The 72,089-nt window shown below is 42.4% G+C and overlaps 5 protein-coding genes across 6 annotated transcripts in view; 1 reads left to right on the top strand and 4 right to left on the bottom strand.

The window, feature by feature from the left end:
- The window catches only part of gstt2 (glutathione S-transferase theta 2), a 13,477-nt gene extending 11,374 nt beyond the window's left edge, over positions 1-2,103 (bottom strand). The window contains exons 1-2 of the mRNA XM_084054714.1: positions 1,891-2,103; positions 652-739 (exon numbers count right to left, since the gene is read on the bottom strand). Of these exons, the coding sequence (XP_083910840.1) occupies positions 652-739; positions 1,891-1,996 (194 nt within the window). The 5' untranslated portion in view covers positions 1,997-2,103. The remainder of the gene's footprint in view (positions 1-651; positions 740-1,890) is intronic.
- A 10,730-nt stretch (positions 2,104-12,833) lies between these two features.
- On the bottom strand, positions 12,834-31,928 carry LOC311044317 (WD repeat-containing protein 5-like). The gene is made up of 14 exons (XM_084055806.1): positions 31,769-31,928; positions 29,608-29,679; positions 29,322-29,430; positions 28,890-28,963; positions 27,431-27,520; positions 25,900-25,989; positions 24,060-24,143; positions 23,819-23,874; positions 21,527-21,573; positions 20,438-20,513; positions 18,464-18,497; positions 15,427-15,501; positions 14,787-14,874; positions 12,834-14,057 (listed from the first exon to the last, which is right to left on the bottom strand). The coding sequence occupies exons 2-14, from the start codon at positions 29,677-29,679 to the stop codon at positions 13,957-13,959; spliced, it is 996 nt and encodes a 331-aa protein (XP_083911932.1). The 5' UTR covers positions 31,769-31,928; the 3' UTR covers positions 12,834-13,956.
- A 6,638-nt stretch (positions 31,929-38,566) lies between these two features.
- Positions 38,567-44,068, bottom strand: plpp7a (phospholipid phosphatase 7a (inactive)). Its single transcript, XM_084054632.1, has 5 exons — positions 43,471-44,068; positions 41,823-41,999; positions 40,562-40,683; positions 40,040-40,221; positions 38,567-38,783 (listed from the first exon to the last, which is right to left on the bottom strand). The coding sequence occupies exons 1-5, from the start codon at positions 43,635-43,637 to the stop codon at positions 38,577-38,579; spliced, it is 855 nt and encodes a 284-aa protein (XP_083910758.1). The 5' UTR covers positions 43,638-44,068; the 3' UTR covers positions 38,567-38,576.
- A 2,815-nt stretch (positions 44,069-46,883) lies between these two features.
- On the top strand, positions 46,884-49,113 carry brd3os (BRD3 opposite strand; the record flags this gene model as incomplete). The annotated part of the gene is made up of 3 exons (XM_084055085.1): positions 46,884-47,045; positions 47,429-47,752; positions 48,946-49,113. The coding sequence occupies exons 2-3, from the start codon at positions 47,597-47,599 to the stop codon at positions 49,111-49,113; spliced, it is 324 nt and encodes a 107-aa protein (XP_083911211.1). The 5' UTR covers positions 46,884-47,045; positions 47,429-47,596.
- A 9,702-nt stretch (positions 49,114-58,815) lies between these two features.
- Positions 58,816-72,089, bottom strand: part of brd3b (bromodomain containing 3b) — a 32,471-nt gene continuing 19,197 nt past the window's right edge. Inside the window, exons 6-12 of one of the 2 annotated variants that reach the window (XM_084053902.1) lie at positions 71,908-72,089; positions 69,414-69,866; positions 68,797-68,925; positions 67,116-67,298; positions 65,125-65,339; positions 60,544-60,842; positions 58,816-58,969 (exon numbers count right to left, since the gene is read on the bottom strand). In XM_084053902.1, coding sequence (XP_083910028.1) covers positions 58,857-58,969; positions 60,544-60,842; positions 65,125-65,339; positions 67,116-67,298; positions 68,797-68,925; positions 69,414-69,866; positions 71,908-72,089 — 1,574 coding nt within the window. In that variant the 3' untranslated portion in view covers positions 58,816-58,856. Of the gene's footprint in view, positions 58,970-60,543; positions 60,843-65,124; positions 65,379-67,115; positions 67,299-68,796; positions 68,926-69,413; positions 69,867-71,907 lie in introns of both variants that reach the window. The other variant, XM_084053901.1, reaches the window with a different exon arrangement.

Below are 72,089 nucleotides of genomic sequence, written 5' to 3' on the forward strand. Positions count from 1 at the left end.
ATGTTTTAAAATCCCCAGAAGCAAAGATTTGAGTTAAAAACTTTCGCTTTAAAAAAGTATATATATATATATATTCAAACTAAAGATTTGCACACATTTTCACGATTAGAAAAAAAAATAGCATATTAAATCTGCTATCTATATATAGCCAAAGAAATCTTAAAATGACACAGATGCGTTCCCAGTCTTAATGGGTTAAGTACAGTACTTGAGTAAATGTACTTAGTTACCTTACACCACTGACCACAACAGACAGAGGACACACAGACACACAGACAGACACACAGACAGACAGACAGACACACAGACAGACAGACAGACAGACACACAGACAGACAGACAGACAGACAGACAGGGGCTTTCGGCCCTGCCGGCCTCGCTGAGGCTATGAATAAATATATCGTCTCTGTCGGGTGGAATTAAAATTCAAAGATATCAAAAGTAGCAGCTCAAAATGCGGCGCGAAGCGACGCGTTTTGAGCTTGTAGATCTGCTACTTTTGATGTTGTTGTGTAACGCTGTAGTATGATCATGTAGGGCGTTAAATTTTTTTTTAAACACACAAAACGTACAAATATGGAGATGAGAGGTTTCTGCCCGACAACAACAACGCTATGGCAGTACGTTTACTTTAATAGAATGACCTCTGACCTCTCGGTGAGGACAAACCCGTCGTCCTCCAGAACAGGAACCTTCTGCATGGGATTCAACCTGGAGAACTCTGGACTACTCTGCTCTCCTACACACACACACACACACACACACACACACACACACACACACACACACACACACACACACACACACACACACACACACACACACACACACTCCATTAAACAACTACAACAACAGCACACAGCTATCTTCTGTCAGAGGAGGCATGCATGATTAAAATCCAGTCCACTGTATTAAATGGCATTGTACTTTAGTTTACATTTAAGTTCATAAAGTTAATATAATGTATAATACTGATTGAGTGACTGTGGACACAGCTTTAACACAGTGTACAAATGTAACCAAATGGACTCGTTTGGGTCCATTTGGTTACATTTGTACTGTCAGAGTTACCCAGCTGGCAAAGGTCCATTTAGAACCCCCTCAAGGACCCCTGAGTGTCCCTGGACCACACTTTGAGAACCAAAGGTCTTGTGGACCCCCTAAACCCCCTCAAAGACCCCCTAACCTCCTGGTCCAGTGTACATTATGTTGTCCTTATAACTGGGCCAAAGCTCATTAGGACTAAAGTTCAAACCAGGACATCAAACAACTTCCAGCTGAGGAGCAGCGCGCCGGAACATGACATGGATTAACTTCAACCTGGTGTTTGCATTTTCTCCATTTACGGACCAATCATCTACATTAACGTTCATATTTCAAATATAAAGTGCCTACCTCATGGCCACGGATAATACAATTATGTACGGGTCTTCAGGAGTATCAGTATCTTCCGTATTGTTCAGCAAAAAGCATTTTAATCCGATCGGTGGCCATTTCGGTTGGGAGGTGTACTGCACTCTGATACATTATAACTGTAAGAGACAATTGCCACCGATCGGATTAAAATGCTTTTTATTGAACAATACGGAAGATACGGGTACTTCTGAGGACCCGTATAGAATTGTAACATCCGTGGCCATGAGTTAAGAGCTTTATATTTACGTTTATGTAGATGTACGGACCAGAAATGGAGAAAGTGCAAACACCAGGTTGAAGTTCATTCATGACGGTCATGACAGACGACCGTCATGAGAACCATGGCTAAGCTGAGGATCTATAGTTTAGTTACTTTACTTAAACTACTTCTTAAGTACTTTACGTACATGGTAACTAACTTACAACTGGTTATATATAATAGGTACTTTACGTACATTAATATAATCAACTCACCTCTCCTGAGCGCCACCGTGCGGACAGTGTGAGGTATGTTGTTGAAGTTTAACAGAATGTGCACGGCTCTGCACGGCTGAGACAATAAGTCTAAATAAACCTTCATGCTTTTGATTGATTGATTGATTTACTGCTGACAGATTGATAGGAGATCAAAGCTAAAACATTGATACATTGTAACGCTTCTTCTTCTCCGACCTTTACTCCTTCCGAGTCCGACGACGCGACATAGTGTTGCCAGATTATGTGAGAGAAATAAGCAGCCAGGTCTAGGAAAACAAGCCCAAAATAAGCAAATAGGGCACTTTGAGGCAGTGTTGTGTTCTACTTTTTTTTTGAAGGTATACTATGATTATTCCCTGCCTCCCACAAAATGTAAAAAATTTGCACGCGCCCCACAAAAATATTTAATGTGAAAATTTTCCGCGCGCTTCGCGCGCGTGTGTGGCCCACAAAAACATTGAATGTGAAAACAAGAGCAACGCTGGAATCGACAGGCTGGTTTTCCTTATTGAGTGTAGTGTCAGCAGATGAGAGCAGAGAGCGATTCTGTCCGGGACAGTGGTCGTGTCTCTGCCTCTGGTGCAGCAGACGGAGGCTGTTCTGGAGACGCATCAGATGGGGCACTCTAATCACTGCCTGATTAAAGTAGCCTACTTCATTAGTATTCGCGTCGTTGTTAATGTGTGAATTCCGTCGCAGCCATTACTTATCATCACCTCAAGAACAATAGCTTCACACTTGATAAGCCATCAACTCAGAGTTAGCCCACATTCTTGCTGCCCCCCCTGCCTTGGGCATTTAGCGTATCAGAGCGTATCACAGCGTATCAGATACGCTGTTTTGAACAGTTTTTGAAGGTATACGATGGCGACGAAAAATAATCTCAAGGTGTACGCCGTACACAGCATCTGACGGTAGAACACACCACTGCTTTGAGGCCATGACTCTTTAAACCTATATACTGTATATACATTGAAAATAGTAGATATACAAGCCCAGAGCTTGTAGATCCCAAATAAACAACTACACTTTAGAAACCAGACCCCCTAAAAACTTGCAACTTTACAGAAGAATAAGCCCAAAGTCGCTTATAATAAGTGGACATGGCAACCCTGCACAACAACAAGACAATTTCCGTCTGGCATTTCAAAATAAAAGCTTCTTTGCTTATTGAAGTGGTTCGGCACCTCCCCGTTATTATAACAATACGTTATTATAGTAACTTATAGTTATTATAAGTAATCTTTATGCAAAATGTCCCCTTTCACAAGGTATCATGTATAAAATGTATTAAAATCTTTTGAAAAGATCTGCAACCTCAGCGACACGTTGTGGCTTTTTTCAGATAGCCAAAGTTAAATTGGGCTGAATTAGATAATGTATGTTTTGTAATAATAATTAAAATCTTCAAAGTAACAAGTAACTAAAGTTTTCAAATAATTGCAGTGGAGTAAAAGTACAATATTTGCCTCTGAGATGTAGTGGAGTAGAAGTAAAAGTACTGAAAATTGGACATACTCTGGTAAAGTAAAAAATACCTCAACATTGTACCTAAGTACAGTACTTGTCTTGAGTACATGTACTTAGTTACTTACCTAAAAAAAAATGCCTGAAGTATTATTCTAGCCAACTGTGTCTAAAATGGTGGCTGAGCAGTGGTGGAAAAAGTATTCAAATGTATGCCATGTGTAGGCTACACTCTCAGAGTTAGAGACCCAAATACGACTCTCGTAGATGTATTTTATGATTCTGACATTTTAAATCTACGAGAGTCGTAGGGAACATCCCCCATGGACAACTGGCCTGTACAGGCTCCTAGCCTCCTGAACTAATTGTTCGGAGTTCTAGTGCAATGTAATAATCCATATTTTTCAATAAAGAAGTGTTTTAATGCCGTCTGTGGCCGATTCTGTCGGAAGTTCCCAATGGTGACAAAGTGCATCCGGAAATACAAAAAAATTAAACAGGAAGTAAACGAGGGGGGGGGGGGGGAGCTTTGTACATGTTTGGAGCCCGTACAGGCTAGGAGCTGAAAGTCCAGTTGTCCATGGGGGATGTTCCCTACGACTCTCGTAGATTGAAAATGTCAGAATCATAAAATACATCCACGAGAGTCGTATTCTACGGCTACCCATAAGTGCCCGCTTGGTTCCCAGCTATCAATCATTTAGCCGTGGACCCCCTGGAACGCCCTTAAGGACCCCTGTGGGTCCTCAGACCCCACCTTGAGAGCCTGTATGATTTACAGGATATTTTCTTTAACATTTTATCTCTTTATATTTTATGACTCTGTTAAAGATGGACAGAGTCCTCTTTCAACAATACTAACGTGTTTATTGACAAATAAGTTGACGATACAAAATGGCTGCTGTCTCTTTCTCTCACTGTGTGTCCATGAACTATTAGCTGTCTCTTCCACTGTGTCTGTTGTCAGATTTTGGGGTCACACACACACACACACACACACACACACACACACACACACACACACACACACACACACACACACACACACTCTTCTTGCAGCTGTCGTGCGCGCGTGCGTGCGAGAGAGAGAGAGAGAGAGAGAGAGAGAGAGAGAGCGACAGCTGCAAGAAGAGTGTGTGTGTGTGTGTGATCTGGGAGAGTTTATCCAGGAAGCGGAGCAGAGGACTGGGTCAAGTCATTACCAGTGTCCTACTGACCTCAAGACCATAACATGTCAGCAAGTAAAGTCAGATCCCAAACGGTAAAAGAGGACCTCAAATGTCCACCATCAAAGTGGACCGAAGGAGATGAACTATTTGGGGTTTTTAAAAGAGAGATGTCGTCCAACAGCTTTTCAGCTGCTGCGTCAGAGGAGGAACAGCCAGAGATCTACCAGCAAGCCATGCTGAAGCAGCCTGTGATAAAGTTACACAGAATAGGTGTGTGCATGTTTTTATGTCCCTGTACTCTTTTCTTTCATCTTCAATAGAAAGCAGACGGACAGAAATGTTGAGAGAGAGAGAGAGAGAGACATCGACAGAGAGAGACAGCAAGAGAAAGATAGAGAGAGAGAGAGACAGACAGACAGCAAGGGAACACTAATAAGTGTACTACAGTTATCAGACTAATGTCATTTTGCTTATGTTTTTCCTTGTCTTGTTTGTATTATTTGTTCTGATTCTGAATATGTATTATTATTTTGTATCATACCTTACGTAGCATAGATTTGCTCTGAAGTTATGAGATCCTACTTTCATGCATTTTAATCACAACTGGCTGCATGAAGAATCAGGCAGGCCAGGAATCAGCCTAAATGTTCCAACGGCCAATCTGTGCCTGGCAGTTACTGCTGCCGTCCTAAATTTAGATCATTATCAGTTGGTAATACAACACAGCTGCATGTTATTTCAAAACATTTTATGTTTTACTCTCTCCTCATTCTCCATCACAGATGTCTTTCCAGCCCAACTCCAACATATCTACAGCAGAAATATACATCTCAAACATCACCAGAGAACTCATACAGGAGAGAAGCCCTACCACTGTGACCAGTGTGGTAAACGTTTCAGCCAGAACGGTAATCTCAAACGTCACCAGAGAATTCATACAGGAGAGAAGCCCTACCACTGTGACCAGTGTGGGAAACGGTTCAGCCAGAACAGTCATCTCAAACGTCACCAGAGAATTCATAATGGAGAGAAGCCCTACCACTGTGACCAGTGTGGAACAAGGTTCAGCAGGAGCAGTCATCTCAAACATCACCAGCTAATTCATACAGGACAGAAGCCCTACACCTGTGACCAGTGTGGAACAAGGTTCAGCCATAGCAGTACTCTCAAACAACACCAGAGAATTCATACAGGACAGAAGCCCTACCACTGTGACCAGTGTGGGATACGGTTCAGCCAGAACAATACTCTCAAACTTCACCAGAGAATTCATACAGGAGAGAAGTCCTACCACTGTGACCAGTGTGGGAAACGGTTCAGCCGGAGCGGTCATCTCAAATGTCACCAGAGAATTCATACAGGAGAGAAGCCCTACCACTGTGACCAGTGTGGGACAAGTTTCAGCCATAGCGGTCATCTCAAATGTCACCAGATAATTCATACAGGATTGAAGCCCTACCACTGTGACCAGTGTGGTAAACGGTTCAGCCAGAACAATACTCTCAAACTTCACCAGAGAATTCATACAGGATTGAAGCCCTACCACTGTGACCAGTGTGGTAAACGGTTCAGCCAGAACAATACTCTCAAACTTCACCAGAGAATTCATACAGGATTGAAGCCCTACCACTGTGACCAGTGTGGGAAACAGTTCAGCCAGAGCAGTACTCTCAAACGTCACCAGAGAATTCATACAGGATTGAAGCCCTACCACTGTGACCAGTGTGGGAAACAGTTCAGCCAGAGCAGTCATCTCAAACGTCACCAGATAATTCATACAGGGTTGAAGCCCTACCACTGTGACCAGTGTGGGAAACGGTTCAGCCGGAGCAGTACTCTCAAACTTCACCAGAGAATGCATACAGGACAGAAGCCCTACCACTGTGACCAGTGTGGGAAACGGTTCAGCCGGAGCAGTACTCTCAAACTTCACCAGAGAATTCATACAGGACAGAAGCCCTACCACTGTGACCAGTGTGGGACAAGGTTCAGCCATAGCAGTACTCTCAAACTTCACCAGAGAATTCATACAGGATTGAAGCCCTACCACTGTGACCAGTGTGGGACAAGTTTCAGCCATAGCGGTCATCTCAAAAGTCACCAGAGAATTCATACAGGAGAGAAGTCCTACCACTGTGACCAGTGTGGGAAACGGTTCAGCCATAGCAGTACTCTCAAACTTCACCAGAGAATTCATACAGGACAGAAGCCCTACCACTGTGACCAGTGTGGAACAAGGTTCAGCCATAGCAGTACTCTCAAACTTCACCAGAGAATTCATACAGGATTGAAGCCCTACCACTGTGACCAGTGTGGGACAAGTTTCAGCCATAGCGGTCATCTCAAAAGTCACCAGAGAATTCATACAGGAGAAAAGCCCTACCACTGTGACCAGTGTGGTAAACGGTTCAGCCAGAACAATAATCTCAAACGTCACCAGAGAATTCATACAGGATTGAAGCCCTACCACTGTGACCAGTGTGGAACAAGGTTCAGCCATAGCGGTCATCTCAAATGTCACCAGAGAATTCATACAGGGGAGAAGCCCTGCGACCTGTGACCAGTGTGGGAAACGATAAGAGAAGACCTGACCTACCACTGACAGTTGGAGATTTTGAGTAAAACGCTTCTCTGTAAAGTCTCACCCCAAACAACATTATATTACATTACAGTCATTTAGCAGACGCTTTTATCCAAAGCGACTTACAATAAGTGCATTCAACATAGGTAGGGAACGAAACTACTAATCACCAGAAGTCTTAAGTGCATTTCCTGCAAAAACAAGCAACCAAGAGTATACCTAGCGCTAAGATAAAAGTGCTATATATCAGCTACCTACTTTCTTAAACAGATGAGACAAAATAGCAAAATCAAATGAGCACGAGCTAATACAAAAAGTGTATTGACTAAACAAGATCCAATAAAACAGTACAACAATAAAACAAGAGTTTGTACAACTAGTTAACAACAAGTAAGCCAGACAAAGAGGAAGGGTAGTGTTTCCTGAAGAGGTGGGCTTTCAGCCTACGGCGAAAGATGGGCAGTGACTCAGCTGTCCTGACTTCAGTGGGAAGTTCATTCCACCACTGTGGGGCCAGAACAGTAAAAAGTCGTGAACGCTGCAGACAGGTCCAGGAGTATCAGGACGGAGGAGAGAGAGTTCGCTCTAGCGGTATGGAGCGACTCCATCACTGCCAGGAGGGCAGTCTCGGTCGAGTGACCCCCTTTGAACCCAGACTGGTGGGAGTCCAGGAGGTTGTTCTGGTGGAGGTAAGAGGACAGTTGTTTAAAGACAGCACGTTCGAGGGTTTTAGATAGGAAGGATAGAAGGGAAACCGGTCTGTAGTTCTTGATCTCAGCGGGGTCAAGTGTCGGTTTCTTCAGGAGGGGGGTGACTCTGGCAGTCTTGAAAGCAGAGGGAAAGTAGCCAGATGTCAGAGAGGTGTTAATAAGGTGGGTTAAGAAGGGAAGAAGTTCAGGTGCAGAGGACTGGGATGGGACCGGGTCCAGGGAGCATGAGGTGGGGCGACTAGAGGTAACAAGGAGAAGGACCTCGTTAGGGGAGAGGGGAGAAAAGTGGGATAGAGAGGGTGAGGGGGAGGGAGGAGTAGATGAAGATAGGGAGGGAGGGGTGGAAGGCAGACAGGTGTGGGTAGTGCGCAGCATTGTCACATTGTACAACATCACATTGTAAGATACTTTGGGCAATGTAGTGGTGCACACACACACACACACACACACACACACACACACACACACACACACACACACACACACACACACACACACACACACACACACACACACACACACACACACACACACACACACACACACACACACACACACACACACACACACACACACACACACACACACACACACACACACACACCCCTCAATATATCTCCCCCCTGAAGATCCAAGATCTCTTGTAATTCTTTGAATATTCTAGGCCACCCAAATCTTCATTATATCATAACTTTCAGCAACAGCAGTGGATTAAAGTTACCATGGAAATGTCATGATCATATAATGATGATGAAACTTCGGTCGTTAAGGTCAGGTGTAGTTGTGGAAAAGCAGTGGTATAAAGTAACTAAGTAGGCCTACATGTACTCAAGTACTGTACTTAAGGACATTTTTTAGGTTTTTTTTTTCATGGAGTATTTTTTATTTTTTCAGAGGCAATTATTGTACTTTTACCCCACTGCAATTATTTGAAAACTGTAGATAATAGTTGCTTTAGAGATTTTAATTCTTATTAGGCTACAAAACATGCATTAACCACTTCAGCCCTATATGTACTTAGGCTATTTGAAAACAGCCGATCTACAAGTATTACAGTTTATGTAATTGGCTTCCAATGTTAGTGGGAGGGAGGGGCCCAATGTGAATCACATGTTGAGGGTCCGCTTCTCAGTGCAGAGCCAAAAGCAATTTAATTATTGATGTAGTTATCAATAGTTTTCTACCCAATGGATGACAGGTAATGTCTCATGTGCAGGTGAGACAGGTGATGTCTCACCTAACTGTTTATATGCACACAGACAGGTCTATGTTCTAATCTAGATTTGACCCTGAGGGCTTTCTGACAGAAAGGGTGTGGCCCCCTTCCTACAGATTTTCCCCAAGTTCACAGGTTTAAAACCTACCGTGGGTTTACTTTTTAGTTTGTTTGTTTTTTCCAATACATGTTACGTTAGTGTGAGGTTAAGGTTAGCCATAGTTTTCATGTGTGGGGTTAAGGTTAGGTTTAGGCATAGTTTTGTGAGGTTAAGCCTAGGGTTAAAGTTAGGGTTCAGCATAGTTGCAAAAGCACAAGGAAGAACAAGGATGTTTTTTGGGGGCCTTTTTTCCCAGTCAGACAGTGCTGACGGCAAACCTCTCCCTTGTGCCTGCGTTCTACCATTTCATTTTATCCATCCATCCATCTTCAACCGCTTATCCGGAGCCGGGTCACGGGGGGAACAGTTTCAGCAGAGAGCTCCAGACTTCCCTTTCCTGAGCAACATTAAAGGACAACTTTGTTTTTTTACAACCAAGGTTTATATTTTAGCTTGTAATTAAAGTAAATTAAAGATGAGTGTTATTATTTTTTTTCATTTACTGCTTTCTATAGTTTTAGCAATTTTCGCTATATTTTTTACAGTGGGCGGGGGCATTCTGTCCGGTGGCTAAATATGTCTTTTTTTACACAATAAAAAAGGTCCTGTGGTCTTTGATGGCCAGATGTGAGTTATTGGGGGCTAGAAGAGCTACTGTAAATAATAATAAAGAAATCGCCGGGTTATTGTGTAAAAAAAAGACCAAAAGACCATTTAGCCACCAGACAGAATGCCCCCGCCCACTGTAAAAAAATATAGCGAAAATTGCTAAAACTATAGAAAGCAGTAAATTAAAACAATTTAACACTCATCTTTTATTTACTTTAATTACAATCTAAAACATAAACCTTGGTTGTAAAAAAACAAAGTCGTCCTTTAACCACTTCTGATCCTGAGGCGTTCCAAGGCCAGTGTGGAGATGTAATCCCCCCATCTGGTCCTTGGTCTGCCACAGGGTCTCCCAGTAGGACGTGCATTTCATTTTATTAGGGCCCGAGCACTGCACCAGTGCGAAGCCTTATTGAAATTGCAAAGATTATTATTATCATTATTATTATTATTACTATTATTTTATCCATAATGAATCGCGTTTTGTTTACTCAAAAAGTTGCGCAACTTAGCACACACATCACAACTGGCGTTTTTTTAAAATAATGTATGCGTCTCAAAAAGGGGCCCCTTACAAAATGTCATGCTTGAAGCCCCACAATACGGTTTCACCTACATGTATGAAAATTGGTACACACCTGTATCATGTCTCGACTAACAAAAAAGTCTCTTGGAGCCATTACCTAAACCCAACAGGAAGTCGACCATTTTGAATTTATTGTGGTGTATTAGCACATTTCGTGCCATTTTCACGGGTTGTACTTTAACGAACTCCGCCTAGGAGGATGCAGATCCACCTCAAAATCGCTCAGCGTACACAAAAGACCTTAACGATTAAAAGTTATCAAAAGCGTGAATGTTAATACAATGGCGTGCCGCGTGACCGTGGCAAAGCATCAAACTTCAACGCCAAACAGGAAATGAAAATAGTCGATTTACAAGGTCAAGTTGTTTTGTCTTTTTTTTCCTATGTAACTTTTCAGCTGATTGCCATACAGACTTGTGGGTGATCCGAGTATTTCTACATTGCAGTATTGATACTTTTACTTAAGTAAAGAATGTGAGTACTTTTACCACCACTGCAAGGACCCCACTTGATACTTTATATTTTTTCTTTCTTTGGGAATTTAACTTTGTCAAAAGGAACCAACCAAATGGACCCGTACAGGTACATTTGTTTCCATTTGTACGCTCTCAAGAGTTACAGACCCATAAGGGACCATTTTGTTTCCCAACATTTAGTCGTGGACACCCTGGAACGCCCTTATGGACCCCTGGGGGTCCTCGGACCACACCTTGAGAGCCTGTGACTTACAGGATATTTTCTTTATCATTTTATCTCTTTATATTGTATGGCTCTTGTAGTAACTTCGATGGACAATTAAGCCTAAACTTTTGAAACAAACCCCAGAAAAATGAACATGCAATACCGTATATGACAATCTCTATTTACTTTGTTTTATTTTTATTTTAAGTATTGTTATTGATCCAGAAAAGACTGTTTAGTCATGACATTATGACACAGTTGTTAACCCTTAGTACTATTTTATTGATTGATTGATTGATTGAATACTTTATAAGCAGTTTGCAAAAAGAAGCACTGGAAAGTAGAGTTCAATACAAGGTCTGCTAAGAGGATTTTAAACCCAAGAAAGCCTATGGCTTGTTTCCATTGGGGTCCTTTGTACTAAATTCATACTTATGTAATTTTCTTTATGCATTTCCCTCAATTATTCTATTCTATTATTTAACTCACAAGGCTGTAAACAATCAAATAACATGACTAGTAGCTACCATTCAGTTTATAATGTAAGAGCATGTGTTGTATAGTTCAGCTTGTGGGTATTTAACATGTTTGGGTGAGTAGGCTATACGACATTATATCTCCCCCAAACCAAATAATGTGGGTTATTTTTTATCTCCATTCTCTATTCTAATTTCAATCACTTATTATTTTTATTCTTTGCTACTCAATTTATGACTGACTGACCTGTAATCTATTTTGGATGAATACTCATTTGAGATTTCAATATTGTTTTTACCGATTGCAAATATTAAACGGTTCTCATACCAAATGTTATTCAGTTGATTTTATATTGTTTAAATAAGACTATGTGTTATTCAATTTATGTTTGATGAGTGACTACATTATTTCTTAAAGTTTAAACTTGACAAATTCAAATATCATGTGGGTAAACCTACCCTTCAACTTCAAACAACTTATTTCTTTTAAGTTGTTATTTTGAACTGGGGACCCCCCCACCTTGTCAAGCACTTGGAGTTGTAGGCATTGCATTTAGTTTGACTCGGTTCCACAGATAAATATTGTGAAAATAGACGATCTACGAGTTTGTAGATCGGATATTTTCACAATGTTTGCCTCTTTCTTATGTAATGTTTGACAATTTGGTATTGAAAAGGTCATTAAATTGCAACTTTAGAAATGTGCAGATACCCTGTATAGTATACACTTATACTGTATGTTGGTTTGTTCACTGTTGAGTGAGAAGACAATGTTGCACATTAAGCTAATCATCAGGGGACCCCACAAAATAATCAGGGGACCCCCGACCCCCAGTTCGGGGGACCACTGTTGTCATAGATGCTTGCTGATGATTTCAACTGATAAAAGACATCCTGAAATAAGGGCAGATGTTTAGATTTAGAGCCGTTTTGTCTTTTGCTTCAAGGACAACTTAGCCCACTCCATGTAGACACTTTTGTCTACAATTACTGATCAATGTCAGCTGGTGATTTTAGATATAGATTTAGATAAAGAGATATAGCTATAATGCTCAAAGGCCAGTATACATCAGTTTTTCAGTCACTAGAATGTAGTTGATGGTCACTTACACCATGATGTAACTGCACTCCCTCCCCCGAATGTTAAAATAAAATATGAGACAGGCCTGTCTGTACACATACACATAACATACAGGGTTTTAAAAAATATATAACTTAAACCCATGTAGCGAGACCTTCCCCAGTTCCCCGAGACTAGGGTGTTCTTGGTTCCAAACCGAGTTGGAGGCGGGGAACCGGTTTGATCTGGTTTGCAGCGGTTCCCATTAAACACAAACACTTACTCCACAGTTCAAAGTCAAAAAACAGGAACCTTTATTTACAAACATTTAAAAAGGAAAAAAAAATACGTTGTCAATAGTTCAGTTTTTGTTTCAAATCAGATTCAGTCAGTTGATAGTGATGATGTCTGTATCTACAGGGTTTCCCAAGGCCTTTTTTTTTTCCCAGGGTCTGGAATTCCTCTTCCTTTACATGTAATTAATTACTTTGTAATATGTAATTATAATTTCGTTGCTGTCTGGCAGAAACCTCATATGTCCAAATAACATTTAGTTTTTTCGTAAATGATTTGATCTTACTACAGCGTCACACAAGATCATCAAGAGTAGCAGATCCACCCTTACGGGTCCATTTGGTTCCATGTGTACACTCTCAGAGTTATATGGGGGATCCTTGAAACCAAAAAAGTGTAACCACTGTGCTGCGCTAAATGGAATTCCCAAACAGTGGGTTTGGGTTTGTGGTTCGTGGACACATCTTTATGGTCGTGAATAAATATCCCTTTTTGTTCTATTTCCTTCAAATTCTTTTCAATTATTTCAAAAGATAAAAAATATATATTTACTGTATATATTCTTTTCCCCAAACATTTTTTTCAAAATAACTTCATACCTCAAAGAAATTCCATAAATAAATAAATGTATAAGAAGTAGTGAAAATAGCAGATCTACAAGATCAGCTATTTTCACTAGTTTGGGTCCCGGGGTGGGGATATCAAATGAATATTTTGGGTCTGGGCGTTACACACAGAGAGGCGTTAGGTGTAGGTTTTGAGATCCTGGCTACTGAGATGCAATACTTCAATGAATGAACTAATGATGACATCATTAGTGGGTGTGGCTGTGAAAAAGAAAAGAGTGGTCTGAGTGGTTACCTCATTCTTCTGATCTGTGACCTCATCCTCTGACCTGTGACATCATCAGAGACAGACGCACACACGTCGATACAAAAACAACAGACCGACCTGACCGGTGACTTCCTGTCCCAAAGCAAAGACTTTAACAAAAGGAACAAATGCATTTAAACGCATTTAACAATGTTGACAAAATGTCACGACTGATTGGATGACGACATGAGCTCTGTCAGTCAATCAGACAGACAGTCAGTCAGTCAGACAGACAGACTGTCTAACAGTCACTCCTCCACAGTTTGATGGTCTTGTCGTTTTCCAGTGCAGCCGAGGCGATAATGTTCTCTGTGGGATGACAGGCTGTGCAAATGACAACATCTACACACACACACACACACACACACACACACACACACACACACACACACACACACACACACACACACACACACACACACACACACACACACACACACACAGTCAGTCAGGAGTTTAGACATTTCTCTCTCTCTTCTCCAGGTCAACTTCTAACATGTACATCAGTGGTCTTCAACAGGGGGTCCTCAGAGTTACTACAGGTGTGGGGGAGGGGGGGGGGCAACATCTCTGTGTGATAGGCTACTAGAATCTTTGCCAAAGATAGCAGATCTGCAAGCTCACCTGTAGATCGGCTATTTTCAGCAAAGAGGTTTTGTGTAGAGGGATAAAAGATCAGACCGACGGTCAAGTTTACTAAGTATTGAGAGTTTAAGTGGTTAAATGTATGAAAATACACATTAAAGGGATAGTTCACCCCCAAAATGACTTTTTTTCTTAGCTTAGGAATGTGACAAAAACAAAAAAATATCCATGAATTCAAGTCTCCATGGGGTGACTAATCCATAGAAGAAAAGTACTTTTTTTGGGTGAACTATCCCTTTAACATGAATCCAAAACTGATGACAGTGCTGTCAAACAAGTCTATGAAGTTATCTATGAACAGTGGGGGGTCCCTGCTTCATCTCGCTCTCAGCTAAGGGGTCCTCGGGCTGAAAAACGTTGAAGACCCCTGGTCTAGATTCTAGATGAAGACCATAGATCACAGTGTTATTTTTATTATTATCTTACCTGTGTGTCCTTGTAGTTTCTGGACAATCTCTTTGGTCTGAAGGTTCCAGATGTAAACCATGCTGTCCTCTGACCCCGACACGATCCACTGCAACACACGGGGCCAAAGGTCAACCACACCATGCACAGGTCAATAGGTCAACCAACTCACACACTAGAACATTGGTTCTCAAAGTGGGGTCCGGCGACCCCCAGGGGTACTTGAAGGGGTTCCAGGGGGTACCCAGCTAAATGATGGATAGGAACCAAATGGACCCTTATGGGTCTGTAACTCTGAGAGTGTACAAATGGAACCAAATGGACCCTAACGGGTCCATTTGGTTCCATTTGTACACTCTCAGAGTTAAATTAACATTGATTTTACAACATCAATTGGAGTCCCAGAGATAGAAATGCCATTAAATGGGGTCCGTAGCCTAATGCATGTCAAACTGGGGGTCCTTGAAATTAAAATGGTTGAGAATCACTGCTAGAGAGCCGTAAAAATCTTCTCTTATGTGGGTCCTGGCATTTCTTTTGAAATGGGGGTCCGCGGGCCAATAAGTGTCAATTTGGGGGTCCTTGATATGAAAAAGTTTGAGAACCACTGCACTAGAAGGAGAGGGGGGGGGGGGGGGGGGGTTGGGGGTCAGTGACTCACCTTCCCTCCAGTGACAGAGAAGTTTGCAAACACACAGTACTTCTCATTCTTGTGTCCCGAATATGTCTTCAAGCACTGGAAAACAAACCAGACAGACAAGTAAGACATACAGCTGGTTGGGCAGACAGGCGGACGGGCAGGCAGGCAGACAGGCGGACGGGCAGGCAGACAGACAGGCGGACGGGCAGGCAGACAGGCAGACGGGCAGGCAGACAGAAAGGCGGACGGGCAGGCAGACAGGCTGATAAAACATGCACATCAGCCAACGGACGTCACACGGCAATGTTTAACCTCCAAAAAACAAAACCAAACGGGTCAAAGAGGAGGCGGGGCAGAGGAGGACAACACATGGAACGAAGCAAATTGTACAATTGGTTGAAATAGGTGCTCTAAAGCATTGGTTCTCAAAGTGGGGTCCGGGGACTCCCAGGGGTACTTGAGGGGGTTCCAGGGGGTCCCCAGCTAAATGATGGACAGGAACCAAATGGACCCTTATGGGTCTGTAACTCTGAGAGTGTACAAATGGAACCAAATGGACCCTTATGGGTCTGTAACTCTGAGAGTGTACAAATGGAACCAAATGGACCCGTTAGGGTCCATTTGGTTCCCAGAGTTAAATTAACATTGGTTTTACAATGTGAATTGGGGTCCCAGAGGTATAAATGCCATTAAATGGGGGTCCGTAGCCCTAATGCATGTCAAACTGGGCGTCCTTGAAATTAAAATGGTTGAGAATCACTGCTAGAGAGCCGTAAAAACCTTCTCTTATTGGGGTCCCTGGCTTATCTTTTCAAATGGGGGTCCACAGGGTAATAAGTGTCAATTAGGGGGTCCTTGACATGAAAAAGTTTGAGAACCACTGGTCTACAGAGCATGACAGAACACCTGGCCGTTCTCAAATGAAACTAATCAAAATATAAAGACAGAGGCCCTCATTTATCAACGCAGCGTATAAACCGCCGTATATTTTTCCATATATTCGGCGTACACCAACGTCGAAGTCACATTTATCAACGCATCCTACACAGCTGATCCGAGCTTACACTTGGTCCCAGCGTTGATAAATGTCACGGCTGAAACGAGCGTCATTTAAATAACACGCCCCATAAATATTCTCAAAACGCCCCGATTTTACGACATGAAGACGAACCAGAATACGATCAAAGACATGAAAAGCCAATAAGAAACAGCCCCCCCCCCCCCCCCCCCCCCCCCGCTGGCCTCGCCGCACACGCACACGCACACGCCTCTCTCGCTCGCTCTCTCTCTCTCTCTCTCTCTCACACACACACACACACACACACACACACACGCACACGCCCGTAGCGTATTGTCACGTAGGCTTGTAGCCTACATGAATGACATATTATGATACCAATCACATCGGCATGAATGGAATACTTTTGTAGATTAATGTATTTAACCCATACCGAGCAGTGCGCGTTCGAGTTACACTAAAATAAAGCCCTCATGTAGGCTATTCCCATTTCCCAGTGAGACTCGGACCGTCGGACGGGCGAGTCCCGTCCCGCTCCGCATTAATGAGAGATAGCCTGGAGAGAACATTAATGAATGAAGGCTGGTGTGTATTGGACCATGGGTTAAATGTCTGATCTCCCGGTGGCCATGAAAATATAACAGCAGCGCCGCCTGTTAGACCGGTGCTCGCGCAGAAGAGTGCTCTCGCAGAAAGCGCCCGTATATTTTGAAAATAGCAGATCTACAAGCTCACAACGCGTTGCTGGCTTGTGAGCTTGTAGATCTGCTATTTTCAATACAGACAGATCTACAATCTTATCTGAATGACTGTTAAAGCAGTTTGTTTAAATTACTTTATAAAATGTTATATTTTCACAGGGATTATTTATTAGTGTAGATATACAGATTTATGAGTGGATTAGGTGTCCAATGCCTCTCAGACAGTCAAACAATGCTGCTCCGCAGGTCTAGGATGGAATAAACGGGTGCAGCCAACGTCAACAACTGGTCCCGACCAGACGTGAGATCTCAGCGTACCGTAGGATAAAGCCCACGTCAGGATATATTGATAAATGCCGAAAATTGCGGTGATCTCGCCGTACGCCCATTATTTGGTCTACACCGCGTTGATAAATGAGGGCCAGAGTCTCTGCAGAGCAGGGCCGGCTAAGTGGCTAGGCTAGCAGTTTGCATGAGAAGTTCACAGACAGTTCACAGTTCTCTATGTGTTCAGTTTGGGAAAAGTTGTCTAGAGCATCTCAATGTTGGGTCTGGACTGGCTGAGTAAACAGGGACTGTCTCTGTCAGCCGATCTACAAGCTCACAACACGTTGCGCTTGTATAACCAGGGGTGCACATAACTGGTGCGGAGGTGCGCATGCGCACCCAAAATAAATAATGCGCACCACATCAGACGACGCGAGGCGCTTTTGCGTACCAACAGCTGGGACAGGAATTTCCAAGCTTTTATTTTTTAGCAAAACTACAGCCATTAGGCGCAGGGGAAGGGGACGCATGCTGCACGTGCTCGTGTGATTGTTGCCTCCGTCGCCTCGCATCGCCTCGCTGCGTGCACGCAGCCAGCAGCGGCTGTTAGAGGCACTCGTCACTGATGATGAACGCACCGTAACGGTGCAAAATATGCCGTGAACGTCCAAATCTGGCGGATAAAAGCAGTGCAGCACAGGGCACCAACCTTGTGGGCTTCTCCTAACGGCGTATGAGAAAAAAAATGGCAAAATTTGGAAGCAGAGCGTCCTTTTTTCTCGCGCAGTAGACCCCCCCGTGTTGCACCCCCCCCCCCCCCCCCCCCCGTTGACAAAACGGGACGGGACCATTCATTTGGTGCGCACCAAGTCACATCTCCAGGTGCTCTTCTGAGTACTAGACCTAAAAAGTTATGTGCAACCCTATGTATAACGTAACAGCGTGTAGATTTGTCCTGCACGGCACATTCCATGCACGTCCACACAAGCGCACACACGACTGTAAACATTGGACAGACATGCATGCAGACCAGACAGACAGACAGACATGCATGTAGGCAGGAAGACAGTACCTTTCCTTTGCTGTAATCCCATAACTTCAGTGTGCTGAAGACAGAAGACAGAGCAGACAGACAGACAGAGACATCAACAACAGTTTAACACCACCGTTTCTCAACCTGCGGCCCGGGGACCAGCTGTGGTCACACTGGTGATATTCATAATGATCAGTGTGACAACCCAACAGACAGTACACAGGGGTAGAGCGGCCGGATGGAAGCCATGAGGTTTCCAGTTCGATCCCGGGCTCCCCCAGAGTTAGTGTTGAAGTGTCCTTGAGCAAGACACTGAACCCCTAATTGCTCCTGATGAGCAGGTTGGTGCCTTGCATGGTTTCCTCCTCCATCAGTGTATGAATGTGTGTGTGAATGTAATGCACAATCTATGTATGGGTACCAGGTACCCATATAAATAATAGAATTTCGGATCTGCTGTTCAGTTCCTAGACACGCTAGAAACTGCAAAGTGGGGTGCAGGTACCCTCATACTCTGAGAGTGTATTTTGAACCAAATGGACCCGCAACAGGTGTCACGATACGCCTAATCCACAATTCGATTATTTAATTTTAATTATTAGGCCATTTATTGACTCTTGATTTGTAAAGAAAAAAAACTTGTTTTTCAATAAATAACTTTTATTTGAATAAAAAATGATAAATAAATGAGAATCTAGAATAATAGAACGTTTAACATATTAATAATATAAACTTTGGGTTTTATTAACCGTCATTGACCTTAAGAAGATTAGTTAACATTCTTTGAAAAGTTATGATTTTTCCCCATTCCAAGTGGCTATGACTGCCTTTCAAAGTTTGCGGGCGGAGATCTGCGCACTAGGAGTCGCACACCGTCTAGTTAAGGCAGGCAATCAATTGTACATGGCTCAGCCCTTCAGTAACTCTTGCCTTCATTTCTCATACATCGCAGGCAACACACTTGCTCAAACACGATCTGATTGGCACTTTGTAGCGTGGTTCTAGAACGCGATTAAATGTTTAAATCCAGCGTTCTCCAACCACTGAAAAGGCTTGCATGTCACCGTGACTGAGCTCGTTATTTCTTGAGCACAGCCCGCGGGTCGAATTATGTGAGTTTGGAATAGTTGGCTGTCATCTTTTTACGGGACAGATGGGTAAATGAAAGGTAATGCAGACTGGACGCTACAATGCAACGCTGGAGAGGAAACATGAGGTTTCTCTCCCGGTCAACTCGGCTCAGGCTTCCCTGTTCCCTGTTGGAAGCAGGAATGCTTCCCCTGGACGCGCACATGTGCAGGACTAACATAATGCAACATGACTAACATAATGAAACAGGACTAACATAATGAAACAGGACTAACATAATGAAACAGGACTAACATAATGAAACAGGACTAACATAATGAAACAGGACTAACATAATGAAACATGTGCAGGACTAACATAATGAAACAGGACTAACATAATGAAACAGGACTAACATAATGAAACAGGACTAACATAATGAAACAGGACTAACATAATGAAACAGGACTAACATAATGAAACAGGACTAACATAATGAAACAGGACTAACATAATGAAACAGGACTAACATAATGAAACATGTGCAGGACTAACATAATGAAACAGGACTAACATAATGAAACAGGACTAACATAATGAAACAGGACTAACATAATGAAACATGTGCAGGACTAACATAATGAAACAGGACTAACATAATGAAACAGGACTAACATAATGAAACATGACTAACATAATGAAACAGGACTAACATAATGAAACAGGACTAACATAATGAAACAGGACTAACATAATGAAACATGACTAACATAATGAAACAGGACTAACATAATGAAACAGGACTAACATAATGAAACAGGACTAACATAATGAAACAGCGTGAGAATCGCGATACAGCTTGTCATTTCGGTACACTGTATCGAACGTCAATTCCGATACATTTTGGTTACACATGGAGTATGGTGACTTAGTAACGGTACATACTTGTCTAGAGTAGCAGCCAGGATGTATTTTCCGTTGGGGGAGAACTTGACAAACGACACAGGAGGATTATCATCATCTGGAGACACACAAACACAACATCTATCAATCCTTTGTTATATATTTAAACATGATTGATTGATTGAATATGTATTAGTCAAAGATGTGAAACAGCACGGTGGTACAGTAACACATTAAGGCTGAAAGGATAACAAACAAATAAAGTCTTGGGGACTTGTTTCCATTCCGGTCCTGTGTATTCAATTTATCAACAGAGCATATAATATTAACCCATTCAATCCGGGAACGAATCTGTGTCATTTTAAGATTTCTTAGGCTATTCAAAAATGGCAGATCTACAAGTCTACAAATCGTGAACATTTTTGCAAATCTTTGAATATATATATTTTTTCAAAGCTAACATTTTTAACTCAAATCTTTGCTACTGGGGGGGTCCCTGGCACATCATATTTTGAGATGGGGGTCGGTGGCCAAATACAAATAATTCTGGTGGTCCTTGACATGAAAAAGTTTGAGAACCACTGATATAGAAACATAAGTGTTTTCAAAAGACTGTTAGGATTTAGAAGACATTTGTAGAATCCCCCAGAAGCAAAGACTTTAGTGAAAAAAAAATTGCTTAAAAAAAAGAAGAATATTCAAAGATTTGCAAATAGTTTTTACGATTTTTCAACAACAATAAAAATAGCAGATCTACAAGCTCTCAGCACGGCACTCGGTGCCACAGATCTACAAGCTCAATCTGCTACTTTTGATGCTTGTGTGTGACGCTGTAGTATGATCAGGAAGGTGATTTAATTTACGAAGAAACACGAAAAAGTTTAAATACAGAGATAAGAGGTTTCTGCCCGACAACAACGGTAGAATGTATTTGTTTATTCTGACAGGACAGCACATATTAATGAACACATACACATGTAGATGTAAATACACAGGATTTAGCAAGAACGATAGTTTTTATCCGTCGTCTCACCGCATATTCATTCACTGTATGAATCACATATTGTAAACATGAATCTATGACTATATGATATACTGTATGTTTTTATGAATCAGCAGGTTTCTACTCACCTATCAGCGTCTTCAGACACTGGCCTGACGCGGTGTCCCATATACGACTACACACACACACACACACACCCACACACACACACACACACACACACACACACACACGTTAATTTTGACAGCAAATGTGTATGTAGTTTCAGTCAGTCTGTTAAAAATCAATTCCATTTTAGTTTCAGTCACATTGTAGTCCTCTGAAATGTTTTGGTTTAAGTTTAGACTACCCACAAGCCAAAACTCTTCATGCATTACTATGATTTTCTCACACATCACATACTGCTTCACAACCAACTCTCAAACCCATAGAATCACTCTACAAACCGACATTAAAAGCACTTGATCAAAAACCAAACCGTTACCACCATTGCCGTATAGTTCAAAAGTATAATCCTACTATAATTCTAGTAACCTCTGTGCGTGCGTTTGTAGTGGTGGTGGTGGTGAAGCTACCCGGTTCTCCTCACTCGCTGGACCAATTGCTCTGATTTTGCACACAGCCATTGACCATTACCATCTGAACACAACTGTGAAGCCCGTTTTTCAATTTAATCAAATCCCAGCTTCTTATTAGCGTTTTTGTGTCAAAGAATGTCGTCCCATAGCTGCGGCTGCCCAGCTATGGGACAAACTGCCTCCCGGGTTGCCAGATCATGTGCGCATATCCCCCCACGGATGCGCTGCGCCGACCGGGTATGGTCTAGTTTATTTAATTTTGATAGCTTTAAACATTTTGCAGATGCTTGTCTCATTTTTAAGGTTTTAAATGGGCTTGCACCTCCACCACTAAAACAGTTCATAGAGCGAAGAGAAAGTGGTGACAGAACAACAAGGGCAACTACCAGAGGAGACTGTGAGGTACCATGCAAGGGATAATGCTTCAGGGCGATTAACCACCGAGGCGAAATCGCCCTGTCGGGCTTTAAATTTCAATAATGACTACCTCCCCATGCATTATCCCGCTTATTACACGGCTACTTAATAAATACATAAATAAATTTACCCAAAAGTAACAACAAAACGAAGTATTTCCTTGCTTACGGCAATGAAAGTATTCCATAAGTATTGGGCTGGGCGGACAAGTTCGCCTCGCAGAAACAAATGACGAAATGGAAAAAAACTCGCCCCAAAACACACTCGCCCCCCATTCTATTTACTGCCGATTTGCCTGTAATACCGCCGGATTTGCCCCGGGGCGACTATGTTTTGGGGCGAGCGTTTTGGTATTCCCCCGTTGTTGCGCCACGATAAACAAGGAAGTGTAGTGGATCAAATAGAATGACTTTTCGGTTATTGCATCGTCTATTTCTCACTTCAAATGTTTTCAAAAACATTCTTGAGAGCAACGTTTAGTTGTAAATGACATTGGTTGTTTGTTTACATGGCTGTCATGTTGGATAAAGCATATAACCAAGCAGCACAGGTTGATATGAGCAGGTGTTCTGAGTCTCTGATTAGACAGCGGTCCGTTATTGAGCTCATCGGTCATTATCCAGAAATAATGACCGATGACTGACCAATCAGAATCGAGCATTCAACCAAGCCGTGTAATAATCAGACATAACAACTACCAGAGGAGACTGTGAGGTACCATTCAGACATAACAACTACCAGAGGAGACTGTGAGGTACCATTCAGACATAACAACTACCAGAGGAGACTGTGAGGTACCATTCAGACATAACAACTACCAGAGGAGACTGTGAGGTACCATTCAGACGGAGTGTGTTTGGTAAAACAGTCTTCTCTGTTAGAGCCTCCCATCACTGGAACAGTCTTCCTACCGAAGTAAGAGAGACCAACAACTATCTAACCTTCAAATTCAACCTTAAAAGATGGCTTAAAGCTAACCAAATTTGTAATCATGAGTACATTTCGGCTCCATTATCACTGTCTTCTCATATTTTACTGTATTTGTTTTGTCTTCTGTACTATGTCTACTTTTTTTTGTATAGTTGACGATGTCTCTTTTTGTATGGATAACTATACCACTTTTTTAACAGCCTGCTCAGGGACTACAGATGAAAATTAGCCAACTCTGGCTAACTCTGGCTCATTTACATGGACGTGAATAACTGACATGTTGATCAATGTGCATTGTCCCTGTTAAATAAATAAATAAATAAATTAAATAAAGCCCAGCCATAAAACATGTATGGAGGATTATAATAAAGTGTTTTGTCATCGCAAGGCAGGCAAACTTCATTAGGAAAAGATTGAGGTTGTGGTTAGGATTTAGACATTTAGTCTGTCTGTCTGTGTGTGTGTGTGTGTGTGTGTGTGTGTGTGTGCTCATACCAGAGACCGTCATAGCTGCTGGAGACGATCAGAGAACCATCTCTGTTGAAGTGAACCTACACACACACACACACACACACACACACACACACACACACACACACACACACACACACACACACAGTCAATCAGAGTGGAATGGGGAGATCTTTGCCAATACGAAGATAATAAGATGACAGCTGCTGAGCTAGGTTAACTAGATGGTTAATTAGCTCGTTAAAGTGTTGTTTAATGAACTTACAGCGGAGACTGGGTCGGAGTGGGCGGGTAAAGTCTTCAGACACTTTCCTGTTTTCACATCCCAAATACGCACACTCTCGTCAAACTACACACACACACACACACACACACACACACACACACACACACACACACACACACACACACACACACACACACAGGGGATAAGAAGTTATACAGTAAATTAATTCATACTTTTTAGAGACAAACACAAGATATTAATTTACATTCATAGTATAAGACAATACTACTAGTTAATAAAAACATAGAACTGTTATGATATGACAGATACAATACAAACCACACAGACACACACACACACACACACACACACACACACACACACACACACACACACACACACACGTTTATATGTTGGATTCATGCTTAACCCATTAAGACCTGGAACGCATCTGTGTCACTTTTTGATTTGAGCTAAAAAGCATTATTTTACACTTTGGCTATTCAAAAATAGCAGATCTACAAGCTCATAGCGCAGCACCGAGTGCCGCGCTATGAGCTTGTAGATCTGCTATTTATGAAAAATAGTGAACATGTGTGCAAATCTTTGAATATATATTATTTTAAATCGAACATTTTTAACTCAAAATCTTTGCTTCTGGGGGGTCCCAGGAACTAAATGTTTGGAGATAGGGGTCCGTGGCCAAATACATATCATTTTGGGGGTCCTTGACATGAAAACGTTTGAGCACCACTGATATAGAAACATAGGTTTTTCAGAATACTGTTGGGATTTAGAAGACATTTGTAGAATCGGCCTCAGGTCTTAAAGGGTTAATATGCGTATATTCAGACCTTGAATAGAAAAGATCATGAGTAAAATAAACTATAACATTAACTGACACAACACTGATGACAGAACTATCAAACTAGTCTATGAATCTGATCTATGAAAAGGTTTAATATGCCACAAAACTTTATACAATATGTTGGGGGGGAGGTCAGGGGGGGGTCATTATTGGCGAGGAGTCACGACCAATGTCAAGTTATATATTATAGTTTCAAATGGAGGCACTGCATTCAACTGTACTCTTTGTTACACCATTTTCATTTTAAAAAAGAGGGAAAAGCTCTAAGAAGATAATAAGAGCTAAGCTAAAATCCTGGATGTATTTTAATGAATAAAATCATTATTATTACAAACAACTACTCTGTCCTGGCGAGGCTTCCACCTGGGTGTGTTGAGGAGGACATCTAGTGGTCGACAACGGCAATGCATTTAGCAGACAGCATGCAGATTGGGTGATACCGGTGTTGACCAGCATTTATTCATTACTAACACAGTGTCAACACACACACACACACACACACATTTATTCATTACTAGTCTTGCGTGGCCAGACTGTTGCCCCACACAATTTTCAAATGTTTCCGGTCATACAGTCTGGGACTCTGAAGCTCTGATCATGATTAGAATACAAACCGGATGTGAAGCCTCCTCTCCACTTCCGTTTGGTCTTTACAGTCGCGCAAATGTATCCTAATATAAATACAAATCATCTAAGTATATTTAGCTTGCTGCTTAGCAGAAATGGAAATTAAAAAGTAAAATGTAAAGATATTTTAAAATATATGTTCGTGAATGGAAGTGCCAGTTTCCTCTCTCAGATTTGGGGAGTTGTAGTTCCAGACTCTATATAGCATTCAGAGATTGTGGAATAGTTGTCTGGCTACGCGAGACTAATTCATTACTAACACAGTGTCAACACATACACACCACACACACATTTATTCATTACCAACACATCGACAACCCTAACACACACACCCCACACACACACACACACACACACACACACACACACACACACAGTTCTTACCGATCCAGACACGACCAGGTTGGACTGAGGGTTGAAGTTGCAGCAGAAGACGTAGTTACTGTGTCCTTTTAATGTCTTCAAACACTTCCCCTGAAGACAGACAGACAGACAGACAGACAGACAGACAGACAGACATGTGATGAGTGGTTTATGAACACATCACCTCAGTGTATTCGACGTCACGAGGAGAGAGAGAGTCAGTCAGGTAGGAAAGAATAATTAAAGCTGGCCTTACACTACAGGATCTTTAAAATCTTAAACGATTTTGAAATCTGGTAGCATCACACACTACAGGATAATCGTATTAACACGCACGTGACGCTGTGACGTGTATTACATTATGGACGATACATTTAACACCTGACCAGAATAATAACATCTTGTATAGATGAGGGGGTCCCTGGAACAAAACGTTTTTTCAGATGGAGCTCCACTGCCAAATACATATTAATGTGTCCTTGAGGTAGGGTAAGTGGTTTTCTTTGGTTAAAATAAGAAGGAGGATGTTGTCTTATAAATGAATAGCAGACATAAGTGAAGGAATGACGGGTGGAAATATATGATGTATTTCTTTTACCCATATCCATGGACTGGGCTGGAAGGAAGGAAGCAATCAATCAATCAATAATCATCATCTACCTACATTTGAATCGATTTATTGTGTTATTAGCTTATTACCTATTCATCTATTTCTCTGTCAATGAATACAGAGAGAGAGAGATAAACAGACAGACATTTTAATCTATTTATGGTGCTATACCTATTCATCTATTTCTCTGTCAGTACAGAGAGAGAGAGAGCGAGAGCGAGAGAGATAGAGGGGGGTGGAGGGACGGACAGACAGACAGACAGACAGACAGACAGACAGACAGACAGCAGAGATATAGTCCTACAGGAAGATGGACGTGATAAATGGAGTCAGTCAATTTGATCCACCACAGCTGCACCTGATTGTCCATCCTATATAAACGACCTAGCGGTATTTAAAGTGTGTGTGAGAGTGCACACTGCACACGCATGATGGCGTGTGTGCGTTTACCGACAGCCAGCGGACTCTATCCCTTGCGTCGGAACAGCGGCCATCTTTCTCTCGCCCCCCTCGCTGTGCCGCTCCATACAGTAGCGATCCAGATAAATACCTAACATGTTTGAAAACGGTCGGGGCGATCCCGACCATCCTGTGAGCACCTCGGGAGGGTTAAGGTTGGATCGTTAAACCCTCACACTGACTAGACCATATTTGTGATGGATGTGGGTCCAAAAATACATGATATATTTTCACCGGTCATTCCTTCATTTAATGTAGGCATTTTATCTTATGTTTACCAAACCACAAATCTAGTTGTTTTTCGGCATTATTTCTCCATTTATCACGTCTATCGATATTTATGCCCGAGATTCGCCCCCATGTAGGCTGGGGTACTCCCCCGTTACTCGGGAGAGTTGTTTCAGACCCCGATTTGTAGTGTAAGGCCAGCTTAAACATACGTGTGTGTGTGTGTGTGTGTGTGTGTGCGCGCGTGTGTCTTACAGAACTGCTGTCCCAGATCTTCAGTGTCTTGTCGTCGGAGGCGGAGACCAGCAGGTTGGAGTCAGACGACCACGACACGTCAGAGATGCCCTGGAGGACACACCCACCCATCACCACAACACATATGACATCACCACAACACATATGACATCACCATAGATCACTGTGACATATAGGGCTAAGTTTGACCACTTCAAATGCTCTAATCTTACAAAAAAAATAATAACCAAACATTATTTTGGCTATTTTCGCCGCGCAACATGCTTCCATAGAAGCATGGATTAAAGCAGTGGTTTTCAACCAGTGGTCCTTGGGGGGCTACCAGGGGGTCCCCAGCTAAATTATTTAACATAGCCTCAGAATCATTTTAACCGCTTAGCTTTGGCTATTCAAAAATAGCAGATCTACAAGCTCATAGCGTGGCTATGAGCTTGTAGATCTGCTATTTTTGAAAAATCTTGAAAATGTGTGCAAATATTTGAATATACACATTTTCCAAAGAGAACATTTTTAACTCAAATCTTTGCTTCTGGGGGTCCCCTGGCACAAAACATTTTCAGATGGTGGTCCGCGGCCAAATGTATATCAATTTAGGGGTCCCTGGCATGAAAAAGGTTGAAAACCAATGGATAAAAGCAAAATTAAATCTCACGACTGAATTAACACAATATGTAAAATGAATGTGGATGATGTTTTAGTAACATTGTTCCTGCTGTTCTACAGACTGCCAACCAGGTGAAGAAATCACAGATTGATGCTTTAACCTTTGCTTTTATGACATGTCCGAGACCACTAGGGTTTTAAGGAAAATGCTTCTAAACATTTTGCTAGTTTGACCACTTCAAATGCTCCAATCTTTGAAAATATTAACCGAAAATAGCCAATCTACAAGCTCTCAATGCGTCGCAGAGCTTGTAGATCGGCTATTTTCGTAGCGCAACATGCTTCCATAGAAGACATGCTGGCTGCTATGGAATCCAAAAGACTGAAATCAGTCGTGGTGACTGAGAACTTTAAGCCATTAAGACCTGGAACGCATCTGTGTCACTTTTTGATTTGAGCTAAAAAGCATTATTTTACACTTTGGCTATTCAAAAATAGCCAAAGTCGGTGCCGCGCTATGAGCTTGTAGATCTGCTATTTTTGAAAAATCGTGAAAATGTGTGCAAATGAATATATTTATATTCTTTTTAAGCAAACATTCAACTCAAATCTTTACTTCTGGTGGTCCCTGGAAAAAAAGATTTTGAGACGGGGGTCCGCGGCCAAATACATCATTTTGGGGGTCCTTGACATGAAAAAAGTTGGAGCACCACTGATATGGAAACATACGTTTTTCAGAAAACTGTTGGGATTTGGAAGACATTAGCTAAGAATTGCCCTCAGGTCTTAATGGGTTAATTCATGCATAGAAAACAGAACTTTAATCCATAGAGGTACGTTGGGTGCAGGAACTCACCAGCTTGTGGCCGGCGATGGACTTCTCAAACTTCCCGTCGAACGCTCCCCAGATCTTTATCAGCTTGTCCGCAGCTGCACACAGAAACACGCGTCGCCATGGAGACGGCATTATTATTATTATGGGTTATGATGAAAGAAGCCTGGTTTGTAAAGGTTCTGTGTGAAAGCTACAAATGCAGCTATAACCCTAACCCCCCAATGCACAGTAGTTTTTATTCTACATGGCTCAAATTTAACCTTCTCAAAATGGCTAATGACTAATCTGCATAGGGGTGTCACATTTACATAATCGCAATTATTTGGGCCGAATTATTGAGGCTCCAGAGCCGCGGGTTGTTGACCCCCGCTCTAACCGCTACACTAGCGCAGCCCCCTAGCCCTACTAATGCATATACAAAGTGAAATGTAAAAAAAGGTATTGTATTCTTACAGGAGCTGGCCAGCCACTCTCCATTGGGGCTGAACTTGACAGAAGACACCGCCTTGGTGTGTCCGGCCAGCGTGAACTTCACTGTGTAGTTGGGCTTGGCTGGGTTGGACTGGAACACACACACACACACACACACACACACACACACACACACACACACACATCAAATCAACATTTTAGGACAGCATTGACAATAGCTTACACTAGCCGAAAAGAAAAGCTGAAAAATAGCAGATCTACAAGCTCTCACCGCGTCGTGCTGTGAGCATTAAGTCTAGTAACGTACCTTACTGCTGGATCCAGATGAAGACTTTACGTTGTCTTCATGTCGCTCATGTTTCTTGTCTTCTGATGACATCTAATAATAACAATAATACATTATGATACATTTTAATTATATTGCACTTTACACTTGAAACAAATCGGTCGACACGTGCCGACATTTTGCACCTTAATCCCATGTACAACGCACTGACTTTTGTCCATAAGTATATCATACACAGTATACATCTGCTGCAGTGTTGATATCATCGACTAAAACTATAACAAAACATTTTGGTCGACTACCTTTTTTCACTGACACTAAATAAAACTAAGCTATGATGACTAAAACTAAGACTAAATATAACAACAATTTCGTCAACTAACAAAAAGTAGACTACAATGTCAGTGAGGGACTAGTGGAGAAGAGATGCAGTAAAACTAAAAGACAAACAATGTTATGTTTGGTTGTGCTCGGGTATTGCGCTCTGAAAATAGCCGATCTACAAGCTCACAATGCGTCACAGCGACGCGTTGTGAGCTTGTAGATCGGCTATTTTCAGCATGCAACCAAGTGTAAAATCATCCATTACGACGCCATCAAGGCACCACCACAATACATTTTAGTCGACTAAATCAACTGTAGATTTAGTCGACTATAATCTTATGATATTTAGTCGACTAAAACTAGACAAAAGCTAAAACCAAACGTGTTTTTGGGGGCGAGTGTGTTTAGAAACTACTTTTAGTTGACTAAATATCATAAGATTTTAGTGGACTAAATGTACAGTTGAATTAGTCGACTAACATCTATGTTGGCAGGTCTTGATGGTGAAACCTGTGTGCCCAAAATAGCACATCTGCAAGTTTTGCAACACGCGGTCAGTGAAAAAAGGTGGCTGGCGAAACATTTTTCGTCATAGTTTTAGTTGACGAGATTAACACTGGTGAGACTACGTGCTCACTGCTATTAGAGCTGCATTCCATATAGTCATATATCTGTCCTGTGTAACTGTTGTTTACCAAGCCTGGTACAGTACTATCATACTACAGAAATGACATGTTTATTATGTTGTAATGGTCAGTGTAGGGACACACTTTGTTCCTTATTTTTGGGTATCAATCAATGACGCATCTTGCAAGTTCAAACAGCTCATATATATATATATATATACTTTAATACAGGTTGTTAACCCATTAAGACCGGGAACACATCTGTGTAATTTTAACATTTCTTTGGCTATTCAAAAATCATGAACAAATTTTTTTGGTCCAATCTTTAGTTCCAGGGACCCCCAGGAGCAAAGATTTGAGTTACAAATGTTCGCTTTATAAAGTATATATTCAAAGATTTGCACAAATGTTCAAGATTTTTCAAAAAAATAGCAGATCTACAAGCTCATAGTGAGGCACTCTGTGCTATTTTTTAGGATCATGTTCCCCACCAAGAATATGGATCAAGTGACGTTTGGCAACCCTATATGTCACTGCAACACACAGTACTGTACTCAAGTACAATTGAGGAATTTTTAATCATTTTCAATACTTTAACATTACATCTCAAAGGCAAATATTGTACTTTTACTCCACAACAATTATTTGAAAACTTTAGTTACTGGTTACTTTGTTTTTGATTATTACAAAAAACACACACTCACTTCAGGCCTATATACATTTAGGCCTTTTGAAAATAGCAGATCTACAAGCTCGCGATACGACACATTGTGAGCTTGTAGATCTGCTACATTCAAAACATTTGTATACATTTCACAACTTGTGAAATGGGGATATTTTGCATGATGAGTACTTTCTACTTTAGGTACTTTGAGTACATTTTGATACCAAATACTTTGGTACTATTACTCAATTCAATTTTGAATCCCAGACTTTTACATGTAAAATATTCTACATTGCAGTATTGATACTTTTACTTGAGTAAAAACATGCGAGTACTTTTTCCACCACTGCACAGTGCACGCACACACACACACACACACACACACACACACACACACACACACACACACACACACACACACAGTAAGAATGAAACACACATAATAACTACACACTGCTGTTAGCATTAGCTCACTGTGCTGCTTGTGTGGACGGAGGAAGCTAATGCTAACCATGCTAGGCTAGGCTAGCATCGTGTATCTTATAGGGGAAACAAACTATAAACGTACCGTGTTGTTCAGCAGCTGTAGCGCCACCACCAGGAGGCTGAACACAACTATTAGTTAATAAGCGTGTTAATTACCATGAAGTTACAGTAATAAATGACTTATTAGAGTTATAAACACACAATTCAGTTCAGATCAGAACTGATACACACAACACAGCCTAGTGTTGCCAGGTTTTGCGAGACATAAGCAACCAGGGTCTATGAAAACAACAAGCCCAGAAGAAGCAACCTTACAGGCCATTAAGCACTGTACAACCTGTATACAATACGGTGGCTCTGTTTGGTGAGCTTGTAGATCTGCTATTTAAAAAAAAACAATCGTGAAGAAAATGTGGAATATTTGTTTGTTTTTACACAAATCTTGCATTAAATGGATATTTATGAATATTAAAAGAATATTCATAACATAACAAAAATGTTTGGACATGAAAATGAGAACCACTGGTTTAAACAACATTAGGAAACAAGCCCAAATAAACAACTACACTTTAGAAACAAGCCCAAATAAACCTCAACCAATATTTACAAGCAACTTTACAGAAAAACAAGCCCAAAGTCGCTTATAATAATCAGACATGGCAACGCTGAACACAATGTGGCGGTCGTCGTGACGTCATGGACACTCTACTCTACTGCGCAGCCGCGGTGAGCGTAACGTGAGGCGTGTGCTGTGTGCGTGCGACGTGCGTCGAACACAGCCGATCTACAAGCTCACACCGCAGATAGAGCACGTTGGCGTTGTGGGGTCTGTGAGCTTTTAGATCGGCTTTTGTCGAGCACCGGGCAGCGTCGTGCGACACGTTTCCGGTGCCGAGGTTCAAAACACCACGTGACCCACTACATTGTCCAATAATAGTAGTAATAATAATAATAATAATTGTTCAACTCCACATTAATATCCACGGTGGTGTAACATTTAAATAACCAAGTAATTTACTCAAGTACTGTATTTAGCTGTCAATTTGTGTCATTATTTGAGACACATCCGGGTTTTTGACCAATAAGCGCCTTTGTTTGGCCCGATTTCGGGACCGCTGACGTTTTTTTTGGGGCTAAACAAAGGCATCACGTGACGTTAATCCCCTTCCCCTATTCGCTCATACTAAGACATGACGTATTTGTAGGCACATGGATACCTCATTGGATACCAATCCTCGATAGTATAGTGGTCAGTATCCCCGCCTGTCACGCGGGAGACCGGGGTTCAATTCCCCGTCGGGGAGGATAATCTTTATTTCTATTTCTATTAATTGAGTACGAAGGACCCCAATGGAAACAAGCCATAGGCTTTCTTGGGTTTAAAATCCTCAGCAGAACTTTTTTTGAACTGTACTTTCCTGTGCTTTCTTTTGCAAAACTGATAATAAAGTATTCAATCTATCAATCAATCAGTACAATGTTGAGGTATGTTTTACTTATTGAATCTTTACAATTTCCAGTACTTTGTGTTTCTACTCCACTACATATCAGAGGAAAATATTGTACTTTTTACTCCACTACACTTATTTGAAAACCTTAGTTACTACTAGTTACTTATATAGATACTTAGTAGATTTTGCTTATACAAAACATACACTAACCACTTCAGCCCTATATAGGCCTACTTATAAGCCATTTGAAAATAGCCGATCTACAAGCTCCTACAAGCCGATCAGAAGCTTACTTTGTGCTCTTTAGATACTACAATAAAATAATACAGTGCACACAGCAAGCAATCTGGGAACCCATCGTCAAATAAAAAGGAAAAACAGCGCCCCCAGCGTTTGTTTTGAAAGATTACACATTAAGAAACAACAGCAGAAAAAAACAATGTGTGATTATGTCTTCTTTTATTTTCCTGGGGCGAGTATTTCACAAGGTCATAATCGTTCAGAAACAGTGTTTGTTCATAAGGTGGTCACCTGGCCCTCATTGACTCCAATGCATTCTACGGCTGCAGTTTGTCTGCCAGGGCGGAGTGAACGCAACCCGTCCAATTTGATCCGGAGAATCGATTCGGTTGTTAAGACGCGACGTTGCGCCCCGCTACAATAACTTCCGGGTCCAAGTGTGTATTTTCCCAATATGCGCAGTGCAGTGTCCCTCGCTGTTTTCACAGATCTGAGACTAAAACAATGACTAAAGTGTAATTCTATGGTACCGCTTTCCTGGCAACGACAAAAAGAAGAGGAAATCGTTTTTTTTATATACATCTATATATACATATATATATATAAATAAATATAAAAAATATATATTATAATGTTAATAATAATAATAATAAATAAATACAAATATAAATATATATATTAGCCTACTTTTTACTGTCTATGATATTAGCATTAGCCTAAGACCCTTATTAACCCTCAATGGTTCATTTCTGAAAAATACGATACGATACGATACGATAATACTTTATTGTCAGTTTGCACTGAAATTTGTCTTGCGACCCAGAAACAGCCATGTATGCAACATATAACAGTACACACATTTGACATGACACAAGAAAAACAACAAAATACAAATACATACATAAAGACATGCAAAGACAAGAGCAATGTCCACCACTCAGCCTACCCCTGGCTTATAACTCCTGATTAAGCCTCAATGTCGTCTGATGGACAAAGGACCTCTTCAGTTTGACCTTATTGTATGTAGGAACACTGTATCTCCTTCCTGAAGGCAGCAACCTATATTCTCCATACAAAGCATGGCTAGTGTTTGAAGTGATATTCCTTGCCAACCTTATCATACTGTTATCATACGTAGATGTATAGAGCCTCTGAAGTGGTTGTCCAACAATCTTTGAACAAATGTTCACTTGTTGCAGCAGTTGTGACTTTAAAGCTACAGACAGACATCCATACCAGGTGGTACTACAGTACTGCAGGACACTCATAATAACAGAAGTGAAAAACAAAAGAAGAATCTGTCTACTAGCACCAAAAGATCTCAGACGGCGAAGGAAATAGACTCTTTGTTTTGTCTTCTTACCCACTGATTCAATCTGGTCTTTCCATGACAAAAGGTGGTCTATTACTACTCCTAGGTATGTATACGAACATACCTGGTTGATCTGTTCACTATGAATAGTAATAGGGGATCTGTGTATCTCTAGTGGGGCACCAAAAACAATCTCTTCTGTCTTTTTTGTGTTAATGATAAGAGCGTTGTTATCACTCCATTCCACCACCTTATTTACTCTGTGTTGGTGCAGTCCAGGATCACTGGAACTATCCAAAAGAGAAATCAAAACTGTATCATCAGAGTACTTTAGAATGTATTGGTCTGGCTTGTCAGTGCGACATTCAGACAGACATTTCTCAGTACTACAGCTGTCAGTATAAAGGGTGAACAATACAGCTGAGCTTACACAACCCTGGGGAGCACCAACATTAGTGGTTAATGCTGAGGAGAGGGTTTTGTTCACTTTCACCCTCTGTACTCTGTTAGTAAGGAAGGAAGCATACCAGTGAATTAAGTATGGATTCAGTTCCAACTGTACCATCTTTGACACCAGAATATCAGACTGTATTGTATTGAAGGCTGAAGAGAAGTCTAAGAACAGCACCCTTGCATGATTCTTATTAGACTTATCTAGGTGTTTTGTAATGAAGTGGACCAGTGTGACAACCGCATCCTCTGTACCGCAACCTTTCTTATAAGCAAACTGACAGGGGTCAAATTTGTCTTTAGTTATACTCACAAGATGTTGCAACAGTATTCTTTCCAGTGATTTCATGGTCACTGAAGTAAGAGCTATGGGTCTATAATCCTTATGTTCTTTTGGACATTGGATTTTGGGTAATGGTTTTATGTGTGAGGTTTTCCAACACAGAGGAATTATATGTGTGTCTACAGAGGTTTGAAATATTGGTTGCCACACAGGAGCCAACTCGGATGCAAAGTTTTTGAGGAGAAAAGCACTGCAAAAGGAGGTTATTGTAAAAAGATTTATGGGTCCCAACATGTTTGTTTACAATGAAGAGTGGACGGCGCCGGTGCCTTTTGGACCCGGACGTGACGTCGGACTACAAAATGACGTCAGACTTAAGAACCAAATACAGGCAATGAGAGCGACCTTAGAAGAGGCGTGGTCACGCCTCCTGGATTGAGCACAGTTAATAACTGTGACATTTGAGATAACTATGAAACAATGATTCTAGTCTCACCCAGAGACTCCCAGTTTCAGTGGTTCTCAAAAAGAAGAGTTAACGGGTCCATTTGGTTCCATTTGTACACTCTGGCTCGGGTGGCGCAATGGGTAAAGTGCCTGCCCACCGCCGCGGAGGCTGGGGGTTCGAATCCGCAGCTGTACATCCGGCTTTGTATAGTGTCTATAGGAACACAATTTGCTGTGTTTGGGGGGAGGGAAGCCGGGCGGGAAGGGTGACGTTTGTCACCATAGACATATAAAGGTAGACGCCTCCTCTGGCTCCGAAGCGTGTGCATCTCGGACGCACTTCCGCTTCTGGGGGGCAAGCTGGAAACTTCTGTGTGCGTCACAGAAGGGGGCGTTCAGTAGGCCAATCAGAGGCAGGTGGGGGCGGGACATCTAGATTCTGACAAGTCCTGGAAAAGACGCGCTGTGGTTGGCCAGTAGTCAACACGCTGTGATTGGCCAGTGCCCGTTCCCCCCGGAAATATGGTGGCCACCATACCAAGCACGTTGCTCCAACGAACTGCAGAGGCCAATGAGGTATCTAGGTTTCTATATCTGTGTTTGTCACTGCATGTACTCCTACGGGCTGGGGGCGGAGCCTGTCAGCAGGGAGTGTTGGGGTCTTCAGTGTTTAGGGGTGAGGGAGGTTGTGGGAGGTTGTTTGGGGGCGACCACCCACCCTGACGCGTGATTATGAATCCCACCAACGAACTGCGGTGGGATCCATAATAACGCCACCCTGACCACTACGGGGTCTGACAGTTAAACTAGCAGACTGTTCTCCAACTGCCTGCTTCATGTAGGTCTGTTTAGTGTGTCATTATTTTCCTGTAATCATTCAAATTAAGATAACTATCAAAGAACTGCCGAAGGAAATGGCATTACAGAATATAACACATTCTACCTCTTGTAGCAAAAGGGTTGTTATGAAAATAATATTTTCCTGATAAGACTACTTTATGGAAAAAACTTGAACTTGGTCTGGCCGCCTGTTATGTTTAATTCAGACATCACAAGGGCAACAGGAAGTGAAACACACACAGGGTTGAGGTGGAACCAGATGTTTATTGGTTAGTTAGACCCTGGACACAACCAGATCTGATTGGTTGATTGATTGATTGATTGATTGATGTACTTTATTTAGTAAGACATGAGAACAGTACATGGCAGTACATAACAGTACATGGAAGTACAAATTCGCAATACAAGGTCTACTAAACTGGATAGCTCAGTTAAGCACGTAGCTTGTTTAAGATGAGATCCCCATGCACACAAATCATGTTGACATATAAGAGACAGACAGATATACACACTACTATACAGAATGTCATACAATCAGTGGTCAGTCCCTGGACACAACACATCTACCTCACATGCATGGGACTCCCTCTGTCTTTGGTGTTTCACCCAGGTGGGCGTATGCCTAAACCCTGACCTTTAACCTCAGAGAAACTATGACTAAACATAACCTGAAAACCACGCCCACCTGGGCGAAACACTGGGAAAAGAGAGTTTGTCACATGACACTGCATGTACAAAAAAAGAGCATAATAATATTCTCTCTCTCTCTCTCTCTCTCTCTCTCTCTCTCTCTCTCTCTCTCTCTGTGTGGTGTTTGTTGCCTTTGACATTAAAGTCTGGGATATGAAATATTAATAGAACATTGGAACATATACAGTAGATTATAAATGCATATACTATACATACTAAAGCCTATACAACTTGTGCTATAACCACGCTTCCCTTCTGTGGCCAACGCGGAACAACTGCGGGCAGTTTTTTGAGCCCGTATAGTCTTTGACCGAGACAGAGACGCGCCGTCTCAAGCGAACTTGAGCCACGTGAGGTACCACTGACCCGGTCCCGGTCCATCACTCAGTCCTCGCATCAAATCCTCTCCTCCTGGCCGGGGGAAGGGTTGCCAGATCTGCTCATTATAATTTCATCGCAAGATTTTATTTGAAAATAGCCGATCTACAAGCTCACAACGTTGTGAGCTTGTAGATCTGCTATTTTCAAATAGCTGATGTATATGTTAAAGTGCTCATGTGGCCCATACTCGCTTCTTTTGGGCTGGTTTTCCTAGTCCTGGTTGCTTGTTTCTCACACAGAATCTGGCAACACTGGCCGGGGGCGGGGCTAAGGCGCGAGTGGAGGACGTGAGGAGAGTGAGCGAGTGTGAATGTCGGGATTCAGCTCTAGAATCAACCCTACTTTATCATCAATTAAAAAACATTCATGGGACCATAATTTACAAAAACACAATTGGAAGAAGACTTCCTTATGGCATTGGTTCTCAAATGTGGGGTCCGGGGGTCCCCCAGGGGTCCTTGGGAGGATTCCGAAGGGGTCCCCAGCAAAAGTAGTTGACATAGCATCACAATCATCTTAACCACTTTATACATTTTTACGTTGGCCATTCAAAAATAGCAGATCTACAAGCTCGCAAGTTGTACATCTGCTATTTTTGAAAATATTTGAAAAATATCGGAAAATGTTTGGAACATTTTGAATGATTTGTTAAATGTTAACAAACCTTCCCCTCTGGGGGTCCCTGGCACAAAAAAAACATTTTCAGATGGGGGTCCGCGGCCAAATATATATCAATGTGGGGGTCCTTGGCACACGTTTGAGAAGCACTCCCTTATGGGCTTCATATCCAGCGGGTCTAGCTGAGAGGGCTCCAGCTGAAGGTGCCGATAGCCAGCAGGGTCTGACAGGTGGGGCTGCTGAGCCAGACGGTCTCCACTAGACTGTAGTGCAGGAAGCCCAGAGCGAAGCCACAGCCCACGTCTGAGAGGTGGTGCTTCCCCAGCATCACCCTGGAAATACCCACCAGGAACGCCCACACTAACAGCAAGATACGCAGGGGGACCTGCAACATAAAACACATTATTATTATTATTACTAGTATTACTATTATTACTACTACTACTATTATTATTGTTAATATTATAATTATAATTATTACATAAATGACTACTATTATTATTATTATTAGGCATATGTGCAATCACAGCGACGGACGGACGGACGGACATTTCACCCAAAAAGTTTATAACAACATATAACTATTGACATACAAATAATCCTGTCTGTCAGTTATGTAACATAAGACAAGGCTGAATATAATGGTCACCCTACCCTAACCCAAACTTTTAAGTAAACCTAACCTTAAACCCAACTTTAAACTAAACCTAACCTTAACCCCAACTTTAAACTAAACCTAACCTTAACCCCAACTTTAAACTCACAAAACTACGCTTAAACCTAACCTGTATATCTGTCTGTCATTTATTGTCTTGAATTGAGTATGTGAGGACCCGTATTGAATCATCTTTGGGTTTTTCATCCTTTTTAGATGACCTTGTATTTTGAACTGTACTTCCCATGTGCTTTTTTTTCTCTGCAAACTTCTAAATAAAGTATTTAATCAATCAATCAAACCCTAACCCCAACTAAACTAAACCTAACCTTAATCCCAACTTTAAACTAAACCTAACCTCACAACATCTATGCCTGACCCTCACCTGACCAAGATGGTGTTTCAGAGGATTGTGAGCTGAGCTGAGCGTACTCATACAAGTAAGACGCGCGAACGCTGGAAGCGAACGCAGCTCGAAAATATTGTGTATTTACGGACTGTGTGTGTGTGTGTGTGTGTGTGTGTGTGTGTGTGTGTGTGTGTGTGTGTGTGTGTGTGTGTGTGTGTGTGTGTGTGTGTGTGTGTGTGTGTGTGTGTGTGTGTGTGTGTGTGTGTGTGTGTGTGTGTGTGTGTGTGTGTGTGTGTGTGTGTGTTTTGACTGTAGCTGCACTCTGGCGCACTCTGTCGGTTGCACACAGGCAGTGCAGGCAGTGCACACATACTGCACACACACAGACAGACAGACAGACAGAGCCACAAGCCGAGCAGAGTTTCATAGTAGGCTCCACTTGGGCGGAGGTTCGCCGCGCCTCCTTCCGCGTTCGCAACAAGGAGCTTACAGTAAGGTTGCTGGCTGAACATGGTTTGGGAAGTTATTTGAACCTCTCTATCCAATGAAAATGGCCTCCCATTGCCTGGGGGGATGTCGGGGGGGTGCGGGTTCAGGATGATGTGGTTTAGTTCAGGATTCCGATTAGCATACTTACCGCCAACACTAGGTGGTTCAACAGGAACTTGGTTACCATGACAGCCCGGCTAGCGTGGGCTGCTGGGAAGGAGTAGATATCCATGGCAACGTAATCTAGAAACCCTGGCTGGAGGTCCCAGGGTCCTCTGCGTTTCATCAACTTCTGCATCCCTGCTACCGTCATTACATCTAACAACAGAGCTGGAGAGGAGAGGAGAGGAGAGGGGAGGAGTTTTCTTTTACTGATTTTTTAAATTATATTCATGTCCATATTGTGTTTATTTTGCTTGTATTAATGCTTAATGTTTTATGTAAAGTACTTAAATGATAACATTTACGGCCCACACACTGCCATGCAACTGCACGGTGCAGGAGAACATTTATTGAAGGAGAGGCAATGTTTCAGTCACTGATGACCTTCTTCAGGGATCAAAGTACTTTTAAATGCCTTGCATGTGCTGTGTGTGTGTGTGTGTGTGTGTGTGTGTGTGTGTGTGTGTGTGTGTGTGTGTGTGTGTGCGTGTGCGTGTGTGTGTGTCACCCATCAGGAGGTTTATCAGGACCTCCTCTCCAGCCATAGTGTTGCTATAGGTCAGGCAGATGAGGGTCCCGACCACCCAGGTGACCCCGTGACCCGACAGAGCCAGCAGGCTCACCAGGTACCTGAGGGGTGGAAAAATGGATTATGTTTTAGTAAATGGTAAATAAATGGTAAATGGTGCATTTAGATAGCAAGGCGCCTTACAATGATTGTGCATTGCATTCACACACACATTCACACACACATTCACACACACATTCATACATCGATGAGCGTCTTGCTCAAGTACCCCAGAGGACATTATCTCTGGGGTGCCCGGGATTGAACTGGCCGCTTATGTAATCCTTTTTGTGCAGGCGTCATCCTTGAATGTTTCACTTAGAGGATATTTAGTTCATCAAAAGGTTTCAAAAGAACGTTTTATCTGGAGACAGAGAGTCAGACTCCTTTTGAAACAAGAGCCTCTTTCATGGTTCAAGGTCTCTCAGAACGGACAGAAACAAAGAAACATTATTTAAGACATGTGAAACACAGCTTTGGTTTGTTTTTTTAAACGTGAGAGAAGTTTTTCATCCAAAAGTCTCATTCAAAGAATGGAAATAGAACTATTTGTTCATTATACCTGATTTCATCAATTCAAAGCTATTGCTGTCCATATCCTACCTGGACTGTCAGTCAGTTATTGTAAATTATTTACAAAATAATTTCTCGGGACAGATATTATTGCTGGCGGGCCAGTTCTGTGTCCACGGGCCACCTGTTGCCTATACCATTGGTTCTCAAAGTGGGGTCTGGGGACCCCCAGGGGTCCTTAAGGGGGTTCCAGGGGGTCCCCAGCTAAATGATAGATAGTTAGGAACCAAATGGACCCTTATGGGTCTGTAACTCTTTAAGTTGAATTAACACTGACTTTACAATATAAATTGGGGTCCTAGAGATAGAAAGGCCATTAAATGGGGGTCCGTAGCCTAAATGCATGTCAAACTGGAGGTCCTTCAAATTTAAATGGTTGAGAATCACTGCTAGAGCCTTAAAAATCTTCTCTTATGGGGGTCCCTGGCATATCTTTTCAAATGAGGTCCGCAGGCTATGAAGTGTCAATTTGGGGGTCCTTGACATGAAAACGTTTGAGAAAACTGGCATATACCACTGCTGTATACACTGACACTGTATGTTGGTTTGTTTACTGTTGAGCAAGAAAACAATGTTGCACATGGAGACACTCATATGGGGGACCCTATGATTGCCCTATACTGGGTACCTGACGGCCCCCCAGGACGCGTGCTGGGTCACACACACACCCATCCGTTTGGACAGGCTGATGTCGATGGCCAGCAGAGAGTTGTAGGCGATGCCCCGAAACGACGGGTTGAGCTGCATGCAGTCCTGCTCCGGGATCCTAGGAGGCTCCTCCCCCTCCGGGACCTCCCTCGCTCCCCTGGGAACCCCCCACACACACACACACACACACACACACACACACACACACACACACACACACACACACACACACACACACACACACACACACGGTTAGAACCAGTGGTGTAAAGCATCAAAGTACATTTACTACTATTTTGAGGTATTTTTACTTTACTGGAGTATTTCCACTTTTACTTCTACTCCACTACATCTCAGAGGAAAATATTGTACTTTTACTCCACTACAATTATTTGGAAACTGTACTATAGTTAATTTGCTGATATAAATTATTATATTATAACACATACATTAACCACTTCAGCCCTATTTAATACTCGCTCTACAAGCTCACAACGCCTCGCATCACAACGTGTTGTGAGCTTGTAGATCTGCTATTTTCAAACATTTGAGTACTTCCACTACCGATTCCGATACCCATGACTTGCGTATCGGTCGATACCGAGTGCCGATCCGATAACAGTGTGTAATAAAAAAAGAAAGAATCTGGGACAGTGGTTCTTACAGTGTGGTTCCAAATGGACCCTTACAGGGTCTGTAACTCTCAGAGTTATGGGGGTCCTTCAAATTAAAAGGTTTTAGAACCACTGATCTAGAAATAAATAAATTCCATTAATAATTGTTAAAGTGCAGCTACAAGTTAGTAAAAATAAACATGTAAATAGTGCAGAAAGAGATAAAACAGCAGTGCATCAACTGAGGCATTCAGAATATGACTGTAAATGAAATATCATCATGTGTGAATGGCATAGACTGACATACTCAGAGATACTGATACCAGCCACTTAGATACTGATACCAGCATTTAGATACTGATACTGATGTGTTCTACCGTGTTACGATATATACGTAGTGTGAGCTGCAGAAACGTCTCCTAGCCAAGCGTAGCCGTCCAGAAACGCCCGAGAAAGAGTATCTGATACGCAGGAGGAGGAGCTGGGGGCGGGGGGACTTCAGTTCAAACAGCCTTTTTCATGTGATCATGTGGCGTCTGAGGTGAAGGCTTATGTGTGACTATTGTCTTCCTAAAAGTTGCTATCAAAACAAAGATTTGCCGGCCCCCCTGTAGTAACTCTGTGGACCCCCTAGGGGTCCCCGGACCCCCTGTTGAAGACCCCTGGACTAAAGGCTTTGGGATCATACATTATTTTCTCCATCACTACGTTAGGAATCAGCGTGTACACAGATGACTGGACCTCTAGACCTATGGGAAGGCAGATCATTCATGTAAACACTAAACAAATGGACCAATGGGAAGGCAGATCATTCATGTAAACACCAGACCCATAGAGAGAGAGAGAGTTATGTCACTAGCATAGACTCTCCTCTTTCAATGTTCATCTCAATGAGGAAGTTCCAATGTTTGGAACTACAGGAGGCAACATCCCGCTTTGCGGCAAAAGGGAGGGTGTAGGGAGAGAGGAGGACTACAGAGGAGGTGCAGAAACAGAGGAGGAGTAAAGCTGTACCTGTCATCCAGAGTGGACCCTTGGGGGGGTCCCCGAGGTCCGGCGTGTCCCAATGAGGCCCTGCGTGGCCCCGGGGGTCTCAACGGTTGGTTCAGGGACATGAACTCTGGACGGTTCAGCGGGCTGGCCGAGGCCCGCGGCCGACAGCGTGTCTGGCTGGCGGGCATGTCTGTCTGTCTGTCTGTCTGTCTGTCTGTCTGTCTGTCTGTCTGTCTGTCTGTCGCTCCTCTGACGCTGGTTCAATTCCCCGCTGCTTGCTCTGTGCGACGGCACACACCGTCCGTCTGTCCGTTTGCTGACTGTCTGTCTGTCTGTCTGTCTGTCTGCCTGTCTGTCTGCCTGTCTGCCTGTCTGCCTGTCTGCCTGACTAACTGACAGTCTGTCTGTCTGTCTGTCTGTCTGTCTGTCTGTCTGTCTGTCTGTCTGTCTGTCTGTCTGTCTGTCTGTCTGTCTGTCTGACTGTCTGTCTGTCTGACTGACTGACTGACTGACTGCTTCTAGGATTCAATTCTCTTTACTATGCGTAAAGAGAAGTGTGTTCTAAGCTCTTCTAAGTGTGCGTTCATGTCTAAATGTGTGTTCACTTCCATAAGTGTGTGTGTGGTTCTAAGTGTGGTAGCGATGTGAGCAGAGCAGATCAGGTCTCGTTCTGGAGACGCTATAAATACACCCTTCATGGCCTTCTTTCTGCTCTGGCTCTGTGTCAGCTGTTACACTGTGGGACTGAGCTGGTCCACAGAAACACAGCAGAAAACACAACACAACGGCAGGGTTTCTCTGACTTTTTGGTGTCAAAGTCAGGAACCCTAAACTGACCCCCATCTAGAAAATGAGGACATTTCTAAGTATTCAAAATGTTCAAGATTATTAAAAAATAGCAGATCTACAGTATAAGCTCACAGTCACTTTGTGACGCGCTCATAGATCTGCTATTTTTGAATAGCCAACGCAACCTTTTTAGGCCGTGACCCCCCAAAATAATCATATTTGAACTGGGGACCCCCCACCACCCTGATAAGCACTAGGAATTGTAGGAGTTGAGGCATTACATTTAGTTAGACTCGGTTCCACAGATAGATACTGGTCTGGTATTGTGAAAATAGCAGATCTGCAAGCTCACAACGGGGGTCAGATTAAATACATAGATATCTGGGGTCAGTCCCTATGAAAACATTTGAGAACCACTGCAGTAAGTGAGCCTGGGGTCAAAACCATTTTCGGGTTTCTGATCAGGTCGGAACGGAAATTACTTTACGTCATCAGGTGGCCGGAACCAATGACTGGAACCACCGGCGCCAGCACCTCCGAAATGATTCCCCTAGTTTGAAATGTGTTTAATTTGGTAAATAATCGTTTTGTTTCTTTTGCTATAATAATGGTTTGGTATGTCAATCTTTTATTCTTTTAAACTCTTTTAAACTTGTGGAGCGACTAGCGAGATTAAAGTTATTGATTCACATTATGTGGGGAACAAAGACAATGTGACGCCAACCGGAACCAACCACCGGAACACGATCGTTTTTTCCCTATTGTTTTCTAAACCGGATCACACAGGCCAGCTCAGAACGCGCTCCCGCTTTTGCCACCGGGGGACACGAGCCTCCTCGTACGGTTTAACAGCTTTTTCTTTTATTATATCAAAACAACAAAAATCTGTATGCAGATTCAAACTGCCTTTAGGCTACTACAGCAAACAACCTTTATAATCGTTTTAGTTTAGGTTCAAGGGCAGCATTCTAGGGCCGTTACTGTTCCTTCTATACATTAACGACATGAGTGCTGCCTGGAACTGCAAATTGTTCCTATTTGCTGATGACTCAGCACTCCTGATCTCGGGTGAGGACAAGTTGCAAGTTGAGGAAGCTCTCAGCTCCGAACTCTCCAAAATCCGTACCTGGCTTACCGATAAAAAACTGTCACTACACCTTGGAAAAACTGAATCCATTCTCTTTGGGACCAAACATTCCCTCAGAGAAATGAATGTAAATGATTTCAAAGTCAATGACACAATCATCTCTAGCAAAGAAGAGATTACCTATCTGGGATGTATTCTTGACAAATACCTGACAGGTGAAAGCATGGCAACAAAGGTGGTCAAAAGAGTAAACTAGAGAACCAGATTTATGGGCAGAGTTTCCTCTTTTGTCAACCTCCCTCTCAGGGGCCCTGATTCAGCCCCTTTTTGACTATGCTTGCACCTCTTGGTACTCCAACACCTCAGTGTCACTGAAGACTAAGCTTCAAACCTCCCAAAACAAACTGATTCGACTACTTCTCGGACTGGGGCCCATGACCCACCTCTCTCCCACTCATTTTGCCAGCCTAGGCTGACTCAGGGTAGAAGGCAGGGTTAAACAACCCAAAATGGGACTGGTCTTCAAAATTGTAAATGCAAATTTGCCCAAAATGCCCCCTATACCCGCATATCTGTCTAAATACCTCCAAAAGGTTAGTGACACCCACAGTCACAATACTAGAGGGAGCACTAACAACGATCTGGTACCACACACCCATAAAACAAACATGGGCAAATTCTCATTCTACAGCACTGCCACCAAGGTTTGGAATAGTCTAACCCCATTCCTCCAAAAATGCAGTTCGCTGGGCTCATTTAAAACAGCCTTAAAAACTCACCTTTCAGGAGGCCAAAGGAGGAGGTAGTACCATTTTCCCCTTAGACAGATGACCCCCCCCCCCCCCCATTTTTTTGTACATAGGATTTTTGTACAAAGAAATGCAAATTTTACATTTTTTTATTATTTGTTTCTGCATTTTTTGTTCTCATTGTACATATAGTGTTATTTGTTTCTGTATATTTGTGTTGATATTTGAACTGTTTGGTTGCTGTATGTCTATGAATTGAATACCAAGGACCCCAATGGAAACAAGACCGCAAGGACTTTTTTGGACGGACCCTTTTAGACAAAGTAAGTATTATAAATGTAATTGTGCCGTTTACATGTTTTACCTAATAAAATATTCAATCAATCAATCAATCAATAAATCAATAAATCAAGGTACATAACTTTTAATATGCTATTGGCTGTTTGTGTTCTTTTTGGAAATAATTCAAAACCGCTTATATAGGAAAATAACAAAATGTCCCAAAAATATATAAAAAGCTACTTCTATGCAAAGGCTATCATCTCTTAATGTACTTATAATGACCCTACAGAGTTCATGTTGTTTATAAACCATTTAGTATGGGTAGCAGGGTATTGCGTCTAGAAATAGAACGAATACCAGGCTTTCCTCCACAGTTAGACAACCCGGAACGCTTATTGCCTTTTTTCACGTTCCTACCCGGACAGTATTAGTCGATGCACCGTTGCCATTGGACGCATAAACAACCTCCTCATGATGACATCATGGTGACAGAGGAGAATAATAACAACAACAATAACATCTGTAAAGCAAAACATGGAGCGGAGCCTCAGTGGATCAGAAGCAGACACACACTGTGTGTCTGAGTCATTAAATGCGCTTCATTTGGACAGTTAGCAACACTGAAGCTAACAGGCTATTAACAGATTATCTCCGCCAGGACCAACAGCTTCTCACACGTTTTGCTGCAGGTGAAAATAACACTAACTACAACGTTTTATATAAATGACTTTTCATCTTTTATAGGCTACCAGTGGTTCTTGTTGTCAAGGTGGATACAGACCCCTGATTTGTTTTGAGCTAGGGACCCCTAAAATGACATGTGTTTTGTGCCAGGGATGCAAAGATTTGACTTAAACATGTTCGCTTTTAAACAACGAACCACGCTCCGTTTGTTTAGAGCTTGTAGATCTGCTACTTTTGAATTTGAATCCTGAAAAGTAACAGTTTTGGACATAATGTTTCTACCCGACAGAGACGATATTATGTATACATTAATTTGACCAAAAAAACTATTGTTATTAATTGTGCTTCTTCTGGTTCATTTTCACATGATGGCATTTCTTTATTCCAGCGGTTCTGAATCCATCCTGTCCTCTGTCAGTGTGTCAGGGGTGTGTGGTCCATCCAACATGCCTGACCCAGTGCCAGTAGACCAGCTCGCCCAGCTCTAGACTAATGGACCACCCAGTACCAGTAGGCCAACTCTGATGGACCACCCAGTGCCAGTAGGCCAACTCTGATGGACCAGCCTGTTCCAGTCAAGCCCCCACCAACGGACCAGCCTGTCCCAGTCAAGCCCCCCCTGGCAGACAAGGCTCTGTCTGAGGCGTTCGCCAGGCTGCGCTACAGAGACACATCTCTGCTGATCTGGCAGCAGCAGCAGGCCACCATGCAGGTTCATTATAGATTCATTCAGTTTTTATTTCTATTTTAACTGTAGGGGGTAAAGTGATACTTTTTTGGTTAAAACAAAAAGTATTTTGTTAAAACAATTTAGGCATTAGCAGACGCTCTTAATCTCTCTCTTTATGAGAGAGAACTCAGACAGGATACAGATTAATTTAAACAAGTACAATTGGAACACTATAAAAAATAAGCTGATAAATAGAGCACCGAAGTCTGACGTAATTTACACATCCTTTGTTTGTCTACCTGGTTCGCGGTTTTCCACCCCCATTCTGAATCCCATACACGTATTTAAGAACTGTGTTCCAAAAATAAACAAATTATCCCGGTGGTTTGACTCTTATGGATATGAAGCATCAACTGACGGTGAGAAAACGATAATGTTACTTCCGCCAAATTAGTTACATTTTCGCCAGAAACAGACTGTTTCAAATATAAGTGACTGACTATCATAAACGATACAGAACCTCCTCCCTGACAATATCGCCAGGACAGTTTGTTTAGTTTTGGACCCCAATTCTTATATGAGACGATTCTAAGCTGACCCAATGTTATTCTCCATAGAGAAATGACTTTACGAACCTGGGGATGAACGAGTGACGTCAGGACTTCGGTGGTCTATGGGTAGCCTCTCCTACGCAATTGGCTGAAAGTGGCGACCCACCTGAACATGTATTTTCTGTTTATTAAAGATCTGCAGAGACATGGAGACTCCTGTTACTGAACAAAAACTCTATAGTAATGATTACTATCACAATATAGAGCTATTTAACACTGTTACTGAACAAACACTCTATAGTAACAAATCGATAACTATCACAATATAGATCTATTTAACCTTTTTAACAAAAAAAACATATTGTTTTAACACAAAAACATCACTTTACGCTACCTTTGATGTTTATCAATTTCAGTTTTAATTCGTTTTTTGTGTGTGTGAGCAAGAAAACACTTAGTTTTTATTGTGTTAGCTTTTCATTTATGGATTAGTCAGGGGAGAGTCAACAAGGTCAGAAAACATACCAGCTCTACAAGCTCACAGCACGTCGCATCGCAACGTGCTGTGAGCTTGTAGATCTGCTATTTTTGACGAAGACTAAAACGAAGGACATATTATTTTCTCCATGATTTCAGTCAGTTTTGTGAACACACAACAACACAGTTACGTTTATCCGCCTGCAGGAGGCACCACCGCTCTCCTACCTGAGCCGCAGCCAGTCTGCCTTGTACAGTAACTATGGCAACCAGCCTGTGGTGGTCCGGGACAGGAGGGTCCTGGAGGCCGGAGCGGATCAGCCCGGACCCGGACCCGCATCCGGATCTGGATCCAGCATCTGTTCTGTCATGTAGAACAGTGGTTCTCAACCAATGGTCCGGGGACCACCAGTGGTCCTTGAAGGGATTCCAGGGGGTCCCCAGCTAAATGATAGATAGTTAGGAACCAAATGGACCCTTATGGGTCTGTAACTCTGAGAGTGTACAAATGGAACGGGTCCATTTGGTTCCATTTGTACACTCTCAGAGTAAAATTAACATTGATTTTACAATGTACTAATTGGGGTCCCAGAGATAGAAATGTTAATTAAATGGGGGTCCGTAGCCCTAATGCGTGTCAAACTGGAGGGGTCCTTGAAATTAAAATGGTTGAAAATCACTGCTAGAGCCGGAAGAATCTTCTTATGAGGCATATCTTTTCAAATCCCCCATTTGAAAAGATATGCTTGCTAAGGAGATTTAGAAGATTCATAAGAAGATTTTCAAGAGTTCGTGGGCTAATAAGTGTCAATTTGGGGGTCCTTGACATGAAAAGGGTTGAACACCACAAGACCACTGCTGGTGCTGGAAGCCGGAGCGGATCAGCCTGGACCCGGATGTGGATCCAGCATCTACACGACAAACATTTTTTGCTCAAGGCCCAAAAGACAAAATTCACAAACTATTGAAAAATAGCAAGATCTACAAGCTCACAATGTGTCGTAGATCTACTATTTTCACTACTTCTTAAAAGTTTACTTCTCAATGTATTTGATGTTTTTTTAAATGTATTCATTACGTTTTTTTTTCATTGTTTTTTTAATCTTTTGAAATAATGTTAAACAAATGTACTGTAGCAAACGGGAAAAAAGGGGATATTTACTTTATTGCTACTACAGTATATTACTACTTTACCGAGTCCCAACCCATTGTTTGGGAAACACTGATGTAGACATGGGCGCCGATACTGTGGGTGCCTCGGGGCTAAAGCACCCAGGGGAAATGACCAGCACCTATCACAAACTCATCACAAAACAATAAAAAACAATTTTTTGTACCAAATTAACCGCTTTTAAAGTAACAAAAAACGCACCCAATAGCGCGGACATAAATCGGCGCCCCTGGATGCAGACCAGTGTTGCCACATTTTGCGAGAGAAACAAGCAACCAAGTCTTTGAAAACAAGAAGAAGCCCAAAAAGAAGCGACCAAGTTTTACATCGGCTATTTGGAAAAAATGCTGATTGCTGACAAGCAAATTATTGGCTGAGGGAAGCATCAAAAACTAAAAAATCTCCATGAATTCAAGGCTTCATGGGGTGTGTAATAGATAAAAAACAAGTGATTTTTGGAACTACTCCTTTAATACACCGCACTTTGAATTTGAACTTGTTTATCCTGTAACCTGTTGTGAGTTCTCTCTCCTGATTGGATGAAAATGGTATCCCGACACCGGAAATGCATTTTCTGTTTACTACTGGAGAGATCTGGAGAGACGAGGAGGCACCCTGCTGCTACTGTGCAAAAGCTAGTCTATGGCAATAGTTACTATATCACAATATAGTCTATGGCAATGGTTACTCTATCAGAACATAGAGCTTTAGCAAATATCCCCTACAATAACAGCAGTAAAGTATTCAGTTTATAAAGGGACGTTAAAAGGACCCCTGGCTAATAAGCCAAATATACATTAATACATTATAATTGTCCTCTATAACCTTTTTTTTGGTACACCTTAAATATTGTATTTATTTTAGAAACATAACATCTTTTACTCAAGAGGGTCAATGCCTGTCACAAGTTGATGATATCATGTGTGGTCTAGCCAGTCAACTACCTTTCTTTCACTGACGAAAACAAATTAAAAACCAAGCTATGATGACTAAAACTGAGACTAAATATATTGACAATTTCGTCAACAAAAAAAATCTAGACACAAATGTCAGTGAGGGTCTAGTGGAGAAGAGATCCAGTAGAACTAAAAGACAAGTCATTTTATGTTTGGTTGTGGGCTGAAAATAGCCGATCTACAAGCTCACAACGTGAGCTTGTAGATCGGCTATTTTCAGAGCGCAACCGAGTGTAAAATCAGCCATTAAAACACCATCAAGGCACAGCCAAAACACATTTTAGTCGACTAAATCAACTGTAGATTTAGTTGACTATAATCTTATATTTAGTAAAAAACTAGACTAAAACTAGACAAAAACTAAAACATTTGAGATGACTAAAATATGACTAAAACTAAATGGAATTTTATTCAAAAGAATATGACTAAAACTAAATCAAAATTTGCTGTCAAAATCAACACTAGGTCTAGCCTTATGGAATGCATGTGCAAAAAATACATTTTTAAATATTGATTTGTTGCTCATATTAACCGTAGGAAGTATTACGTTTTTTTTATTAGCACATGCATTCAATACATACATAGGGCTGAACCACACATGGACACATGACAACTTGGGACAGACATTACCTCTATTGAGTGAAAGATGACATATTTCTATAATAAATAAAATATTGAAGGTTTAATTTGACATTGTAGTGATAGAGGACAAGTATAATGTATTAAGGCATATTTGTCTCATCAGCCAGGGATCCTTTTACTATTCAGATGTTTACTTATTAAATAAAATAAGGACATGTTAATGCCTTATTCAGATGTTTACCTACAGGTATTAAACCAGTGTTTCTCAAATGGGAGGTATGTGTACCCCTAGGGGTAGTGGGAGGTACTGCAGGGGGGAGTTTATGTGAGAGGAGGTGAAAAATGTCATATTTATGTAACTATAACTTTTGTAATGAATAAAAGGTACGTCCTGTCTGTATGGTAGACCGTATTTAGATCGAGGCCTGACATGAATTTTAACCTAATTGGTCAAGGTTCTATTTATCCCCTGAGCAAGCAGGCATTAGCTCAATGGTAAAACAAAGAAAAGAAAATCAGCACTTAAGCAGGAAGCCACAGGTTCAAATCCGGGGTAGAAGAGGAACGTTACATAGCGCTGCTTGAATTATGAAACATTAAAGGACCACTTCACCCTGTTATGTGTGTTTACCTTGCTGTAGTTTTTTATCCTGAATCAGAAAACAAAACTACAAAATCAGCCAAGCGTTTCATTCCCATTTAACCCATTAAAACCGGGAACACATCTATATAACCACTTTGGCTATTTTTGAAAACTCTTGAAAATTTGTGCAAATCTTTGAATATATATACATTTTAAAGCGAACATTTGTAACTCAAATCTTTGTTTCTAGGGGGTCCCTGGAACAACATATTTTGAGATGGGGGTCCACGGCCAAATACATATAATTTTGGGGGGTCCTTAACATGAAAAAGTTTGAGAACCACTGAAATTATAGAAACATGCGTTTCAGAAAAAAACAACTGTTACAATTTAGAAGACATTTGTAGAATCCCCCAGAGGCAAATATTTGAGTTACAAATGTTCGCTTAAAAATATATATATTCAAAGATTTGCACACATTTTCATGGTTTTTCAAAAAACAGCAGATCTACAAGCTCATGGCGTGGCACTCTGTGCCACGCTATGAGCTTGTATATCTGCTATTTTTGAATATAGATAATGGTAATAATGGTTAAAATCTAATTGCAGCTAATTTCACCATGTCAGAAATGGACCTTGGTAGACTTAGTGTTTACAGGCAGAGTGACGTATGTTAGTGCGCCTGTGTCAGGGACCACCACATGAAGTGTCAGGGACCCCCATACGATATGTATATGTGTCATACATATTTCAAATTAGTCCACAATTCTTTTTTTAAACTATATTATGCTATATTAGCATAAATATTCTGATAGTAATCATTGCTACAGAGTGTTTGTTGGGTCACATGTGTCTCTCCAGCTCTTTAGTAAACACAATATAGTACATTTTCAGGTAGGTGACACATTTTAAGCCAATCAGGAGGAGAGAGCATTGAAAATGCATTTTCTGTTTAATAAAGAGCTGGAGAGACATGGGAGACTCCTTTTACTGAACAAACACTTAGTCTATAGTAACGAGCACTATCATAGACCTATTTTGAAGTTATTTGAATAATTGCAAATCACTTACCCTACCTTTAACTCATTTTGCTGGGGACCCTTCAAGGGCTTGTAGTGCCAAGGGCCTAAGTGACATTTTCACCATTTTACAGGACAGCTTCTGATCGATTGTAATTATTTAATAAAAAAACATAAAATCATTAAAAAAAAAAGAAAAACATGAATTGAAGCCTAATCTGTACAATCAGGTATAGATTGCTTAAATATGTTTGAAAATAAATAATTACAATCAATGGAAAAGCTGTACTGTAAAATTCTGGAAATTTCACTTACGCCCTTTGCGCTCCAAGCCCTCGCCCAGTGTTGCCAGATTCTGTGAGAGAAACAAGCAACCAGGTCTAGGAAAACCAGGCCAAAAGAAGCGACTATGGGACACATGTGCACTTTAACATATACATCAGCTATTTGAAAATAGCCGATCTACAAGCTCACAACGCGTCGCATCGCTCGTACATCAGCTATTATCAAATACAATCTTGTGGGGAAATTATAATAAGCAGATCTGGCAACCGTGCCTGGGGGTCCCCGGACCCCCCTTTGAAAAGCACTGACATACATACGGTAGGTACACCGACGTGTCGCTGTGTGTCTGTGTGTCTGTGTGCGCGTGAGTGACTCACATCAGTGTCTGTGCGTGTGTCTGTGTGCGTGTGACTCACATCAGTGTCTGTGTGCGTGTGACTCACATCAGTGTCTGTGCGTGTGTCTGTGTGCGTGTGACTCACATCAGTGTCTGTGTGCGTGTGACTCACATCAGTGTCTGTGCGTGTGTCTGTGTGCGTGTGACTCACATCAGTGTCTGTGCGTGTGTCTGTGTGCGTGTGACTCACATCAGTGTCTGTGCGTGTGTCTGTGTGCGTGTGACTCACATCAGTGTCTGTGCGTGTGTCTGTGTGCATGTGACTCACATCAGTGTCTGTGCGTGTGTCTGTGTGCGTGTGACTCACATCAGTGTCTGTGTGCGTGTGACTCACATCAGTGTCTGTGCGTGTGTCTGTGTGCGTGTGACTCACATCAGTGTCTGTGTGCGTGTGACTCACATCAGTGTCTGTGCGTGTGTCTGTGTGCGTGTGACTCACATCAGTGTCTGTGTGCGTGTGACTCACATCAGTGTCTGTGCGTGTGCCTCACATCAGTGTCTGTGCGTGTGTCTGTGTGCGTGTGACTCACATCAGTGTCTGTGCGTGTGTCTGTGTGCGTGTGACTCACATCAGTGTCTGTGCGTGTGTCTGTGTGCGTGTGACTCACATCAGTGTCTGTGCGTGTGTCTGTGTGCGTGTGACTCACATCAGTGTCTGTGTGCGTGTGACTCACATCAGTGTCTGTGCGTGTGTCTGTGTGCGTGTGACTCACATCAGTGTCTGTGTGCGTGTGACTCACATCAGTGTCTGTGTGCGTGTGACTCACATCAGTGTCTGTGCGTGTGTCTGTGTGCGTGTGACTCACATCAGTGTCTGTGTGCGTGTGACTCACATCAGTGTCTGTGCGTGTCTCACATCAGTGTCTGTGCGTGTGTCTGCAGTGCGTGTGACTCACATCAGTGTCTGTGTGCGTGTGACTCACATCAGTGTCTGCAGTGCGTGTGACTCACATCAGTGTCTGTGCGTGTGTCTGCAGTGCGTGTGACTCACATCAGTGTCTGTGCGTGTGTCTGTGTGCGTGTGACTCACATCAGTGTCTGTGCGTGTGTCTGCAGTGCGTGTGACTCACATCAGTGTCTGTGCGTGTGTCTGCAGTGCGTGTGACTCACATCAGTGTCTGTGTGCGTGTGACTCACATCAGTGTCTGTGTGCGTGTGACTCACATCAGTGTCTGTGCGTGTGTCTGCAGTGCGTGTGACTCACATCAGTGTCTGTGCGTGTGTCTGTGTGCGTGTGACTCACATCAGTGTCTGTGCGTGTGTCTGTGTGCGTGACTCACATCAGTGTCTGTGCGTGTGACTCACATCAGTGTCTGTGCGTGTGTCTGTGTGCGTGTGACTCACATCAGTGTCTGTGCGTGTGACTCACATCAGTGTCTGTGTGCGTGTGACTCACATCAGTGTCTGTGGGTATGTCACAGACGCTCCATTTATTTTTTATGTATTTACGTTTTTATTTATGAAAACAAAGGAACTCAGAAAATACAGAATCCCAGAAGTAAAATTACATCAAATAATTCACTTGTTTTTTTTTTTCTTTCATTTGTTTTTTTTTAATTGTCTGTCTGTCTGTCCTGCGTTTTTGTCCCCCATACATACATACATCCGTCTGTCTGTCTCTCTGTCTGTCTAACTCTATCCATACAGCTACTATACAGCTACTATACAGTGCTCAAACATAAAAACATACGCAAGAGAAAGAACAACGGTCGGAGTGCATGCAGATACATAAAATATTTTTTTTCCTTTCTTATTAAAATACAAAAATTAACTATTATTATTATTATCAGCATTGATTGAACCATCAACTAAAACAGTTTTTTTGAACGTGGTGAATAGCTCGTCTCACACAGGAAGATCTGTCTGTCTGTCTGTCTGTCTACTAGCCCATCAGTGAGATAAAAAGTGTCCAGTTCTTCAAACTAAACACCTCGTTTCCTTTGCTCTGTCCTACAGAGTAGAGGGCCGGGCAAATTGACCTAAAAATATATATATATATCCATTCCGAACCGGAATTTACAACCTTCTGACCTACTTCATCTCCGCTGTCGCCGTCGTGTAGAAACCTCTTTATCTCCACATTAGAACCGTTTGTGTTTTTTTCCCCGTAAATTAGCGGCCCTACTTTGATCATACTGCAGTGTCACACAAAGGCATCAAAAGTGGCAGATCTACAAGCTCGAAACGCGGCACGAAGTGACGCGTTTCGAGCTTGTAGATCTGCTACTTTTGCGGGTTTTTAATTTGAATCCTGAAAAGTGAACAGTTTGGGACATATGAGGTTCCCCCCCGACAGAGACGGCTTGTTCATGTAAGTTAATCGAATAATCGAGAAGGTTGTTTGTGATATATTTACATATATATATATATATATATGTAAATATCTTTTACATTTCTTACATCAACAAATTGACTCTGAATGATTAGTCTGATGAACCACTTAATAGTTCCTTGTACAATGGTGGAGTAAAAAGAAAAAAAAAGTGGAAATAGCCAATTTTAAAAGCTCACAATGCATTGCCATGCGTTGTGAGCTTGTAGATCTGCTATTTTCACTCACAAGAAATGACAACAAATGAAATAATAGTCAAGTTGATTTGAAGTCGTATCGCCCCGGCCCTACTACAATGGTTACAGATAGTTTATCATTTGGGGAGTATTTATAGATATGTATTTGATGTATTTGTAGGACAGAGCGTACAGTTACAGTATATGAGTGAGTGTTGTTTTCTTTTTTTTTTCTTTTCTTTTTTTTTATGGGGGCGGGGCAAGGCTGTGGAACAAAGATTTATTTCATATCAGACAAAACGAGTATCAACACACAACCTGGAAATAAAAATAAAAATAATAATAAACTAAATGAGAAAAAAAAAAGGAAAAACCGTAGTGTTGGGGAGGAAAAGAAAGAAAGAAAAAAAAAATTCCATCTCCTTCCAGGAAGCTGTTGGTTCGGCCTACAGCAGAGTGAGTTTGTTTACTAAAATCTGGCCTACAGCAGGGTGCGTTTGTTTACTAAACTCAGGCCTAAACCAAGGTGAGTTTGTTTACTAAACTCAGGTGAGTTTGTTTACTAAACTCAAGTGAGTTTGTTTACTAAACTCAGGCCTACCGCAGGGTGAGTTTGTTTACTAAACTCAGGCCTACCGCAGGGTGAGTTTGTTTACTAAACTCAGGCCTACCGCAGGGTGAGTTTGTTTACTAAACGCTGGCCTAGAGCAGGATGAGTTTGTTTACCAAACCCTGGCCTACAGCAGGATGAGTTTGTTTACTACTATACTCAGGCCTACCGCAGGGTGTGTGTTCAGAGATGCTTTTGGCGGGGAGGGGGGGGGGGGGGGGGTGCTAGCCTCGGATCAAGACTGTCCCGATTAATTCCATCCATTATTCTGACATTTGTGCATCAATGACGATCCTTGGTGACTTTCCCCCCTGAAATAGTGTTTTGGAGTTAAAAGGCCAGTGCCTCTCCATAATTGTACACAATTCTAAATATAAAGCGCTTTAGCTACACGTATCCAACCATACGGGCCCTTTGGGTTCTGTTAACATTCTGTGTTTAATAATGAAGCGTTTCACAACGGTTCTGTGCCTGGAGGTTCACTGTATTCCTCAAAGTGGCGCTGTTTGCAGCAGGTGAAAGCCGGTATTACAGTCCATGGAAAACCAGGAAATACAACGGCATTTAGAGCACAGACGGTTGCAAAACACTTTTTTATTTATTAAACAACACGAAGTATTAACGGAACATTAAAGGGCCCATATGGTGGGGTTAACATCCGTGGCTTTGAGGTGAAGCGCTTTATGTTTTGAATTTGGTACATTTATTATGGAGATGTACGCGCTTGGAACTCCAAAAACACTTATTTGGGCAAAAAGTCACCAAGGAACCGTCACTACTAGGGGTGGGATCCTGTAGGATTTAACGGTTCCTTAACGATTCCATCTCAACGGTTCCTATTCCTTAACGGTTCCCTTTCATGATTCCTACAAGGGGTTCCAAATGGACCCTTATAAGTATGTAACTCTGAGAGTGTACAAATGGACCCTTACAGGTCTGTAACTCTGAGAGTGTACAAATGGACCCTTACAGGTCTGTAACTCTGAGAGTGTACAAATGGAACCAAATGGACCCTTACGGGTCCATTTGGTTCCATTTGTACACTCTCAGAGTTATGGTGGTCCTTGAAATTTAAAAAGTTTGAGAACCACCATCAGATGTGAAGTCCACATAACCAGCTCTGGCAGCGTGATCTAAACCGGTTGGAACATGTGATAGAACCCTATCCCGGGTTCCTCAACGTTGGATCCGGTTCCGTGCGGTTCACAAAAACAAACAAACGTCAGAATGGATGAAACACATAAATCTGTGACGGCGTTGATCCAAGGCGGGGCTGCGTCTTCTCCCATGATGCATTGCAGACGTTTTGTGGAATGTTGACAGAGGTCAAAAGGTCAAGCTGTGGCCAGCCCAGAAGAACATGGAAAAGCCTTCGTTTCTACGGCAACAGAGCTCAGTGTTCAGAAGGTTTCCTAAAATGACACAAACAGACAGACGGACAGACAGCTGCCTGTCTGTCTGTCTGCATGTCTGTCTGTCTGTCTAACGGTTGTCATCAACATCCTCATATGTTTTTTTTAATACGTCGGGATCCAGTCTTCTTCTGTGGTTGTATTGTCGTTGCTTTCCTGTCTGTCTGTAGTCCTCCACAACCACCAACTAGTAGCTAAAATAAACAGCTCCCAATATTTACATAGTCTGTGTGTGTGTGTGTGTGTGTGTGTGTGTGTGTGTGTGTCTGTGTCAAAGAAACATTCAGTGTTTGTCTGTCATACATGTGTGTTCACACGCAAATATAATGTGTATATATATATACATACACAAATATATATATATATATATATACACACATATGTATATTTTATATCAGATCTATGATTATTCATTGGATGTAAATGAGTGTGTGTGTGAGACAGGATATAATTTATATGAAGAGTGTGTGTTCCCGGGTTGACGTTTATGTGTGTGTGTGTGTGTGTGTGTGTGTGTGTGTGTGTGTGTGTGTGTGTGTGTGTGTGTGTGTGTAAGTGTGTTTGTGTTTGTGTGTGTGTGTGTATGTGTGTGTGTTCAGTCTGAGTCGGAGGAGGAGGAGCTTCCAGTAGAGGAGGAGTCAGAGGAGGAAGATGAGCTGCCACTCAAACGACTAGCTCCACCCCCGGACCCGCCTCCTGCTGCCTTCTCTGTTACACAGAGAGAGAGAGAGAGAGAGACAGAGAGAGAGAGAGAGAGAGAGAGAGAGAGAGAAACAGATGGTGCATGAGACACATGAAGTCGAATTTATAATAATAGTAATTATCTCCGCCAGGCCGGGTTGCCTGCCCAGGGCCCACACACTTTGGAAGGCAGTCTTAGCCAACTGGAACGGGGATCTGAAAGATGGGACTCATGCGTCTTGATCACATGACCCCAGAGATAATGTGTATTTCTTTGAGTTTTGGACAGCATTTGTGTAGTAGTGGCAAAAAGTGTGTTTTGAACGAAACAAACTGTGGCAGAACATGTAATCTGGCCTATAAATTGCGTCACATATGTTGATTGTATGACCCACGGTTCAAGAGTTAAGGCTGATCTACAGCAGAGAATTCTCGCACACACGTGCATATACGCACACGCGCACTTTTAGATCCAGTCCTATTCTAAAGCCTGCGTATTGCGGGACTCGCGTATCCGCGCGCCTGGTGTAGCCGCTATCATCGATACAAACGCGCTGTACACGCCACGCGTGCTTTGAGAAGTCTGGTGTAGATCGGCCGTTATAGGGATGAATGAACGTTTGGGATGAAGGATGTTCTTCCTTGGCCTGGTGGGAATATGGGGGCACATTTTCCCAGCAATCGGACCGGCTGCATTCATGATTTGAGGCATTTTGTTCAAAACGGGCCAAAAGTGTAAATCAGTGTCATTATACGACGCCATCACGGCCAAAATACATCTAGGTCCACTAACTCAACCACCAGTGGTCCTTGAGGAGGTTCCAGGTGGTTCCCAGCTAAATGATGGAGAGTTGGTAACCAAATGGACCCTTATTAGGTAGATCATTAACTCTTGAGAGCGTAAAATGAAACCAAATGGTTTCATTTTACACTCTCAAGTGTTAAATGATTGTTAAACATCTGCATTACTTAATTAAAGAATTGTTATTTTGATCAACGTTTGCCTGTTATCTCTCCTATTGGTACCAACGTCAATACAGCATACAACTGTGGACAAAATCTTATCCAACGATAACAAAATATTGCAAGTTTTGAGAGTTCTGAGGGTCTAAATCTCATCAAACGCTGGTTCCGTGGCTCAAATGCTGAATAAATAATGGACCTTGATATGAAAATGGTTGAAAAACCACTGATGTAGGACAGGGGTCTTCAACGTTTTCAGGCCAAGGACCCCCTAGCTGAGAGAGAGATGAAGCAGGGACCCCCTACTCTATATTGTATAAAATTGTGTTTCAGATTAAAGTTTTTTTTTTACTTAGTCTGCTCTTTTTTCCCTCTACACCTATAGCCTCTTTGCCGAAAATAGCCGATCTACAAGCTCTCAACGCCTCGCAGCGCGAGGCGTTGAGAGCTTGTAGATCTGCTATTTTTGGCTAATGTTCCCCTCAGAAAAGGAATTCTAGGGTTCAAGTGGTTAATGTAAAAAAAACTAAATCCTATCACACAAAGAGTTGGCGGACCCCCTATAGTAGCTCTGAGGACCCCCTAGGGGTCCCGGACCCCCTGTTGAAGACCCCCCCTGATGTAGGAGGTGGACTTACGCAGTAGTTTCCTCTGTTTCTTCTGCAGACAGGACTTGACGTAGCGCTCCAGTTCCCGGAGCGTGGAGGGCTTGAGCGTCTCGAAGTCGATCTCGATCTCGTCGGGGTTGGAGTCCCTCAGGGAGGGCTCTCGGGACTGTATGATGTGCACCACGCGGCCCAGCTTCTCGCCCGGCAGGCGGTTGATGTCCAGACTCAGCTGCCGCTTCTCGTCGTACGACATCGGCAGCGAAGGCTCCTCCCCCTCCTCGCCGTTGGCCGGACCGCCCCCTGCCTTGGAACCGCCCTTTTTGGGTTGTCTGGGGGAGGGGGGGGGAGGGGACAGCAGAAGACACACCGCTCTGTGACTGTCTCAACACCTGTCTGACTGTCTCAACACCTGTCTGTCTGTCTGAATGAATGGCTGCCTGCCTGCCTGCCTGCCTGCCTGCCTGTCTGTCTGTCTGTCTGTCTCAAAGACTTGTGTTTAATGAATGAATGACCGAATCTCCTAATTGTTCGTGATTCTTTGAGATAACCAGATTATGTTTTTGCATAATCGACATTATCGGCTTTCCATGTTCTAAAATGTTCGTACATTTTCAAACATTTCCCCAACAACAGCAGATCTACAAGCTCACAACGTGTCGCCATGCCAACAAGGCACTGTGAGTTTATAGATCTGGTATTTCCGCCATTACAGTTGCCCTGTGCAGTTTTTGTTTTCAAAAGCCTGAAAGCCGAGTCTTGTAAAATGTAAACCGTTTTTGTTGACTGAAACGAAACTAAATAGTAAATACTTAATGCTTTGTTGGACTAAGATAAAGACTAAAATGCTCGACTTTTAGTCCACTAAAACTTGACTAAATAAAGACAGGATGAGTTTGACTAAATATGATGAAAACCAACAAGGGCGATTGAAACTGGACTAACATTTAAAAATAAAATCTAACACTGTAGTCCATGAGCCAGAGCCCCAAAATTGAGCAATGATTATCGAAAGAGTCGGCAAAACCAAACCTATATTAAATTGTTCATAGGGTCAATACGAGTAAATAAATATATGATAACCTTTCCACAGGAGTAGCTTTTTCATGGTTATCACACATTTTGTTATTTTCTCCATACGTACATGACAGGTGAAAAAAATGACAAAATGTTAAAAAGAGTTATCATAATGAAACTTCCTGAGTTGATTACTTACATGAAGACAATGATTTATCGTATACAAGTTTTCTGAAATTGTATATTTAAATATGCAAATTAGGCATTAGTAAAATATGCCCAAATTTGCGTAACTTTCCAGAATCAACATTGGAACATTGGACAAAGCCAGAGTCAACATAATTATTTCATTTTGTTAAGATGTTGGAGTCAAAGGTTTTTAACGAGGGAATATTCAATATCTGGCTCAATTTTGGGGCTCTGGCTCATGGACTAAATGCCTAATTTGCATATTTAAATATACAATTTCAGAAAACTTGTAATACGATAAATCATTGTCTTCATGTAAGTAATCAACTCAGGAAGTTTCATTATGATAACTCTTTTTAACATTTTGTCATTTTTTCACCTGACATATGGGGAAAATAACAAAATGTGTGATAACCATGAAAAAGCTACTCCTGTGGAGAGGTTATCATATATTTATTTACTCGTATTGACCCTATGGACAATTTAATATAGGTTTGTTTTTGCCCACTCTTTCGATAATGAAATCTTGTCTGGCTCATGGACTACTGGTACAGTGGTACAAAGCTTAACACAATGTTGAATAAATGGGACTAACAATAGCTTAATGCAGTTGTGTTTTCCATCATCACACCAACTCCTTAATATTTTGAGGGAAAAAATAAGAATGAATTAATTCTATTAATAAAGAATGTTATTCAGCGCGGGCGAACATGAGTCTCCCCAGCCATAGCTCAACAGAACCCTGTGTCCTTGACGACCTGTTCTCTTGAAGGAGCACAAACCAACCAGTCAGTCGTCCAGGTAGTTCAGAACCTGAAGCCCCTGGGAAGACAGAGACACCAGAAGAACTGCACAACGTTTTGGAGGAGGGGCAGCGAGAGCGGCCTGGGGGGGGGGGGGGGGGGGGACCTCGCCGTCGATACCGATGGCCCACCGTACTCGAAGCGGTCATCCCGAGGCCTCTGCGCGGCCAAGGCCGTCATTCTTTCGAATCGAGCCGTACAGATTCGTTCCCCAAGCATGTCACACAGATATGCCCTATGACGCCACGCGTGCATGGTCCAGTCCAAGACATTGCATACAGGCGTCATGCGCGTCCACTGCGGGACAACCTGACAACATTGCAAACCACACAGTAAAAAGACATATTGCTATAATACACACCAAGAGCCAGTTGCACCACCTCACACTAAGTTCAAACTTAGCCTAGTTATAGCTTAAATGGCTTCTAAAAAAAAGCCATTTAGACCAGGAAAGTATCTGTGTTATTTTTAGATGTATTTGGCAATACAAAAATAGCAGATCTACAAGCTCATAGCTATGAGCTTGTAGATCAGCTATTTAAAAAAAAAAAACCTGAACATTTGCGCAAATCTTTAAATATATATTTATAAAAAAATGTTTAACATTTGTAACATTTTTGTTCCAGGGGCCCCCAGAAGCAAAGATTTGAATTATATACATATATATATATTCAAAGATTTGCACAAATGTTCACGATTTTTCATAGTGCGGCACTCGGAGCTTGTATATCTGCTATTTTTGAACAGCCAAATAAATCTAAAATGACAGATGCGTCCCCGGATTGAATGGGTTAAGCTATAACTAGGCTGAGTTTGAACTTAGTATGAGGTGGTGCAACTGGCCCTCAAGTGATTTGCAATGTCAGGGCTTGCAATAATCGTGGGAAAAACTGTGTATACATTTTATACTTACCAGGCCCTCCCAATATAGCTCCGCTACATGGGGGCAAAAAACACTGTGATCCAACACTCACACTCGTTTGTTAGCTCCCAGCCCTATACCAGGTGAAGACAGAACCAACCCAGGCAGGTAAAAGCCCTTATGATACAATGCACGCCGAGCCATGTATCCACATGAAAAAGGCTGGCAAAGCGTGGAAAAAAGCAACAGTGTAAAACCCCTGTGTATATTTCCCACACTTCTCTGTATGTATTTTGTCTCTGACCCGCACGTCTGACCCGTGGCCGTAGACAGGGACGACATAGTGTGCTTTACAATCGAATGAATGCTGTCGCTAGGTCGAGAGAGCTCAGACCCGTTTCGCGTGAACGCACAAGGCCAACAAGCTAAAAACATGCACACTACTAGCGGTCAGATCACTCGCTAAGGTTGAAGGGATCTCACAACCAGCTCCACGAGTTCGTAATTAACACACGCGCGTAGACATGTGCGTTCCCACTCCGTGGAAAAACTGCTAGCCGCTAAGCTAACCAGCCGCTAAGCCTACACACAGTTTCTTGTTACAGGATAGGTGCCGTCCCCACACTGAAAACAAACGGGAGGGTTTTCAGAAAACACAAAAGACAAGGAAAACCCTCCACGCCACAACAACACAGGTTTGACCAGACCGTGTGTCGCCTGTACGTACGTACGTACGTACGTACACGTCGAATAAACCTGCAAACCATCAAAACGACACAAACCCTGAACGAGATGGCACCAAGCCAAGCCGAGCGGGTGAAGCAGAATCACTCAGAAAAGGTGGAGCTAGCTCCGCCAAGCTATTTGAATAGCTGCGAGTTTACTTCTGCACACAGAGCTTACCTTCACGTAGAGCTCAAGTCTATCTTACTGATGCCCTCGCGCCGAGGGAAGGAAGAGGTGGAAAGGCGGAAAGGCGGGCCACGCAGGGATTTATGGCAGTCACAAAGGGGAGAGATCCAACATAGCGCTACATAACTACCCGTATTGTAATTGCATAGCAAACGTAGAGTCCACATAACCAGCTCTGACAGTGTGATAAAAAAAAACGTTTGGGAAACGGTTCTGGTTCTATTCATGTTGGATCCGGTTCCCAACCCTACAGTGTGTGTCTGTGGCAGTGTTAATGTTACAACATTATTATTGAGCAGTGGTTCCAGTGTAATTAGCAGTGAAATTAGACGTTTGCCCGGGAACCAAACTAGTGAAAACGGCAGATCTACAAGCTCACAATGCGTTGCAAGATCTCCCTGGGTCACGGAGCTATTATACATTCTTTTTGACCAGATCTTGGATCTTGCGTTGATCAGTGATAACGGCCAAAACGTTTTGAAAACGTCCACTTTCTCCGATTTTCAACGCTTGAGTTTTAGAACACAAACTTCATCAGTTTCTTTTTTATAACACAGGCTCAGACAAACTAGATACCTGAGTAAAGTTCACTTTGAACTTTACTCAGGTATCTAGGTATCTATCACTTATAGTGGTGATGTCACTTGATGGGCTATACAGTGATGTCACTATAGCCCATCAAAGCGTGTGGTAACTCTCTCTCTCTATGGGTCTGGGTTTTACCTGGTGATCAAAGCGTGTGGTAACTCTCTCTCTCTATGGCTCTGGGTTTTTTACCTGGTGATCAAAGCGTGTGGTAACTCTCTCTCTCTATGGCTCTGGGTTGCTTACCTGGTGGCCGTCACCGTGCTGTTGGCTTTCCTGGCCGGGGCTTTCTTCTGATTGGCCGGCTTGTTGGGCTGCTGGGCGGCGTTGGCCTTGGCCTTCTTGTCGTCGTCCGCCCCCGTCGCCGTGGTCTTTCCTTTGTTGTTTCCTTTGTTGTCCTTCTCCTTCTTCTTCTCCTTGTCCCTCTTCTCCTTCTTCTTCTTTGGTTTGCTGACGGGAGCCTGAGAGAGGACAGCCAGCTGCTCATGGACCGCCTTCAACTACAAATAATAATAGAATAAAACACACAACAATACTAGTAATAATAAATAAGGGATGTCACCGTTAACAAATAGATTTAAGTTGACGCTTAACTGTCATACAGATAAATTGGGGCGCTTAACGATTTAATTGTGTGTTTTTTTTTGGCATTGAACAAAAATGTATTGAAAATCTAGTTTAGCCTTTTAGGGTTGGGTTGGTACAGGACGGATGTGACACATAACTTAAAGGGGTATTTCACGTTCAGACACGTCTGGGGGTAATATTTATGTCTACTTATAGAGCACCGAAGTCTGACGTAATTTACACATCCTACCTGGGTCGCGTTTTTTTTCCCGCCCTTTCTGAATCCCCATAGACGTGTTTAATATCGCGTCAAATAAGAACTGCGTTCCAAAAATAAACAAACGATCCCGGCGGTTTGACTCTTATGGATATGAAGCATCAACTGACGGTGAGAAAACGATAATGTTACTTCCACCGAATTAGTTACGTTTTCGCCAGAAACCGCCTGTATCAAATATAAGTGACTGACTATCATAAACGATACAGAGCCTCCTCCCTGATAATATCGCAGAGACAGTTTGTTTATTTTTGGACCCTAATTCTTATATGAGACGATTCTAAGATGACCGATTGTTATTCTCCATAGAGACATTACTTTAGGAACCAGGGGATGAACGAGTGACGTCAGGACTTCTGTACTCTATTATGTGATATTCATTTTATCAGCCACGCCCCCTTCCTATACAAACCCACTGCAACTTCAAACTCCCATTTTAACCATTGTTAGATTTATTTAAAACGCCCGTCCTTGGTTCTGGTGACTGATATTGTCCTTCTAATGCATGTGGTTCTCAAACTTTTTCATGTCAAGGGCCCCCAAATTGACACTTATTAGCCCGATGACCCCCCATTTGAAAAGATATGCCAGGGACGCCCATAAGAGAAGATTGTTTACGGCTCTAGCAGTGAATCTCAACCATTTTAATTTCAAGGACGCCCAGTTTGACATGCATTTAGGCTACGGACCCCCAGGTAATGGCATTTCTATCTCTGGGACCCCAATTTAAATAGTCAAATCAATGTTAATTTAACTCTGAGAGTGTACAAATGGAACCAAATGGACCCGTTAGGGTCCATTTGGTTCCATTTGTACTCTTAAGGGTCCATTTGGTTCATAAAATCATTTAGCTGGGGACCCCCTGGAACTCCCTCAAGGACCCCTGGGGGTCCCCAGACCCCCCTTTGAGAACCAAAATCTAATGCGTGTGGGGCCATGTTTTTTCTATTACTTTTTCATTAATGTTTTATAATCTTTTGGGGAAAAAATGAAAATAAAATTAAAAAAATGAAAATAGTCCCCCTCACGTATTAGAAGGACAATATCAGAACAATATCACAACAGAGCGTCACAAAGTGACACGTAAGTTTGTAGATCTGCTATTCCTGCTTTTTTTTTTATATATTTGAAAACGTATGAACATTTTTCAAGGGAACGAGTATGACGATTCGGCAAAAATAATTGCGATTATCTCAAATAAGACGATGATGTAATTATTAGGTCTAATAATAAACATATTTTCATACTAATAACTCAAATAGAGAGAATATCTCATTCACGCTACATGACCTACACGACCTACAATGGTGGTGACATCACCCGTAATTCGATTGGCTGCTCTGTCGGGGGGGGGGGGCTTAGAAACTCGGTCGATTGGTCGATAGCAACCAACCTGTTCCTGCAGCTCGGCCAACCGTGTGGCCCGTTCCTCCTCAGAGTCTGACGATTCGTCGGAGGAGGAATTGTTGCTACTGTCAGAGGAGGCGGTGCTTTTACTGACCAATGGCGTTGTAGACGGAACCGAGGCCTCAGAACCCTCGTCTGGTATCTTAGCGAAACGCATCTCAAACACGTCCTGCAGACAGACAGACAGACAGACAGACAGACAGACAGACAGACAGACAGACAGGTGTGTTAGATCAGTGATTCTCCAGTCCACAGTTTGATAGGCATTAATAACCACTTGAAACCCAGTGTCATTAGCCAAAAATATCTGAGCTTGTATATCTGCTATTTTAAAAACATTGGACATTAGAACACGGCACGCTGTGTAGGTTAGCTGTAGTTTTAGATTTTGTTTTTTGGTGTAGTTAACTGTAGTTTTAGATGCAGTTTTTGGCGCAGTCAACTGTATTTTTAGATCTAGTTTTAGGTGTAATTAACTGTAGTTTTAGGTGCAGTTAATTGTAGTTTAAGGTGTAGTTAGCTGTAATTGTACATGTTGTCTAAGCTTTAGGCCGGTGTAGTTACCTGTAATTGTACATATAGTTTAAGGTGTGGTTACCTGTAATTTGTCACTACAGCTAACTTTAGTTAACTGTAGTTTTTGTTTGGTGTAGTTAGCTGTAGTTTTTGGGTGTAGTTACCTGTACTTTTAGAAGTGGTTAGCTGTAGTTTTAGAAGTAGTTAACTGTAGTTTTAGAAGTAGTTAGCTGTAGTGTTTGAGTGCAGTTGGCTGTAGTTTTAGAATTAGTTAGCTGTAGTTTTTGAGTGTAGTTAGCTGTAGTTTTAGAATTAGTTAGCTGTAGTGTTCGAGTGTAGTTAGCTGTAGTTTTTGGATGTAGATACCTGTACTTTTAGAAGTGGTTAGCTGTAGTTTTTGAGTGTAGTTAGCTGTAGTTTTAGAAGTAGTTAGCTGTAGTGTTTGAGTGTAGTTGGCTGTAGTTTTAGAAGTAGTTAGCTGTAGTTTTAGAAGTAGTTAGCTGTAGTTTTAGAAGTAGTTAGCTGTAGTTTTTGAGTGTAGTTACCTGTAGTTTTAGAAGTAGTTAGCTGTAGTTTTAGAATTAGTTAGCTGTAGTTTTAGAAGTAGTTAGCTGTAGTTTTTGAGTGTAGTTAGCTGTAGTTTTAGAAGTAGTTAGCTGCAGTTTTAGAAGTGGTTAGCTGTAGTGTTTGGGTGCAGTTACCTGTAGCTTTAGAAGTAGTTAGCTGTAGTGTTTGGGTGTAGTTACCTGTAGTTTTAGAAGTGGTTAGCAGTAGTGTTTGGGTGTAGTTACCTGTAGTTTTAGAAGTAGTTCGCTGTAGTGTTTGGGTGTAGTTACCTGTAGTTTCAGAAGTAGTTAGCTGTAGTGTTTGGGTGTAGTTACCTGTAGTTTTAGAAGTGGTTAGCTGTAGTGTTTGGGTGTATTTACCTGTAGTTTTAGAAGTGGTTAGCTGTAGTGTTTGGGTGTAGTTACCTGTAGTTTTAGAAGTGGTTAGCTGTAGTGTTTGGGTGTAGCTACCTGTAGTTTTAGAAGTGGTTAGCTGTAGTGTTTGGGTGTAGTTACCTGTAGTTTTAGAAGTAGTTAGCTGTAGTGTTTGGGTGTAGTTACCTGTAGCTTTAGAAGTAGTTAGCTGTAGTGTTTGGGTGTAGTTACCTGTAGTTTCCTGGCCATAGCGACCACCTCATGGTCGGGTGGGTTGTATTTGTAGCAGTTGGAGAACATTAACCGGACGTCTGTGGCGAAGCTCTGAGGGTCCGTGTACTCTCTGCCGTCCATCTTTTTCTACAAAGTGATTGAATACTTTGTTAAACACAAAAAGCCCCAGGGGGGCTTGTTTTCATTGTGGTGCATTGAACTCAATTCATCGGTAATACATTATAATACATACGATACAAATGCAATACAAAACGTGTAGAAGAAAGAGAGAAAGGAGTAAAAATCCCCAACAAGGTGCTCTTTGGTACAAATGGGTGACAAAATTAACTGGCAAAAAAGGGGAGGAGACAGAGGCACTGCTGTGGGAAAATGTAAACAAAATGGAGAGGGGAAAGGAACTGGTTGGCATAACGTGTTCCTTCCACGCGCTACGTCCTACCGGGGAAACAGCTCCGTTCTGGGCTCTCCCTAGGCTGGTAGAGGGAGAGTAGCACCCAGGATTACAGCTTAGGCAATTGGAACTGGGTTAAAAATGGGTTACAAAAATCGTGGGATAAAATTTAGGAGAAAAAAAAAAAGAATGTTTAATAAGGAATTAATAAATGGTTAAATACCCTGACAGAGCTCAGGTCCATGGGGTGTTTGATGATGTCATGGTAGTCGTGGAGCTCCAGGGCCTGGGCGTCCACAGGCTTGTAGAAGGGCCAGGCGTACGCCGCGTGCTTCTTGGACAGCATCTCCTTCAGGATGGTGTCACAGTGCTTCATCTGCTCGCCCAGCTTCACGCCCTTCCTCCCTCCTCCCCCTCCTCCTCCCACTGCTCCTCCTCCTCCTACCACGGCCTCCCCCAGGCCCTCCTCGGCCGCCCCCAGCCCGCCCAGCCCCCCCCCTCCCCCGGAGGAGGAGGAGCCCTCCTTCTTGTTGGTCTTGGCGGGACGGGACGACGTCTCTCGGCGTTTCACCGGCTTGGCTCCGTCCTGATTGGACGACGGGGAGTCCGCCCTCCCCGCCGAGATGGCCGACGTGGTGGGCGTGGTGGTGTCAGCTTTCCTCTTCACTCCTTTCTTCTGTTAACATACATAGAGGAGAAGAAAAAACACATGGATTAGCCCTTTAAGTCATTGACTGCCTTCACTCCTTTCTTCTGTTAAGATACATAGAGGAGGGAAAAAAACACACGGGTTAGCCCGTTAAGTCAGGGGTCTTCAACAGGGGGTCCGGGACCCCTAGGGGGTCCTCAGAGTTGCTACAGCCAAATCTCTGCATTATAGGATCATTTGTTTTTTACCACTTGAACCCTAGCATCCCTATTCTAAAGGACAACTTTAGCCGAAAATAGCCGATCTACAAGCTCACAACGCCTCGCAGCGCGAGGCGTTGAGGGGAAGAAGAGGGGAAAAAAGAGCAGACCAAGTACAGAGTCCATGGGGACTCTGTATCGTCAATACTTAGTTTACTAAGTATTGACGGTTTAAGTCGTTAAATGTCTGAAAATACATATTAACATGAATCCAACATCTATGAAAAGCTTTAATCTGCAACACAATTGTATGTTATATATAGTGGGGGTCCCTGCTTCATCTCTCTCTCTCAGTTAGGGGGTCCTTGGCCTGAAAAGGTTGAAGACCCCTCCTTCAAGTCATTGACTGCCGAATGAGTCTTTTGAGGGAAACGGCTGTATCTTAGCCTTCCTTGTTCTTTTCTGCGTTTTTGGCGAGAACTGAAGCTACAGTATATTTAACAGACAATAACTAGAGAACGGAGGGTCACGGTGACACGCCTTTCCCCCCCCCGATGGAAGCAGCGACACTCTAATCCATGCAAACACAGAGATGAAAATACTCTGGTCCTTGACATGAAAAGGGTTGAAAACCAGGGGATTAGACAGATACACAGATTGATAGATGAACATAGAGAACAAAGCCTTTACAGCAGCACTGAAGTTGGTTTGACAGTGATAATTTATCAGATGATAAAACACCATCACTGTGAATGAGGGGTGGAGCTGAGCTGCTCCGCGTGCATGTGTGTGTGTGTGTGTGTGTGTGTGTGTGTGTGTGTGTGTGTGTGTGTGTGTCACTGTCAGAGCTCAGAGCACTGACGAGTCATAAGAGAGAACGCACAGCTATTACATTTCAGCAAAAGAGTTTTGAAACCGTTTTTAAATATTCAGAATCAATATGTTCTGTACAAACTAGTTCAGAGGACATCCAGGACCTCTGGGGACGGATGAAAAATTATTAAAAATAAAATAAAGTTCTGAATGACATCAAAACAAAAAGTTCATAATAATAATAATATAAAAGTATTAAGGAGGAGCATGTGTTGTGCTTCAAGCAGTGCTTCTCAAACTTTTTCATGCCAGGGACCTCCAAATTGATATGTATTTGGCCGCGACCCCCTACATCTGAAAACGTTTTGTGCCAGGGACCCCTAGGGCAGTGGTTCTCAAACTTTTTCATGTCAAGGACCCCCAAATTGACACTTATTAGCCCGCGGACCCCCATTTGAAAAGATAAGCCAGGGACCCCCATAAGAGAAGATTTTTACGGCTCTATAGCAGTGATTCTCAACCACTTTTCAACCACAAGGACCCCCAGTTTGACATGCATTAGGCTACGGACCCCCATTTAATGACATTTCTATCTCTGGGACCCCAATTTATATTGTAAAATCAATGTTAATTTAACTCTGAGAGTGTACAAATGGAACCAAATGGACCCTGGAACCAAATGGACCCGTTAGGGTCCATTTGGTTCCATTTGTACACTCTCAGAGTTACAGACCCATAAGGGTCCATTTGGTTCCAGTCCATCATTTAGCTGGGTACCCCCTGGAACCCCTTCAAGTACCCCTGGGGGTCCCCGGACCCCACTTTGAGAACCAACGCCCTAGAGGAAAAGATTTGTGATTGTAAAAAACAATTCACAAAATGCAGCACTTTTTTCCAAGACTTTTCAAAAATGTTCAAAAATAGCAGATGTACAAGCTGACGCGCTGTGAGCTTGTACATCTGATATTTGTGAATACCCAACATGCAAAACATGGATAAAGTGCCACATGTTTACAACAGGATGTTGGTGTGTTGTTGTTGTTGTGTGTGGTTACCTTGACAACGGGCTGCGCAGAAGGCATCATGGTCGCCGGGGGTTGCGGCGGCTGCGGCGGGGCAGAGACAGGGGGCGTGGTCTGTGGGACCGGTGTGGGCGTGGCCGAGATGACTGGCGTCTGAGAGGGCGAGGGGGAGGGGTAGGAGGTGGGCGAGGCCGACGACTCCGCCTGCTGACTCA

The sequence above is a fragment of the Gymnoscopelus microlampas genome (genome assembly GCF_963454915.1).
Source record: "Gymnoscopelus microlampas genome assembly, chromosome: 4".
In the NCBI taxonomy this organism is placed as follows: Eukaryota; Metazoa; Chordata; class Actinopteri; order Myctophiformes; family Myctophidae; genus Gymnoscopelus; species Gymnoscopelus microlampas.

Bases quoted from the DNA above. Each gene is read 5' to 3' on its own strand.
- plpp7a (XM_084054632.1), bottom strand. From the start codon at position 43,637: ATGCCCGCCAGCCAGACACGCTGTCGGCCGCGGGCCTCGGCCAGCCCG. The intron at 40,684-41,822 runs GTACCCAGTATA...TCCACCCCTCAG, and splicing joins GCGTCCTGGGGGGCCGTCAG to GTACCTGGTGAGCCTGCTGG. The intron at 38,784-40,039 runs GTAAGTATGCTA...TTTATGTTGCAG, and splicing joins TGAACCACCTAGTGTTGGCG to GTCCCCCTGCGTATCTTGCT.
- LOC311044317 (XM_084055806.1), bottom strand. From the start codon at position 29,679: ATGTCATCAGAAGACAAGAAACATGAGCGACATGAAGACAACGTAAAG. The intron at 24,144-25,899 runs GTAAGAACTGTG...GTGTGTGTGTAG, and splicing joins ACCTGGTCGTGTCTGGATCG to TTTGACGAGAGTGTGCGTAT. The intron at 15,502-18,463 runs GTACTGTCTTCC...TTTGTTTTCCAG, and splicing joins GGGATTACAGCAAAGGAAAG to TGCTTGAAGACATATTCGGG.